This window comes from Schistocerca piceifrons, chromosome 8, assembly GCF_021461385.2.
Source record: "Schistocerca piceifrons isolate TAMUIC-IGC-003096 chromosome 8, iqSchPice1.1, whole genome shotgun sequence".
Classification (NCBI taxonomy): domain Eukaryota; kingdom Metazoa; phylum Arthropoda; class Insecta; order Orthoptera; family Acrididae; genus Schistocerca; species Schistocerca piceifrons.
Window position 1 is genome coordinate 266,268,932 of NC_060145.1, and position 72,089 is coordinate 266,341,020.

The following is a 72,089-nucleotide window of genomic DNA, read 5'->3' on the forward strand; positions in this document are numbered from 1 at the left end:
TTATATAATCTATCTGATACCTTTTAGTATCTCCAGGGTTCTTCCATGTATACAACCTTCTTTCATGATTCTTAAACCAAGTGTTAGTTATGATTATGTTGTGCTCTGTGCAAAATTCTACCAGGCGGCTTCCTCTTTCATTTCTGTTCCCCAATCCATATTCACCTACTATGTTTCCTTCTCTCCCTTTTCCTATACTCGAATTCCAGTCACCCATGACTATTAAATTTTCGTCTCCCTTCACAATCTGAATAATTTCTTTTATTTCATCATACATTTCTTCAATTTCTTCGTCATCTGCAGAGCTAGTTGGCATATAAACTTGTACTACTGTAGTAGGTGTGGGCTTCGTATCCATCTTGGCCACAATAATGCGTTCACTATGCTGTTTGTAGTAGCTTACCCGCATTCCTATTTTCCTATTCATTATTAAACCTACTCCTGCATTACCCCTATTTGATTTTGTGTTTATAACCCTGTATTCACCTGACCAGAAGTCTTGTTCCTCCTGCCACCGAACTTCACTAATTCCCACTATATCTAACTTCAACCTATCCATTTCCCTTTTTAAATTTTCTAACCTACCTGCCCGATTAAGGGATCTGACATTCCACGCTCCGATCCGTAGAACGCCAGTTTTCTTTCTCCTGATAACGACATCCTCTTGAGTAGTCCCCGCCCGGAGATCCGAATGGGGGACTATTTTACCTCCGGAATATTTTACCCAAGAGGACGCCATCATCATGTAATCATACAGTAAAGCTGCATGCCCTCGGGAAAAATTACGGCTGTAGTTTCCCCTTGCTTTCAGCCGTTTTACACTCCTCATGGACCATAAACTGCTCCTATCCTTACTGATGTCCACTGCACCCCTCCCCACCACAACGGCTTTTCAGATCCAGTGCTGGGCTCTGTTTGTTTCTCCATAATACACTTTCAACATCCAGTTTTGGTCCACAGCTCATCATGCTAATGCAGACCTTTCCAGGTAGCACAATGGTCAAGACCCAGATATTGGCTCTGACCCAGAGATCTGCTGCTAGCAGTACTCAGATGCTGAAGACACCACAGCCTGGGTCCTGTAGGATGTCACCCTCATCTGACAACACACAGCTACTAACTCGGTCCTGTGTGACATCTTGCAGTTTGTCAAACACAGTTGTACAGTGAATTATAAGACGCTGACATACACAGATCTGCAAGCCTTCTCGGCTTGATGACAGGAGCTCCTAGTGGTCAACAGGATTGTCCTCATACTGGGCGACAATAGGAGAATGCACATTGCATCCCTTGCACACACCACGATAGGCTCCTCATCCTTCTACATGAAGTAGGTAGTGCTCACCAGATGCGTCACATGTCAACATGTCTATTGGCAGAGCATGCACTATGCCATCACATCCATGGTGGCTGCCTGTTCTAAATGTCAACGCAAACAGGTCACCGTGCTCTACATTATTTTCCATGGTGCTCTAACCCGCGGCCCTGAGTTCCTCCCAAATTTGTGGATCCCTTTCTCGCTCGTTGCTGTCGAAGCACACATTTTCCTTGTGTTATCCATATCTCCTCCATATCTTCCACAGACAGCATCAAAGTGCTGACCCACATTTTTTCTATAGGAAGCATCCTGGAAATTCTGGTTACTTATAACAGTCCTCAATCCACCTCTTTCAGAATTACGCCCTTTTGCACAAACAATGGCATCACTTTAATCCACGCTGAACCTTTCCATCCAGCCTCTAATGTCATAACGGACCAATTTTTCTGCACTTTTACGATACAAATGTCCAAATTTTGTTGCAACCCCTTCTTGATGATGCCCTGAATCTTTTCCTTGCTTCGTACAGGGCCATACTGCACCACATACAGCTCAGCATTCCTCTCTTTCTTTCCTAAACCCTCAAGAACAGAGTCACCACCCCACCTGTTCAAACAGACACCACTTCTCTTCACAGAACTGAAATGTACGAATACAAAGAGTTTTGTTTTGGATATTCATGTGTTCTTGTTGGAGTGTCCTTACTGCGGGACATTTCACAACATGTGCTATAACAAAACTGACTGGGAACCAATGCCTGTTTTAAATAAGCTTCCCCAGTTAGCTCCCTAAAAATCTTTAACAAATTACCACTCTCTGCATAGTCCATGTCTTGTAAGTAATTTAAAAGAAAATGTATAGCTGATTGGCCAAAAATCCTTTTTTTTTTTTTTTTTTTTTTTTTTTTTTTTTTTTTTTTTTTTTTTTATTATAACAGAAGTTTTTGATGAGTTTGTGAACATATGTTAAAATTAAAAATGTATGGCAAAATGTCTGTACTGTTGTATGTAATTAAGTATATCGATATCACACATATGAGCCAAAGCATATTCCATTGTGTACATGGTCAGTGACAAATAAAGATGAATATATTGTAATTACAACCAATTTTTCAGTGTTATTTCCAGTAGTTAATACATATAATGAATTTATTTATGTGCATGCTGGGACAAATGGTTGTGTTTCCAATGGTTCTATACTATACTAGACAAATTTCTATAGGAAGCTGGTATCAGGAACATTGAACCTAACAACTACACCTCCGCTGTTAAACAGTGATAAAAATGTTCCATACGTGTTGGTCAGGGACAGTGCATTTGCACTAAACAGACATATCATGGAACAATTTTCCCTCAAAAATGTAATGGACAAACAAATTTTTAATTACATGTGAAGCTTTTGGCATACTCACATTGAGATGCACCAAATAACGACTGTGAATTTCATCTAAGAAAAATATCAGCCAAAGTACCAGACCCAAAGATTAATCCCTCACCTAAAATCTCATGCAAGAGTGAAATTAGTGCACAATCTGAAAACAAAAGACATAAGATGTACCAAACTTTTTACTATTGTGTGCTATCCATTATAATCAGATTGTCTTACAACGTTTCTACTGTAGGAAAGTACTTACTTACCTACCTCAGTTCTCCCACATGCCTTTCACAAGCAAAAGTGCACTGTAGCATATCTTCTAAATTAAAGAGTCGAGCAGCATACTTTACTACATCCATCCACATACTTCTAGCGAAAAGACAACAATGGGAAAATGGGAGAATTTCCTGCTTCATCAGAAGTTTCCAGACATTCTTTCCTCCCAAGTGCTATGGAGATGAATGACAACAGTAAAAAGTCATAAGTATGGTAGTACTCCATCATCGTGGTAATGCTTTGAAAGAATCTGTACATTGTTTGATTGTCATTTGTATACCATCTCATTGCTTCATTACAAATCTTGATTGTTGGAAATTTACCTATACGATCCGCTACAGACTGATACTCGCAGATAAGTAAAACCGTTACGATGTATACCCATATGGGCAACAAGAGATTGGTATAATATGCTTTTGAACACACACTAATCATTTCAAACTACCTGCTTGAAACATCAACATTTATCTGTTGCAGAACGCTGTCTACATCTACATCTATACTCTGCAAATCACCGTGAGGTGCATGACAGAGGGTACATTCCATTGTACCAGTTGTTAGGGTTTCTTTCCCTTCCATTCTCATTTGGAACATGGGAAGAATAATTGATTGAATGTCTTTGTGTGTGCTGTCATCATTCTAACCTTATCCTCACAATGCCTGTGTGACTTATATGTAGAGGGTTTTCGTGTATCCCTAGAGTAATCATTTGTAGCCGGTTCTTGAAACTTTGTTGATAGACTTTCTCAGGATAGTATACATCTGTCTTGAAGAGCCTACAATTTCAGTTTCTTCAGCGTCTCTGTGACACCCTCCTATGGATTAAACCAACCTGCGACCATATATGCAATATCCTCTGTTAATCCTGTATGGTACGGGTCCTGCACACTTAAGCAGTAATCTAGGATGGGTCGCATGAGTGATTTGTAAGCAGTCTCTTTAGTAGACTGATTGCACTTCCTCAGTATTCTACCAAAAAGCGAAGTCTACCATCTGCTTTACCCACGACTGAACTATGTCATCATTCCATTTCATATCCTTACAATTTGTTACACGCAGATATTTGTGGCATTGGCTGAGTCCACCAGTGACTTGTTGATATTATAGTCATAGGATATTACATCCTTCTTTGTGTGTGTGTGTGTGTGTGTGTGTGTGTGTGTGTGTGTGTGAAGTGCACAGTTTTACATTTCTGAACATTTAGAGCAAGTTGCCAATCTCTGTACCACATTGAAATCTTATCAAGACTTGACTGAATATTTATGCAGCTTATCTCAGATAGTACTTAACTACAGATAACTGCATCACTTGCAAAAGGCTTTATTTTACTATTAATATTTTCTGCAGTATAATTAATATACAACACAAACAGCAAGGGCCCAACACACTTCTCTGGGGCACACCCAAAGTTACTTCTACATCTGACGATGACTCTCCATGGAAGATCAAATGGTGTGTCATACCTATCAAAGAATCATCAATCAAATTATACATTTCACTTGATCATACTTTTGACAATAAGTACAGGTATGGTACTGAGTCAAAAGCTTTTTGGAATTCAATAAATAATGTATCTACCTGACTGCCTTGAGCCAAATCTCTCAGTATGTTATGTGAGAAAAATGCGAGTTGGGTTCCACATAATCAATATTTTCAAAAACCGTGCTTGTTGTCATTGAGGAGGTCATTCCTTTTGAGATGCCTCATTATGTTTGAGCACAGAATATGTTCTAAGTTTCTGTAACAAACCAATGTCAAAGATATTGGACGGCAGACTTTTGCTTCCTGGATCACTTCTGCTACCGGTATCCTTCTTGTAGATGGGTGTGACCTGTACCTTTTTCCAAAAACTGGACGCGATATTTTGTTTGAGAGATCTACGATAAATTATAGTGAGATGAGGGGCTAACTTAGCTGCAAATTCATTATAGAATCTGACAGGAATTCCATCGTAGCCTGGTGCTTTGTTCAGTTTTAACGATTTCAGCTGTGTCTCAACACAACTGACAATAATACTTATTTCATTCATATTTTCAGTGCTACGAAGATTAAATTGGGGCAGTTCTCCTGGGTTTTCCTTTGTAAAGGAACATTTTAAAACTGAGTTCGGCATTTCAGCTTTTACTTTGCTATGGGCTGGACACTGACTTTGGTGCCACTAACAGCCTTTATATACGGCCATAATTTATTTCGATCTTGTGAAATGTCATTTGACAATATTCTGCTATGGTGGTCATCACGCATAGCTCTCTTGACAGCCAAACGCGTTTCATTCAGCAACTAATTTATCTATAGCCCCACGCTGTGTTTTACACCTGTTATGGATTAATCTCTGTTTCTGTAGGAGTTTATTTAAAGTGACTGTATTCGGTGGCGGTTCCCTCTCGTTATGAACTGTTCTACTGCGTACATATCTATTACAGTATCAAGTGCGTGGTCGGCTATACTTATAAATTTGAGACAGAGTTCCTCAACATACTAGACTATACTATGAACCCAAACATAAACCAAATGTCAACACTTTCGAAAGTAACAAAACGTCGTAAATTCGACACACTGTCAATTTATTTCATAGAAGTGTCTACGACATTTTCGATGTCATGTTAGTATTTCAGCTGTACGTATTTCTGCCGTTTCATAGCATTTCTTAATTTCCGTTAATTTTCGCATCTCAAATAAAGATCGTATTCCCATTTTTGATCTAGACATTTAGCCTTCTATCTTTCTATTGTTTTGTCAACAACAGTGCAGAGTGCAGTCAGTCACGACCTCCTCGGCGGACAGCATTGTGGCAATTTGTATCGAAGTCTATAAACAGAAGTTTTCAAAGAGACCGAATCATCAGAAAATACAAAGGATCGATCACATGTGAAGGTAAAAAAAAATAACAATTTAAAATATATAATATTTTTCGTTTTTGTGTTAACTGGACAGAGTCTCTTTGGTAAACGCCAAAGGGACACGTAGTTCTTTGGCGGCGAGCTTCACTATTATAACAATAACATCTTTGTTAGTAAATAAACAAGGTGCGAACAGTAAACGTAATGGTTGCAAACTGAGCGAGCTGCGAAAGATTTAGAATGTTGTGAAGTGTTGGAAAATAAGTAGCCAACGGTGATGGCAGAGTTATGTTTATATTTTTTAAGGGCAACATCAAATTAAAGTGTGTCAAGTGCTTCCCTTTTGAATTATTATGACTGTCTCGAGCAAGGAAGGCGAAACAAGCCGCGGAGGACCCTCCCAAAACAACAAAATTAGTGACAAGAAGGACAATGACGGTAAGATATTAGCATGCAAAAACATTGTAATGCTTGATCTCCATTAAAACTAATTGCATTTTAGCACTGAAAGTGTCAATGTTTTAGCTATTTACAGGGTGTACTCGGCTTTGTCATTTTTCTTCATGTTAATTGTTGTTGGATTTCCGTTGTGGTGGAAGACAACTGAAGTACACAGAGAATCCCTACCGTACACAGAAATTTCGTCGCTTAACGATTTGAAGCTTTCGTTCCATGTTAATGCGATTGTTAGCACTCTTGATAAAAGCAGAGGAGAAGATTTCATCAGGGAGTTGAATAAACTGTTTAGAACGTCAGGTGAGTTGATAAAAGTTTACATAATATCTTAAACACGTTAGTGAGCAAATTCTTACCTGTATTTCATTTTCTAGAGATCTACAACATCAACTTTACTTGGGTGGCTGCAGATAAAGCTCTTTTGGGTAGTATGAAAAGTATCACAGATCTCGAATTGTCATCAATTAGTCGCTTACGTCCTGGGGAAATAAAGTTACTTGAGATACCTGGGCTGTCAAGATTCAGCCCAGACCAAATTTTGGTTGGTCAGAGACGGAGCATCTATTTCAGCACTGATGCAAGTAAGAACCTATTTGTTATTTTATTTTATAGACTAATAGGACAACTACTACAATAGAGAACACACTGCTCTAATTTAATAACAATACAAGAAGTGGTTGACAGGTAGGGAAGCCTAATGTTTACATCCTTAACATGTTTAAAAATGCTAAGGGGAGCCCCATGCATAATGTTTATTACATTCTTAATATTAAAATGTACTATTTTTATGCATAAAATATTACTAATAAAATATGATTACAAGAAAGAAGAGCTGTGGAACAGGAAGTTCAGAAATGATGGTTGGGTGATCAGTTACATAGTAAATGGATGAGCAACCACACTTTGTGCACACGAAATCTTAAAACCCGTGTCACATCCACCTTACCATCGCTTGAAATTGATAGCGGGTCTGCAGATAAGTTTATCTTCTAAATTTGTGCCATAATATGAAATAGGGAAAATGTCAAGAATTATAATTAGTAGGTAATCGAGGAATGTTGGATACAAGTTGTCAGCATTGACAAGTAAAATAGGAAACATGCTATACACACTGTAAACAACATGGTGACTATAATTTTATTGGTGATTTTTTCAAATGGGCTAAGCTACAGCTCTTTCTGCCATCATAACAGTTTTTTTAGTATCTCAGTCATTGGTTTCACCAACTCACAACCAAATTGTCAACTTCTAACCTAATATACTCGTCTGGCGAAGCTGCAGGTCCATGAGTAACGACTTCCAATTTTTTTTGCTTTCACATTTGTTAGCATTGCCAGCTAACAACAAAACTGTGAATATGTGCACCAAAAGGTGGCATGGCAGCAGCCATCAACATTGTCACTGACCAAAGCTGATGACTTGTATTAAACATTCCTCATCACCCTAATTACTGTGGCACAAGGATTGCAAAATGCAAAATCTTTGTCTTAAGGGGGGTAGGACGTCAAACGGGCCGACTTGGAGCAGGAGAGGCATCACAGGACATTTTAATTTCCAGTGTCTATACTTTTACAAATAAATTCATAAAACTTTGTCAGCATCACTAGGAAGGATTCAGGATTCACACGCATTGCAGTGAAAGTTCGAAAACTTAAAAAAATAATTTTTTTTTGCATTTGAAAATTCATCATTTTTTCACGTACTAATGGCTGCATTTGTTGCTATAGGTACACTTTTCTTCATAAGTTATAGAGATTATTCGATGAAATTTGCACAGCATACATACCGTACTTACAGGTGCATGAAACTCTAGAATTTATTTAATTTATGGAAAAACAAATGAGCTGTTGTAATTTAAACTTCATGTCTAGAAAAAAAACAAGTTTTGTAGTTAATTACCTCAATTTGGAAAATTCTAGAGTTTCATACACCTTTAAGTATGGTTTGTATGCTGTGCAAAATTCATCGAAGAATTTCTCTTATTTATGAAGAAAAGTGTACCTATAGCAACAAATGCTGTCATTAGTAAGTGAAAAAAAATGATGAAATTTCACAGGTAAAAAAAAATTATTTCATTATGTTTTACAACTTCCACTGCTAAGAGTGTGAATTCTGAATCCTTCCTTGTCATCCTGACAACATTTTATTAATTTATTTGTAAAAGTATAGACAGCGGAAATTGAAATGTCCTGTGGTGCCTCTCCTGCTCCAAGTCGGCCTGTTTGATGTCCTAAGTGAGGATTTAGAATCATATTTCATTAGTGGAATGATAGGTACTGCTTATAGGAAAATGTAAGAGGCCTTTGGACAGACAAGTAGTTATATGAATATGAAGAGCCCAGATGATAAACGAGTCCTAAGCAAAGAAAAAAAAAATCTGAAAGGCGGCAGGAGTATATATAGAGTCTGTACAAGGGAGATGAACTTGAAAAGAAAGAGAGGTGAACATAGCTGAAGATGAGATGGGAGATATGGTTCTGCAAGAAGAATTTAACAAGTTCTGAAAGATCTAGACAAAACTACTCCGACTGGTGTGCGAGATGTACGAGACTGGTAAAATACCATCAGACTTCAAGAAGAATGTAGTAGTTACAATTCCACAGCAATCAGTTTAACTATCAGTTTAATTGCTCATGGCTGCAAAATACTTACTCAAATTCTTTACCGAAGACTGGGAAAACTGGTAGAAGTTGACCTTGGGGAAGATGGATTTGGATTCTGGAGAAATGTAGTATCAAGCGAGGCAACACTGACCGTATGAAATCTTAAAAGACAAGTTAAGGAAAGGCAACCTTACATTTATAGCATTGTAGACTTAGAGAAAGCTTTTGACAGTGTTGACTGAATAGTCCAAATTCTGATTGTAGCAGCGGTAAAATACTGGGAGAGAGAGGCTACTTACAACTTGTATAGAAACCAGAATGCAGATATGAGTTGAGGGGCATGAAAGGGAAGCAGTGGTTGAGAAGGGAGTGGGACAGGGTTGTAGCCTATCCCTGATGTTATTCCGTCTGTATGTTGAGCAAACAGTAAAGAAAACCAAAGAGAAATTTGGAATAGGGATTAAAGTCCAGGGAGAAGAAATAAATACTGGCCGCTGTGGCCAAGCGGTTCTAGGTGCTGCGCTGCTGCTACGGTTGCAGGTTCAAATCCTGCCTCGGGCATGGATGTGTATGATGTCCTTAGGTTAAGTTAGGTTTAAGTAGTTCTAAGTCTAGGGGACTGATGACCTCAGATGTTAAGTCCCATAGTGCTTAGAAACATTTGAACCATTTCAAGGAATAAAAACCTTGAGGTTTGCAAGTGATATTGTAATTCTGTCAGAGACAGCAAAGGACTTGGAAGAGCAGTTGAATGGAATGGACAGCATCTTGGAAAGAGGATATAAGATGAACATCAACAAAAGCAAAACAATGACAATGGAACATAGTCGAATTAAATCAGGTAATGCTGAGGTAATTGATTAGAAAACGAGACACTTAAAGTAGTATATGAGTTTTGCTGCATGGGCAGCAAAATAACTAATGATGGTCGAAGAAGAGACGATATAAAATTTAGATTGGCAATGGTGAGAAAAGTGTTTCTGAAGAAAATGAATTTGTTAGTACCAAATATAGATTTAAGTGTTAGGAAGTCTTTTCTGAAGGTATTTATCTGGATTGTAGCCACGTATGGAAGTGGAACGTGGACGATAAACAGTTTAGATAAGAAGAGAATAGATGCTTTCAAAATGTGGTATTACAGAAAAACGTTGAAGAATAGGTGGATCAAGCACTTGGAGTCAAGAAATTTGTGGCACAACAAATAGGGGATCAGTTGATTGGAAACATTCTATGACATCAAGGGATCACCAATTTATTATTAGAGGGACATGTGGGGTATAAAAATCATAGAGGGAGATAAATAGATGAACACAGTAAGTAGATTCAGAAAGATGTAGGTTGCAGTATTTATTCGGAGATGAAGAGGCTTACACGGGATAGAGTAGCATGAAGAGCTGCATCAAACCAGTCTTCAGATTGAAGGTCACAACAAAAAATGGCAAGTATGAAATACAATAAATTCATGGGCAGTCAGATTCTGAGGTCACAATCTGGAAAACAATGGAACAACTAGTAGTGTCATCCTGTTTGGCTTCATCTGTATGTACTTCATTAAATCATGATAATTTGTTAAAATGTTTGTTCTCAAAAATGTAGATTTGAATGAACAGTTTGTTGTACTTGGGAAGTCTTGGGATTCATCAATATTCTGGGTGGTGCTTTACTACAAAATTGGCTCTGTATATTTGTATGAGACATACCTAGATCTGTCAAATGCTGTTTTGCTTACCGGTATTTACCTAACAATTTTGTCGCTTTTGGGAGATTTCTGTAAAGACGTTCTAAGGTTCACACATGTTAGTTAATTGGATAATTCCCAAGATCACTTGCAAGCGATGATATCGAGTGTGTGTCTGTCGTTGTGGCAGATGTTGGTTTTGTTTGAACCATTAACAACAACAATGATGACAAAAGATGACAGCAATTTCACTCACTGTACTTGTCATGCAGACAATTCCGCACGTTGTTTATGCTGCCAGGTGAAATCCTTTCTTTGCCATAGTACCTGTTAACATGGAAAGACATAAAGTTCTGTGACAGCAACTGCTTGTAATGTGATTAGGGTGCAAGGTAAGGAGTAAAGTGTGTCAGCGATGAACATTGTCCCCTTCTTAGCCCTTTTGCTACTTAGATCATTTCTGTGCAAGTGATATTCCTATAGCACAAGGATGTCAAAAACCTTATGTGTTTCTTGAAGGCATGTACACATGAGTCTAGTTCCTAATCCATGTGGTTTCTGAAGCCCCTTAAATTCTACTTTGGTATGTCCATTACCTGTTCGTGAAGTTTTCATTCCTCTCTTTCCCTTAGTATTTTGGTGGGGTGTGCAAGGCTGTTGGAAATGAGCTAGAGGGACTTGATGATGATGATGATGATGATGAAGAAGAAATCCCATACTCCTTGACAGAGCGTAGGGGACGATGCGAGAGACGCGCACCGCTGTACTAGGCAAGGTCCTAGCGTAGGTGGTTTGCCATTACCTTCCTCTGATCGTAATGGAGATGAATGATGGTGATGAAGACGACACAACAGCACCCAGTCATCTTGAGGCAGGTGAAAATCCCTCAACCTGCTGGGAATCGAACCCAGGACCCCGTGCTCGGAAAGCGAGAACACTACCGTGAGACCACAAGCTGCGGACAGAGGGACTTAGTGGGTGCTTCAATGTCACCGCTTCCATTTCCAAACCTCAGGAAAGCTACACCACAAGTTTGCTTCTTGGGTTGGGTACAAGTGATCAGTAGCCCACTTGAATCATTAGGAGAGTTTTTAAAGAATTAATGGACTTCACTGGAATCACACAAGCAGCTAGAGTAAGAGGAGTCTATCCTGGCAGAGCTCCATGTGCCAAGGTAAGCCTTGTACAGCTGAGATCTGGCAGGTTCCGCAGTTGTTGCCCACTAACAATTGTTTCATATCGTTCCTCACATCAGTGTGCAACTCACCAAGAGATTAATGGCCTTGCTTCTATACGGATTTGTACCATCCTAGTGAACAGAGTTATTAAGCCGAGATCCCCATTTCCTGTGACACACAATGTTTCATGCAGTTGTCAATAAAGCATGTCCAGAGTTCATGGTTAAAATCACTGCTCTTATCTTCATTAACTGCAGCCGAGCTACTTCACATTGCATCACATTCATTTACTTTGACACATTGTAACCAGGCCCTCACTTCCCAACCAAACACAGACCTGGGATTTCAGTACTGATCAGTCTTTCCCAGTAACACCCATCCCAAAAATAATCTTTTTGTATGACATTAGTTGACTTCAACAACTTGCACCAAACTATCTCCTCCCAACCTAACATGGATCTGAGGCTTCAGTGCAGCTCAGTATGTCACCACAACCATTGTTCTAAAAAACATAGCAAAGATAAATATTGTTGCCAGGTTGCTGTCAGTTTTAAGGCAACTTTTCATGACTCAATCCAAACATGAATATTCTAAAATAATATGAATTGATTTCAATTTTTGTGCCCAAAATACATCTCCTATTTTCTTGTCTTTCATTGATTACGTAAAATGATTCTCCCATTGGCTGCATAAAACTGACACGTTAATCTAAGTACCTTACAGGAAAAGCGACCTGTCTGGCACTGCCGTTGTTCTGGACTTTAGCCTATACTAGTCAGGACGATCAGTCTTACATCTAATTGTGAGGGGGTGAGAGAGAGAGAGAGAGAGAGAGAGAGAGAGAGAGAGAGAGAGAGAGAGAGAGAGAGAGATGGGTGGTAAGCTGTGGACATGCTTTAGTGGCAACAATTCAGTACAATTGTGGAGTATTGGATAACACACCAAACAGAAATATCTTGGCTTAACTTTCTCAACCTCAAGGATGGTAGAAACCTACATCTGAAAATAGTCTATCTAAAAGTGTGTTGCACCTTTTGGGGTAACTGCCACAAAACTACTTTTATAAGACTTGCTTAGGTATATGGGCTCTGTCTGAATTAACTTCTACTTTCCCAATTGCATCTACTAATTACCATGAAAAACACTGCCAGTAGTTTAGATTGGGCCATTGGGTGGGAGAAATACCAAACTTAACAAATTCTTGGATAGTTAGAGTGACTAGAGATAATATCTCTCTGGTAGCTGAAAATACACATAATGGAACAGTTGGTGATTTTCAGAATTTTGTTTTTTTTTTTTGTTATGGAGCTACACAGATGGTTAATCTTGGTAACTAATCAGTACAAAAAGAAATTGTATAATTATTTAGAATATTTTCAGTAAACCTACTAACCACCAACAGTACCTCAATTTTGACGGGTCTCATCCCTTTCACACCAAAAATCCCTCCCATACAGCTTGGCCACCTGGGGCTAGTGTAACTCCACTGATGAAAACTTCCATGCTCAGTATACTGAGGGTCTCACCAAGGCCTCCACAGACAGGCACCATCCCCCACACCTAGTCTGCAAACAGATCTCCCATGCCATTTCCCCTCACATCCTCCATCCTCCCACCACCCTCAAGAGCCAGCCACAAAGGAGTATCCCCTTGTCACCCAATACCACCCAGAACTGGAATGACTGAACCATGTTCTTTGTCAGGTCTTTGATTATCTATCATCATGCCCTGAAATGAGGGACATCCTACCCAAGGTACTCCCACCCTACCCAGTATGTGTGAGCCAGTTGTGTGCTGCCCTCTCATGCCCTAGTCTGTGAAATCGAGTGCTCAGCTGTCTGCTGTGTGCCACCTCTACCTGCACCCCTAGGTAGCCCATGGACGGCTCCCCTCTCCCCCACAAGCTACTAGACATTTGCCCCCAACCCACTCTCTGCCTCCCACCTCTCTCCATCCCTCACCCCCACCTCACCACAGTACACTCACTGTGGTCCAGAAAAGAGTTGGCAGTTGAATGAGCACAATGTAGGAACACGTGTGTGTGTGTGTGTGTGTGTGTGTGTGTGTTTTTTTTTTTTTTTTTTTTTTTTTTTTTCCCCCCCCTACAGCTTGAGAAAGGAATTCCATTCTCAAAGCTAGCCAAATAAAGCTCTGTACCTTTTGTGTGTGTATCTGTCAGTGACACAGTACTTCTGTCTTTAGGTGAGCTGTCTCCTTTATTCGTAAACAATTTGTTATTCTCAACCAGAAATTTCCATACATTATTATATTTACAGTATGATATTTTTGCAGGAAAATTGTACACCCAGTGTTTGAAGTGCATAATACTGGCATTAGCTTTCTAAGCTCTACACGTCACTCCTTGTGAGGAGATGCTCACTGAGTTTTTCAGACAGGGTGACATGGAGACAAAACAGAGGTGTGCCAACATGGTCCTGGGATTAAGGTCATCTGCAAAAATGTTTGGTGTGTGCAGTGATAAGTGTTGAGAGAGTAAAGCTAACTTCTTTCAAGTATGTAAATACTTAAGAGCATTGTACCTTAGGTATAACCCAGTGAGGTAGTGCGTTTGTTAAGACCCTGTCCTCAGATTTGAGAGGAGGAAGGCTTATTCTCTCTGCAGCAATCATGATTAGATTTTCTGTGGTTTTCCTAAATCACTTCAGACAAAAGATGGGTGGTTCCCTCAACAAGGCCATAACTAACAATCCGACCTCTTCCCATTAAACATGTATTCATATACCTCTGTTTATGACTTAAATTTTTTAAGCTGACAAATCCCATTTCAGAATAAATTACCATCACCATCACAAATTGATTCTTTGTTTCTGAATCAGAATGGAATGAAATGAAATGAAGTCCCATGCGTCTTTACAGAGCGTAGGGGAACGATGTGGGAGACCCGCACCGCCTTACTAGGCAAGGTCTTAATGGAGGTGGTTTGCCGTTGCCTTCCTCCGACCGTAATGGGGATGAATGATGATGATGAAGACGACACAATAACACCCAGTCATCTCGAGGCAGGAAAAATCCCTGACCCCGCTGGGAATCGAACCCGGGACCCCGTGCTCGGGAAGCGAGAACGCTACCGCGAGCCCATGAGGGGCGGACGGATCAGAATGAGTCACCACTATTTAAAGTCCTGTCACCAGATCTGAAACTAACATGTATTTTTTTGGCTACGAATACTTCAGATAGATCACAGCAGGTTTCTGCCATTTTCTCAGCTGCTGTGAAATTCACTTTAAACAAATTTTCTATGCTAAATTTTCCACCATCTTCCGTAAGATATTGTGATTACGGTTCAGTTACACAGCAAGCTCATCGACTTTGACGTGTTTTTGTGAAATAGGTGGTACATCCAATGACAGTTCATTTTGTTGGTCACAGTAGATAGTCTTTCCCTACACTGCTTGTGTTTAATATGGATTCTGGAACATATTTGTAGAGGAAAAATCATTCCAGTTATGTGTGCAGTTTGAATTATTTGGAATTCACTACAGCAGGTTTCATTTACTCTAGATAGCATATCTGTAGATATAGCTTAAATGCTGGGGAAAAAGTCTGGAGCCATAAGCCCATACCATAATGCTTCATTCTTTACATTAAATGACAACTATCTCCACACAGCCTATGAAGCTGAAATCTGTCAGGGAGAACATTCAAGTGCCCTGCCCTCCCCTGCTTGAGATACTGACTGATCACAATGGAATTGACCCTACCATGCTGTAGTGTCTTGGAAATGAATCAAAAGAAACCCACATAGAATGTTGTATTGCTAGCAGCACAAGTTACCATTTTGCTTAAGTAGGTAATTTTGGTCAACTTAAATGCAAGTGCACACACACACACACACACACACACACACGCGCGCATGCCTGCAAAGGTGCACTGCTTCCTCAAGAGATGAGTTATACTCCGTGACAGACTTTAGAAGGGGCATTGTGTCCCTGAGAGAAGTGTGTCAAGTGTAAACCTTTGGCATTGCCATCACTGTTGTATGATCTCCTCCCAATCCAGTATCACTTGCTAGAGATTTAAATTTTCTTTGGAGAATATATATGGGAGGGCCTATAATTTTATTTTAAATGTTTTAGTGACATTTTTATTTCACCTGATTTTGTTTTCCATGTGTCAGAAAATACTTCTGCTAACACAATTATATTCAAATTTCATACAGCATTGTGTACAATTCACTATTAACTCTGGGTAAAATTCCACGTACCATGTCGGCAGCTTCTCCACTGTGTGTTGCAGCTAGTAACAGTTTTCGCAGTGGAAGATGGGAATTGGACTTCAACATATTATGTTTTGGATGATTAGACAAGATGATGGAACCAATGTGATCATGAAATTATGTGGCGGTATAATGGAATATATTATCCAAAATATTGTCATATAACACGGAATGTTCTGTAAAACCAAAACTGTATTATTAGGTTCCTGCGTAACGACAACTACTGAAATTGGAACATTTCAAAAATACCTCAGTTTCTGAGTAACCAAAACCTCTGAAAATGGGATATTTCAAAAATACCTACAAAGTTTTTGAAATGGTCATTGGGGTATGCTATAGATTAGTCTGTTACCACAGCCAGTTAACCTCCAATTTACATTCATTGGCTTCGCCAACTTGCAAATGAACTATAAAACTGGAATACAAAACAGTATCCCAAGAAATCTTGTCATAGTCTGAGAAACATGCAATACAAGAAATAAATATGAAAATCAGGAACCCTTCTTATATCCCAGGTTAACCAGATCAATAATCATCTGTCTTGCACTATTTGTTTTGAGAACAAAAGTAATCAGTTCTTATCGTCTGCTGTAATGACTTATTAGATTTAACCATTTTATTGGCTACTGTATATTGTCCCCTGATTGGCTATGGCCAGCAGAAACAAACTGCCAACAGCAGTATGCAGTGGAAGAACCCCTGGATGCTGGAGTTAAAGATGGATTGCATAGGTTAGAACTGTGTGTTAACAGTGTAGTTCTTCTTGGCTAATAAATATGTTATTGAAGTCAACAAGAAACCATTAATTTTTACCAGATCCTAAAATAGATCATTTGTGGTTTCATGCCAATTAATTTGCCCAAAAATGATTTTATTGTTTACCATATTATGGACACAGGAGGATTATTGTAAAACTGATTTGGAGCAGATACTACTTGCAGCAGCCATGATTGGGGCTTGGAAAAACAGTAGCATTTCTGAAGCTCCTTGAACTTTGTTGTACCAGTAACAACCAATACTGCAGCGTGTGTGTGTGTGTGTGTGTGTGTGTGTGTGTGTGTACATCTATAATCTCTTCTCCTTCTTCTGGAGGACTTCAGCCATTATTTCACACTGTTGCGGTTGAAACTCCAAATCTTCGTATGAAATTGGTAGCTGATATTTCACTTTGATTAATTTGTCCACAGTGAGAGGTGACATTAGCAAACATGCACAAAATTTCACTTCTGTTAATGCCACAATATGGCTTTATCCTAGCAGAGGCTAATAAGTTAGCAGTTATGGAATAATGTTAACAGTTTCTGTATATTGTATGGAATGGGGTGCTTACTGGTACTGTATCTCAAACTTTTTCTGGTTACTTACAGAGGGGGCAGTGGGCAGTGAAAGAAGCAAGTTCTGTCCTTCACATCTACTGCTGCAGAGAGAGAGGAACAATGTGATGGAAACAAGCTCCACCTATCTAATTCAGTTATGGTACAACACATGCACTCTGTCTTTGGCACTAAGAATTAGTACAAAAGGAGAAGTGATCCATGAAACTAACAAATGCTTTAATATTTTGTGAAAGTGCTTTATTGATATGTTTGTTTCATTATTGGCATTCTAGTGCCCCAAACGGCATCTATAATGGCACATCAATGCCACAGATGTCATATCAGTTCACACAAGCACAGATTTTCTGAAGCTATTAATAATTTCCTCTCCGATCACTCCATAACTGTCTCCAAGTAGTCTTACAAACCTAGAATTACTTCCTCACACTTTTTGTGAGAAACATGCAAGACAGTGTAGCATAAATTTTATTATCTCCTGTAATGGCTAGTACAACACTACATACTGTGTTATTGAGAGTGACTAGATACAAAACACTTATCACTGAAGTCTTCTGACTACTGTAGTTTTTTACCTTTTCAGAACTAATGAGCCCAATAATCAGGAAGAGTTTGATAAATAGTATGTCTTCTACTGTGTAAATACTTCAGGGTAGTAAGTGCTGATTTGGAATCTGATAATACAGTGAATGTTTCCTCATTTTATTGTTAAACAAGGGATACTTCTGATTAGCTTGTTGATACGAGGTGTATCTGTAAATGTCAACAGATACTGGATGATCCTTATAAGATTTTATTCGACCATTCAGTATAAGAGGAGAGGGCTAGTATGGCAGGGCAGAGGGTGTTTGTTGCAAGATAATACTTGACCCCAAGCCACATAAAAATGCTGAGGCTTCCTAAGTTTTCATTAGAATGCTCTGAATCATCTTGCCCATAATCTCAACTATACAGAAAGTGATGTCCTTGTCTTGCATCATTTTGAAGGAGCTGTGGCCAGAAAATGTTTTTCAACTGACTAGGGAAGAAAGTTGTGTGTGAGGGGTCAAGGAAGTTGGCAGTAAACATATGCCACCGGCATACCTTAGTTGATACTCATCTCACCAAATGCATGTAATGTAATAGGAATTATGGGAAAAAGCATAGTATATCTCTGTATATGACATTTGAGTTTCATGAGTAAATATACAATTTTCTATGTGTGAAATGAGGTTTAACATTATTGTATGCAATATTTACAATAATTATTGCCTCATTGTTTAAGCTATACAGTATATTTGTGCTGTTATGGAAGGTATCAACTTTAGAAGCTAGTAAAATATGTTGGATTCCAGGTCCACTACGCATGCATGACGTTCTTCACAAGTGGCTGTTGCAGGAGGAGACACTTGTTCAAACTATGAAGTCCTTGAGTTCACAGACTGGAGAGAGAGACTATACCAGTCGTTACAGGTTGCCGCCTGCTGAGGGCTACAACCTGCTTGTCACAGCAGTTAATCCTGATCCTGAATCTTTAAATACCAGCCATTGGGATTTACCTCAGGCAGTAAGTGGTAAGTTGACAGTAATTGCAGGTTCTGCAGTTCATAAATGGCAACAGTGTTCTGTTGTTGATACTTTAAACAACTGGATGTATTTCTCTGCCTGCCAATGATTTGTCGAACTGTATGTCTGAAGTTCCAAATTTATATGCATTTCAGGGTTTTCTATAACTTATTCTCCAATACTGAATGACAGGTACAGTAACAATTTTTTAATGTTGCCTTTTTGGTGATTTTCAGGTAAAGTAAAAGCGTTAGAGCTGAGAGGAAGCCAATCATTATAAGCTACGAGCTTTTTGCCCGCAAATTGTCCATCACACACACGCACACACACACACACACACACACACACACACACACACACACACACGAGAGAGAGAGAGAAGCATATTTCACGCATATCTGTATTCATATTTCGTTTGTGTCCGTAGCGAATTTTACTCTGCAGTTTCATCTGGGTACTGAAGAAACTGTTTGATTCTTCACTGTGTTGTGCAGAACATGTTTTGTTAGTGAACATACCGTTTCTAATTACAGCAGACCTCCACAACACTGAATTATTATAAGGATGTTGTTGCCTGTGGAGATATAGCACGTATGAAAATTTCAGAAACTGCGAAAAGAGAATGGTTTGTGAGGTGAAAATCGTAATGAGAACAATAAAGGACAGAATAGAAAATACTGCTACCTTTATCCTGAGAACTAATACCTTTATTGTATGATTGCATTGTCCACTATTACTCGAATACATTAAGTCAGGTTTTCTATACCTCAAGGTATGATTATACACTCCAAATCCAGTGAAAAGTTACAAGCACTGCAAGATTCATCCACGTCTACACATGTACTTCATACCAGTATTAACAATTTAGTCCTAGTCCATCTATGTATAAAGCGAGTGGCATGATTCAGTGCAGGCCATAATTCTTGCTGTCTCCTTCTCATGATCACTACTTGAGATCTCCGAAGGGCACAATTGTTGCACAGTTATCCTCAGATACCAGTCCTCTAAATACATCCAACAGAGTTTCACACCTTTTGTCCATAGATTTTCATTGTACTTCCCTTGGCATATCTTTTTACACTCGTGGTTGGCCAATATTGACCTGTAAGCAGTGCATCTCTGAACTCATTCATTGTCCAATGTCACACCTACTTGATAAAGATTCCAAATGCTGTAGCGGTAATCCAGAATTAGTTGCATTGCTGCCTCATATACAGTTTCCTTTACAGATCACTACACTTTCCTAGAATGCACACAATAAAATGAAATCATTTGTTCATCTTTTACACTAATGATTTCATGTGTTCATCCCATTTCATATTGCTTTGCAGTATTACTCATACTCCATACGTAGAGCCAAAATTCGTATGTAATTACATTTTTATTTATTTATTTTTTTATTCCACATACTTAAAAAGTGTAAATGTTTACGGGATTATGTTGCCACTCTTGGTATATTTCATTTTATTATAACATATCTGTGTAATTATATGTTTTTGCGGGCTACTTTCTGGACAATATCTTTATTAGGCCTGAAGACAAGAAGTAAATTATTTTTTAAAATCTGGTTATATTGCAATAAAAAATAGTTAATTTCACTCGAGTTGGATTATGGAAGAACGTTATTATGCTTAATTTTCTAACAAGGACCCCTGGAGTGCGAGGTTGCAAAAGGCCAATGATGTTTGTGGCATTTAATGACCCACTTATTGTCTACAATGCAGCCACAATATTGTTTGCCAATGGCAACAGGGGGCGGGACTGGAGGTATGCAGTGGTGAGCACAGCATGAAGATACAAAGTGTAGTTGAACTGCTTAGTCAGTAACTCAGAACAGTGATACAGTGCTAGTGGTGTTGATAAAAAACAGAACAACGGCAATGATAGACAAAGCAAACATTGTGTTATATCTACAACAGATGCCGAACTTGACATTTCACCAGAAAGGGACCCAAGGAATTCTGCAGAGTGAGAAAGAAGTGGCAGATGAAATATTAGTGTTTTTGCAAGGTGAGTCACTAAAGTGTGTGGCGTCGTATACGCTTGACTGTGCAGACAGTGTACCGAAGAGTACAGTGATGACGATACATGCTTAACAAGTGAAAGTGATACAGCAACAGGTGGCTCCCACCCTCAATGGGGCTGGCACTTCTTTGGCGGGTTTGTGCTTGGCTACTATGGGGTTTCAGCCTTTGCAGCATGTTTTCTCTTCCATGGTGCGTGTCTGTCCTCCTGCTATTCTTTTGCTCCTCCCTTGGGGAATATGTCTGGGATGTTTTTGGAAATGTGTTCTGCATTTTCAGTAGCTGATATCACATCAGTCTCTCAACTGCTTTTTTCCTGTGTGCTCCTGAAGGCCGGGCCAAGCATCTGTCGTGTGACAGGTGACCTGCTAAAGCATAATTCACAGCCCCGTTTCGACAGGTAGGGTTTGCATATACCCCCGGTACAGGTCAGGCCCAGGGAGGAGTGATTGACTGAGCTGCTACCTTCCAAAATTGCCGATTGGTCCCTCTGTCAAGTGTTCTGGAGGTGTGACCTGAGGTGTGAACAATCACCTAAGGTGGGTGCAGCCCCTCTGAGGGCCCCTCCCCCCAGTTGGAAGGATGCTGGCAACCATGGGGGATTTTCTCACAATGAGCCAATCGTCATCATCACGGTCAATGTCTATTAAATGTAAACGGAATGAGGCTAACGATTCAGAGAGCCTCCCAGCTGCACCACGGTTCCTTGTGGTTTCGTGTATTGAAGACGGTCAGTCCTTTGTTACGGTAAATCCGTTTAGTATTCAGAAAGGTGTTGATGCAATTGCTGACCCTGTAAATCGTGCTCTTGTTTACGCAGTGGCATGTTGCTTTTGGAGACTACTTCTGATTCTCAAGCATAACAACTGCTTGCAGCTTTGCTCCTCCATGGCTGTCCTGTCCATGTTGAGGCCAATCAAATTCTTCCCATGGTATTATTTACACTAGGCTGCTCAATGGTCTGACCGAGGCAGAAATCCAAACATACCTCTCTGAGGAAGGCATCATTGCAGTCCATCTGGTGGTGAAAACGATAGATGCATCCTTAGTACCGAGCGAGGTGGCGCAGTGGTTAGCACACTGGACTCGCATTCGGGAGGACGACGGTTCAATCCCGTCTCCGGCCATCCTGATTTAGATTTTCTGTGATTTCCCTAAATCGTTTCAGGCAAATGCCGGGATGGTTCCTTTGAAGGGGCACGGCCGATTGCCTACTCAATCCTTCCCTAACCAGAGCTTGCACTCCGTCTCTAATGACCTCGTTGTCAACGGGACGTTAAACACTAACCACCACCACCGCATCCTTAGTGTCCACACACACACACACACACACACACACACACACACACACACACACTCGTTTGATAGAGTTGTGCGTGGATCAAAGCAGGCTATGAAGTTATCACAGTCCTACCGTACATTTCGACCCTGATGCACTACTACTAGTGTCGTCGTTACGACCACAGTCAAATGTCCTGTCGACACACAGCCAAATATGTAACCTGGGGTAGGGATGCTCACAAGGGCAACTGTCCACCTGCTTCTGTCCAATGTATCAATTGCAATGGTAACCATACCACCAGCTCCCGAGATTTTCCCGTGCATCTCAATGAGCGGGCTATCCAGATCTGGGTGAAGGAAAAAGTGCCTTATCGAGTAGGTCACAAGTTGTTGGCTAGTTGCAAACCTTGCGTTCTACCATCCAGCACTTACAGCACAGTTCTTGCTGAATCTCACTCCGTGAAAGATGCGCCCACACAGACTGTGCGACCTCAAATTCAGCACCATAGCTGTAAAATTGCCCAGTGTTATGGTAGCATCCCTGTCTCCTCCTTCAGCTGTGCAACAAGCCACCAAACTTTTGCCTTATGTGGCAAAGTTACCTGCAACACAACCGGCAGGCCGGAAAGGGCAGAAGTAGGACTCCAGTGAAGACTTTCTGTGTCCCTCCAACCAAAAAACATCTGAGTCTTGCTCTGCCAACTGTAAAGGCTCCAAGAAATCAAACAAAGGCAAACGGTCTTCTCCTTTGCCAATTCGGAGATCCTCTTAGATGGTGTTGCCACATGATACCCTCACCCAGCCAGTCTCATTGTCCGCTAACTGTTTTTCTGCCGTGAACTCCACAGACCAACAGAAGGAGCATGCCAATGCTTCTGTAGATCTCATGGAGCAGGATCCTCTGTGCCCTGTAGCAGTGAGTCTTTGAAGGCAGGCACTCGGCAGCCACTGAGGTGACACCCCTCCCCTTTCCACATCGTGACTCTCCTCCAATGGAAAGTTCGTTCGTGGTCTTCGATCCAACAAAGAGAACTTACGGCTGCTCATGGAATTGCAGCATCTGCTTGTTCTCTGCCTCCAGGAAACAAAATTGCGTCCTCACGACCATTTTGAGCTCTCGCATTTCTTCCCAGTCCACTTTGACCTTACCTCAGAGGACGGCACTCCATCTCATGGGGAAATCATGCTGCTCATCCAGGATGATGTTCGTAGGCAACCTATCTCTCTGACTGCTTGGCTTCAAGCTGTTGCAGTCCTCATTTTCCTTCCTCACTTTTTCCCTTTGTACAGTTTACATCCCTCTGTCATCTTACGTTCCATCACCTTGCAAACACAGCCGGTGAAAGAAATTGGCCAATAACTAGAAGAAAGGGCAGAATTCCTCCAGCTTATTGGGCAACTCTGTCGCCCCTTTCTGCTGCTCAGTGACTTTGATGCCCATCATCACCTTTGGGGTTCTTCCCAGAACATGTCCAAGAGGTGGCCTCGTGGCTGCCACTCAATCAACTTAACCTCATCTGCCTTAACATGGGAGCACCCACGTTCCTTTCAGGCTCCATGTACAATTATTCCCATTTGGACCTCTCAGTCTGCACTGCCAAGTTTGCCAGTCGGCTCAAGTGGTCCGTTCTCTCTGACACATACTGGAATAATCATTTCCTGTGTTCTGTCTGTCTGCTGACTCCTACCCCACCTATGTGCACACCCAAATAGCAGCTTTCTAAGGCTGACTGGAGGCTTTACTCCTCCCTGGCAACCTTCTACAAACAACATTTCTCCAGTTGTGGTGACCAAGTAGAATATCTTACAAGCATTATCCTTACTGCTGCAGAATGTTCCATTCCTTGCAGTTCCTCTTTACCACGCTGTTTCTCGGTCCCTTGGTGGACAAAGGTGTGCCGCAACACAATTTGCGCACGGGGACATGCTCTCCACGTTCTTAACTCTCCTCCTACGATGGCAAACTGCATTCATTATAAACAGTTGCATGCATAGTGTTGTCGCATTTTTTGGCATAGCGAGAAAGCTAGCTGGATTTCCTTTACTAGTTCTTTTAAAAGTTCCACTCCCTCTTCCATCATGTGGCCCGACCTCCAACGGCTCTGTGACACCAAGGTCTGTTCCCCAATATCCGACCTGACAGTAGCAGATGATGTCATAGTAGATCCTATTGTTATCTCCAACACTTTGGGCTGCTATTTTGTGGAGATTTCAAATTCCACCCACTGTCACCCTCCCTTCCTCCATTGGAAACGAGTGGAGGAGGCTTGGGCAGTACCCCTCTCTTCCCAAAATCATGAGTGCTACAAATGCACCTTTTATATGAGGGAGCTAGATCATGCTCTCACTTCGTCCTGATCCTCCACCCAAGGGCCGGACAATGTTCAAATTCAGATGTTGCAGAACGTTTCTCTTGTGGACAAGTACTTTTTCCTCTATATGTACAATCACATCTGGGCAGAGAGCACATTTCCAGATGTTGGCATGAAGCCAACTGTCATCCCCAGTCCCAAGCCTGGTAAGGACAAATACCTTCCTTCTGGATATCACCCCATTTCTCTCACCAGCTGTATTTGCAAGGTGATGGAATGTATGATTCATGGCTGGGTGGTATGGTGGCTTGAGTCTCACAATTTACTAACCACTGCACAGTGTGAATTCTGAAGTGTGCCGTTCTGCTGTTGACCATCTTGTCGCTTTGTCATGAGTGGTTTTCTGCGGAAATACCAGACTGTTGCCGTGTTTTTTGATTTGGAGAAAGCCTATGGCACCTGCTGGAGGACCAGTATCCATCGTACTCTCTATATGTGGGGCTTTCATAGCCGCATGCCCCGTTTCCTTCAGGAATTTTTCAAAGACCGAGTTTTCAAGATACGTGTGGGTTCTGTCTTGTCGGACACCTTCATCCAGGAAAACAGTGTGCTTCAGGGCTCTGTGCTGAGCATAATCCTCTTTGCTATTGCCATCAACCCTATAATGATCTGTCTCATGCCCGGCATCTCCTCCCCCTTTTCACAGACGATTTTGCAATCTATTGCAGTTCTCCACTGACTTGTCTCCTTGAGTGGCGTCTTCAGTGATGAGTCTTTACTCATGGAGCATCAACAATGGCTTTCACTTTTCCACAGCCAAAACCGTTTGTCTGAATTTCTGATGGGGCAATTGGTTTCTTCCACCATCTTTCCATGTTGGGCCTGTTGCTCTTCTGTTTGTTCAAACTACGAAATTCCTGGGACTCATGCTCAATAGGAAGCTTGCTTGGTCCCCCCACGTGTCTTACCTGGGGAGCAGATCGTTCCATCCTCCACCATATGTACTGGTCCCGTGTCCATTTAAAACTAGACTATGGGTGTTTTGTTTATGTATCTGCATGTCCATCCCTCTTACACCGTCTCAATACTATCCACCATCATTGCATCTGTTTGGCCACTGGCACCTTTTACACTAGCCCAGTTAGAGTCTGTATGCAGAAGCTGCCTAACTACCGCTGTCATACCACTGTGACTTTCTCCTCAGCCTTTTGTCTGCCATGTCTGGCCACCCATCCTATGCCTCCTTCAGTGACTCCTTTGATTACCAGTATGGGGCATGTCATGTTTCTCTTTTACCTCCTGGAGTTCGCTTTCGGCTCTAGCTCCGACAGCTTAACTTCACGCTACCTGCCACTTTCCTGATTGGTGTGAACTCTTCACCATCTTGGCTTCCTGTGGCAGCTCGTGTTCACCTTGGCCTTCATTCGCTTCCTAAGAACACTACTCTGGCCTTGTTTTATCGCCGTAAGTTTCATGACTTTTGTACGGAACTTTGCAATAGTACCTTTCTGTACATTGATGGCTCTCAGACTGACCGTGGTGTCAGGTGTGCCTTTGTTATTGACACCGACGTTTTTCGGTATCGGCTTCCAGAACAGTGCTCAGTATTTACGGGAGAGCTCTTCACCCTGTATCAGGTCATGCAGTACATCCAGCAACACACGTGGACTCTCGACTGTGTTTTACTTTTTACTGTTGTAGCAATATGGCAAAGGACATTTAATCTTTAGTTCAGGTCATCCATTTCTCTATGGCATATTCTATGGAACCTTCTCCAAGTCCCTGTTTTTGACTGCTTTTCTTTCCATCGATTGGGCTTAATGTGTAGTCGTTTTTAACTCCTTTTTTGTCTTCATGTTGTATAGTTCAGACGTGGGTGCATATGACCCAGGTTGTTTAAGCACCCTAAAACAAAAACAGACAAACAATATCCCATCTCCAGTGAAACATAGTAAAACACAATTGTTGTCCAAGGAGCTGACACTAAACATAATTACGTACATGGAAGATCATCCACAGCATAGTAAGAAAATAATTATGAACAGATTTTGAATAACTCTGCAGCAGTATGATCGTGTAGCACATATGAAAAACTACAGATGTTTAAGGGAGGACAAAGCACACTTGTTACAAATACTGGTGTTAGTGCATTTCGAGGTCGCTCAAAACAATTCATAGGATGTGAATGATAGTGACTTACGACATTATGCACGTCATATTGCGCGTGACATAGATTACAGTGATTTCAAAGGAATCGGTGGATGGTCACGTAACTTCAAACATAGCTACAGAATTGGAAGACTACAAAATTTCAAACAAACATGATGTGACACATCAATCTGCAGAATAAGTCCGAAAATTTGTAGATGAAATAAACAAACTTGTTCCATAGTTCACTAAGGAATTTGTTTTCAACTACGACCTATTGGGATTTTAAGAGGAAGTGTATACAAAAGGTACCTTCGAGATTAGAGGTATGAAGAGAGTTGTTTCGAGAGCAACTAACTTCAGTGCCTTAATGCACTCGTATACAATTATGCCGATCGTTAATCTGGATGATAAATTGGCTGGAAAGTTATTTACTCTTCTGTGAGAATTGAAGGTGTTTTACCCCCTACAATTCTTTCTCGTGTGCGTGAACTTGCAAGGGCAGTAGGGAATATTTACGTCGCAGTAAATAAGAGTGGCAAAATGGATGTAAGAGAACTGCAGCTATGGTATGAGCACTGCTTTTGGCCGGTAGCTGATCAAAATAACTTGATTTTGCTTGATTCCAGGTCTGCATATAAAAATCATACCCCTTTAGAGTAAAATATCCCTTCTGAAAAATATGTGACATTGCTGTTCATACCACATGGAACCACTAACAAATTCTGCCTCTGGATTTGTTTTTTTCTTTTTTCACGTCTATAACATACACTGGAGAGCCAAAGAAACTGGCACATCTGCCTAATATTGTGTACGGCCCCCGTGAGCACGCAAAAGTGCTGCAACACGATGTGGCATGGACTCAACTAATGTCTGAAGTAGTGGTGGAGGGAATTAACACCATGAATCCTGCAGGACTGTCCATAAATCCGTATGAGTAAGAGGGCTTGGAAATCTCTTCTGAACAGCACATTTCACGGCATCTCTCAATAACGTTAATGTCTGGGGAGTTCGGTGGCCATCAGAAGTGTTTAAACTCAGAAGTGTTCCAGGAATTGCCCAAGTCTGTTGGAATGCACAATGGATGTGAATGGATGCAGGTGGTCAGACAGGATGCTTACGTATGCGTCACCTGTCAGTCTTATCTAGACATATCAGGGGTCCCCATCACTCCAACTGCGCATGCTCCACACCATCACAAGTCTTCACCAGCTTGAACAGCTCCTCCTGACTTGCAGGGTCTAGGGATTGATGAGGTTGTCTTCATGCCTGTACACGTCCATCCACTCGGTATAATTTGAAATGCGACTTGCCAGACCGTGCAACATGTTTCCAGACATCGACAGTCCAATGTTGGTGCTGACGGACCCAGGTGAGGCATAAACTTTCCATTGTGCAGTTATCAAGGGTACACGAGTGAGCCTTTTACTCCAAAAGCCCTTATCGATGATGTTTCGTCGAATGGTTCACACGCTGACACTTGTTGATGGCCTAGCATTGATATCTGCAGCAGTTTGCGGAAGGTTGCGCTTTTGTCGTGTTGAACGATTCTCTTCAGTTGTCGTTAATCCTGTTCTTGCAGGATCTTTTTCTGGCTGCAGCAATGTTGGAGATTTTATGTTTTACCGGATTCCTGATATTCACGGTACACTCATGAAATGGTCATACAAGAAAATCCCCACCTCATTACTACCTTGTAGATGCTGTGTCCTATTGCCTGTGCACCAACTATAACACCACGTTCAAACCCACTTAAATCTTGATAACCTGCCATTGCCGCTGTAACCAATATAACAACTGCACCAGACACTTGTTGTCTTATGTAGGTGTTGTCGACCACAGCACCGTATTCTGCCTATTTACATATTGTCACATATTGTTATACAGGGTGATTCAAAAAGAATACCACAACTTTAGGAATTTAAAACTCTGCAACGACAAAAGGCAGAGCTAAGCACTATCTGTCGGCGAATTAAGGGAGCTATAAAGTTTCATTTAGTTGTACATTTGTTCGCTTGAGGCACTGTTGACTAGACTTCAGTGTCAGTTGATGCTAAGATGGCAACCGCTCAACAGAAAGCTTTTTGTGTTATTGAGTACGACAGAAGTGAATCGACGACAGTTGTTCAGCGTGCATTTCGAACGAAGTATGGTGTTAAACCTCCTGATAGGTGGTGTATTAAACGTTGGTATAAACAGTTTACAGAGAATGGGTGTTTGTGCAAAGGGAAAAGTTCTGGACGGCCAAGAACGAGTGTTGAAAATGTAGCACGCATCCAGCAAGCATTTGTTCGCAGCCCAGGAAAATCGACTCACAGAGCTAGCAGAGAGCTGCAAATTCCACAATCAACTGTATGGAGAGTCCTAGGAAAAAGGTTAGTTATGAAACCTTATCGTCTGAAATTGGTTCAAGCACTGTCTGCAGCTGATAAGATTAAAAGAATTGATTTCTGTGATTTTATCCTTGCTCAAATGGAAACAGATGAATCTTTCGTTTCAAAGATTGTGTTTAGTGATGAAGCAACTTTCCACACTAACGGGAAAGTCAACCGTCACAATGTCTGTATATGGGGCACTGAGAATCCGCGGGAAACAACTCAGTATGAACGCGACTCGCCTAAGGTGAACGTGCCATTTCAGCCAATAAAGTTTTTGGTCCCTTTTTCTTTGAAGGTGCTACTGTAACTGGACTACAGTATCTGGAGATGTTAGAGAATTGGCTGTTCCCTCAGCTCGAACAAGAAGCACAACAATTCATATTTCAGCAGGATGGAGCGCCACCACATTGGCACTTATCTGTCCGCAACTACCTGAACGTCAACTACCCGAGGCGATGGATAGGCCGCCAGGCAGCCCGTGACAGAGCACTTCATCACTGGCCTCCAAGAAGCCCTGATCTTACCCCCTGCGATTTTTTCTTATGGGGGTATGTTAAGGATATGGTGTTTCAGCCACCTCTCCCAGCCACCATTGATGATTTGAAACGAGAAATAACAGCAGCTACCCAAACTGTTACGCCTGATATGCTACGGAGAGTGTCGAACGAGTTGGAGTATCGGGTTGATATTGCTCGAGTGTCTGGAGGGGGCCATATTGAACATCTCTGAACTTGTTTTTGAGTGAAAAAAACCTTTTTAAATACTCTTTGTAATGATGTATAACAGAAGGTTATATTATGTTTCTTTCATTAAATACACATTTTTAAAGTTGTGGTATTCTTTTTGAATCACCCTGTATTTGGCTGTATGCTGATATACCTTGAGCCACTTGTTTGGATCTTGGCCATTATCACCAGAGAACCTGGAAGGATGTCTCATGTGGTGGCACATAGTTGCTGTCATCGTAACATCATCTTATTCTTCTGTATCCGGTAGATTGCGATCTGTTGAATATGGCTTGAACTCGGGTTTCTCGCCACATAAATGCCAGCTCCATTGTGGCCTGATGGGAGCCACTGTGTCATCGATAATGTACGGCATCACAAGTTCCAATACCACACGAATAATGTCACGTAGAAGAAGGGATGAATGATGAACACTAACTTCACTTAACGAAGGTTTATTCAGCACTTGCACATACAAGAGCGGGGATCGAACTGCCTCCGGCCGGAATACATATGGTATACGTACAGCTACAAACATTCCAGTACAATGATTCTTGCCATTTGTGGATACTTCTAGAATGTACTTGAACCGAATATAGAAATTAAAATTTTACAGTTCAGGTGAGTTTTTAACTCATCACCTTCCATGCAACAGTCTAGTATCATAGCCACTACACTATAGCGACTGTGCTACTCAGCTTCTTCTGTGACATTGGTCCCTCCTTAAGAGAACAGCGCCTTGGTGTTATGTCCTCCTAGTCCGGAAACAAGTCATCGGTCCTGCATACTCCGACTCCCAATGACTGATGTTCGCCCTGGCGGTGATCTTCTTAGAACTTCCCTTGCCACTACGTTCTTCGTCATCTTTCTGCTTGTTGCATGTTGCTGGAGCTTCAAATTTATCCTGGGTTGCATTCGATGGACATGGACCATATCTCTGATCTTTCATCGTCTTGTGATGGAGTCAAAATCTTCAACTTCATAAGTAATATCAGACAACTGTCTTACAACCAAATAAGGTCCAAAGTAGCGCCTGAGGAGCTTCTCAGAGAGACCGATCTTCTGAACAGGAGTGAAGATCCAGACAAGGTCACCAGGCTGGTAAACAACAGGGTGGTGGCTCACTTCATACCTTTGGCTATTGTTTTCTTGAGCCTGCAGTGTGCTGATTTGAGCTAACTGCCGAGCTTCCTCAGCTCTGGTTAACACCTGGCCAATGTAGTTGTCGTCCACATCATTGGCATGTAACGGAAACACAGTGTCCATCATCGCTGTCGCCTCATGACCATGCACCAGGAAAAATGGTGTAAATCTTGTGGTGTCTCGTTTGGCGGTGTTGTAGGCAAACATAATGAAATGTAGCACCTCATCCCAGTTGCTCTGCTCAACATTGACGAACACTGATAGCATGTCGGCCAACGTCTTATAAGGCGTTCAGTAAGCCTGTTAGTTTGCAGATGGTAAACAGTCGTCATGTGATGAGTAATATTGCTCTGACGGTTTATCTCTGTCACAAGATTCGATTGAAAAACTTTCCCTTGATCTGTAATTAATGACCTTGAGGCACCGTGTTTTAATACAATGTGTTTTACAATGGATTTGGCTACCTTGATTGCTTCAGCTGTTTTCACAGCTTTTGTAATGGCATAGTGTGTCGTATAATCAGTGCAAACAATAATCCATCTGTTGCCACTAGCAGACGTTGGAAATTGTCCGAGGAGGTCAATCCCAACACGCTGGAAAGGCATTTTGGCTGGTGGAATTGGTAGGAGTCAGCCAGATGGTTTCTGAGGAAATGCCTTTCTCCTCTGGCACTCTCAATAGTGCGACACATAGTGACAGACACAACTAAATAAACCTGTATAGAAAAATCTCTTGCAGATCCTATCGTATGTCTTAATAAATCCTAAATGTCCGGCCTCAGGCGTGTCATGGAATTTCTGTAGAACATCGAAGCGCATGTGTTTAGGAATCACTGGTAGCCACCTCTTTCCAAACGCATCAAAGTTTTTCTTGCAAAGCAATCCATTAACTACCTTAAATAGTCCTTTCACGTCCTCTGACCAGTTTAAGGCAAGCATAATTTGAGATATCTTGGTGGCCTCCTCCTGCTCAGGAGAGAGATCCTGTAGTGTAGCGAGACAGTCACTATCTTCATCAAAGTCCTAATGGTCTTGCACAGGGTTTTTTGAGGGACAGTTGGTCTCTTGGTGTTCCTCTTCCCCTTCTGTACACAGTGGTAATGTCATACTCTTGAAGACATAGTGCCCACCTGGCGAGTCGTCCTGTTGGATCCTTAAGACCTGCCAACCAACAAAGTGAATGATGGTCTGTAACAACTGTGAGTGGCCTTCCATAGAGATATTGTCGAAATATGGACATGGCCCAGATCACAGCAAGTCATTTTCTGTCTGCAGTTGAGTAGTTTCCCTTAGCTTTTGTAAGTGTCCTAGAAGCGTAGCCTATAACCTTGTCTTTTCCATCTGAAATTTGCATCAAAATAGCACCGATCCCATACCCATTGGCATCTGTGTGTAGTTCTGTAGGTGCTCTCTCATCAGACAGACCAAGTACAGGGTCAGTCGTCAGAGCCTTTCGCAGCACATTGAAAGAATCTTGTTGAGCACCACCTCAGATAAATGTAGCATTGGCTTTTAACAACTCTTCGAGTGGCCTGGCTTTGATACAAAAGTCTTTGATAAAACAACGGTAATAAGAACATAATCCGAGGAAGCTTCTCACATCTCTAATACTTTTAGGAATAGGAAATTCCGTTATAGATCTCACCTTTTCTGGGTCTGGTGCACACTTTCATTTGACACAAGGTGTCCAAGTATTTTGATTTCTTTTGATCCAAAGAGACATTTTCTTGGATTAAGTTTCAGTCCAGCTTGATGAAGACACTTAAGAGAATGGCCCTCAGTCTTTTTATGTGTTCATCAGATGTCTCTGAGAACACTATAATGTCATCTAAATAACAAAGACACATCGTCCACTTCAGGTGACTTAGAAGATTATCCATCATCCATTCAAAAGTTGCTGGTGCGTTACACAAACCAAACGGCATTACCTTAAACTCATACAGGCCCTCAGGGGTGATGAATGCAGTTTTCTCATGATCAACCTCATCTACTTTGATTTGCCAGTATCCAAAGTACATGTCCATGGTTGAGAAAAACGTAGGCCCCTTCAGACAATCTAGTGTATCGTCAATTCGTAGAAGAGGGTAAATGTCCTTTTTAGTTATCTTATTAAGCTTCCTGTAATCAACACAAAAGCACCATCTGCCATCCTTCTTCCTGATGAGGACCACTGATTATGACCTTGGGCTCTTTGAAGGCTGAATGATGTCATTCTTCTTCATTTTCTGTACCTTGTCGTGAATTATTCGACGTTGCTGGCACATGGTATGGTCTATGGCTTATTGATTGATTGTCTCCAGTGTCAATCCAGTGCTTCACCATCAATGTGTCTAATTTGCTCTTCACTTGTGGATTGAAGCATTCAGAGAACTCTTGAAGAATGGCAAGTAGCTTATTCTGTTGTTCCTTCGTGAGGTCTGGTGATAGTCGAGCTAGAAGATCATGTCTCGTAGTGGTAGCACTAATTTCGCCCACAGACTCGGCGTGCGAAGTTTCTATGACACTCAGCTGTTCTGCAATTAACAGCTCAGCATTTGCTACGCACTTGCCTCTTGGAAAGATCTGCGGTTCTCAGCGACAGTTAACTATCCACAATTCACCGAATCCGTTCTTAAAACGAGACGACAGAGGCTTAGATGACCAAGTTATTCTTCAGTGGTATGCTTCTCTTACATTCCACTACAAGATCCATGGGTTGATGCAAGGCATAACACATGACAGTTACCTTTCTAGTGCTGACTGCAGGAATGATCACTTCATCCAACACACACAGTCTCCACACACTCAGGTGCGCATCTTCCTCTCCACAGTATGCCATCTCGCCTAGCATAATCTTCGAGCGACCACAATCTATAATTGCCTGAGAAGCTTTCAAAAGTCCCATCTGAGAATGACGTCATGACTACACTCTTGTAAGATGACAGATTCTAAGGGCTGTATATGGCCACTTATACCCACATGACTGACACATCTTCTTGTAGGTTGTACATATTTCCGATTAGCCACCTTCAGCAGAGATGTTCTGTTGCCGACGAATACGGTTTTCTGCAACTGGCAACGGTACTTCTCCGAAATGACTGCATATGATGCTCCAGAGTACACAAGAGCTTGAGCTGGTCAGCCATCCATGAGGATATCGACGTAGTTTCCTATCATTTTTGTAGTGATCAACGACGGAGGGTTTTTCTCTTCAGCGGCCTCACCTCCTAGGAAGGTCGCCCTCTTTAGTTTTCCGGGTTGTGGCGGCTAGGTGATCGGCTGGAGCTTCTAAACAGCGATGGAGACCTTGATTGGCGTGTTGGGGAGCGTACTCTTCAGCAGCTACCTAGTGGCGATGGTGACCTACATCGTCCTGCACCCACATCTTCTTGTTCATCTTCTCCGTCCTGGAGTTGGTGTCGGCTAAGATCAGTCTGCTGTCTCTTGGTGCGGGCATCATCAAATATCAGCTGCCTTTTGCAACAATAGCACACCACATGTCCCAGTCGTCCGCAGTGGAAGCATACTGATTGGCTATCCTGGGTCATCAAGGCGTCAATCTTTCTTGGTGCTCAAACAGGTTCCTCATGCGGCATCGTAGGAATGTAACTTTGCCTGGGTCTCGACTTTGTTACCGTTTTAAAGGGAAATGAAGGACGAGAGATTGGGTTCAAAGTTGGTTCCACTTCCTCCCTTATGACCTCTTGAAGCATCTCGGTTTTTTGCTCGCCGTACAATCCAAGTGCCTCCTGAACTTCATCTCTCACTATCTGACAAGGAAATCAGTTCCTTCCCCCATCACAGACATTGATACAACGTTTGGAAGCTGTTAAAAAACTTCTTGCATGTAATTCTTTTTTGATGCATTGTCTCGATATAGTGGCACCATTTTATGAAGTTATCTGCTGTCGAAACATCCTTCAGGAGCAGGGCTTGATCATGTCCTCAGCAACACCCTTCATAAGATGTGCAACCTTATCTTCCTCCTTCATGCGAGGGTGCACTATTTTACACAGCTTCAAGACGTTGTGAATGTAGGATGCTGTCGTTTTTCCTGGTTGCTGTGCCCTGCACTTTAATTTATCTTCAGCCTTGCACTTCAATCGTCGTGTGTCGCCGAAATACTTGCGTATTTCCACCTGGAATACTTCCCAGCTAGTGAACTTCTCCTTGTTGTTCTCATACCATTGCTTGGCAGTGCCCTCCAAGTAGAAAAATACGTTAGCCAAACACACAGCGTCATCCCATTTGTTAAATTTGGCTATATGCTCATATACCTTCAGCCACTTGTTTGGATCTTGTCCATCATCACCAGAGAACCCGGAAGGATGTCTCATGTGGTGGCACACACTGGCTGTCTCCGGTAGATTGCGATCTGTTGAATATGGCTCAAATTTGGGTTTCTTGCCACGTAAACGGCGGCTCCGTCGTAGCCTGATGGGAGCCACTGTGTCGTCGATAGTGTGCGGTATCACAAGTTCCAATACCCGGCGCCTCCACCAAATAATGTCATGTAGAAGAAGATGTAATTAGATGAATGACGAACACTAACTTCACTTAATGAAGGTTTTTTCAGTACTTGCACATACAAGAGCGTGGAGCGAACTGCCTCCGACGAGACACATACAGTATGTATACAGATACAGAACATTCCAGTACAATGATTCTTACCATTTGTGGATACTTCTAGAATGTACTCAAACTGAATAAAGAAATTATAATTATACAGTTCAGGTAAGTTTTGAACTCACGACCCTCCATGCAACAGTCTAGTATCGTAACCACTACACTACAGCAACTGCGCTACTCAGCTTCTTCTGCAACAGTACATCTATATTTGAATACACGTGCCTATACCAGTTTCTTTGGCGCTCCAATGTATTATCTCACTATCTGTAGCTACGACTTAAAGGATAGACAGTTTTACAATAAGCTTCACAACAGAATTATTTAGCATTTTGTTGCAGGGCAGCACATTTCATCAGTTCCCATCACCCCATTATGCCGATATGATTCTAGATGCATTCTTTAAGAGTTGATACTTAGTTGAACGTCCTGTTCAGTTTGTAACTCCCAAGGAGTTTGCCTCCAATCTTGATGGTGCGAACTTTTATGATCACTGTGATGCCCCATTTTTTACTCGGTTTTCATGGTGTCAATTAATGTTTGTTTTGAACATTTTTGAATGTTGATAATGTCCATTTCTTGAAATGTAACAGATACATCCCATAGAAGGTTGGTCGCTGCATCTCCCAGACAGTCATTTTCTGTCACTGTCCTGATGCACATTGTGAGTCATTAGCAGCTAATATTTTTCCTATCATAATTGTTAACACAAAATGTTCAAATGAGTCTTACTGAAGAATGAATTTGTGACCTCCCACTCGAGGGGTGCCTTGTAAGATTTGATATTTCAGTTCTCAAAAGCAAAGCAGATATGATAACAGTACTTTGCTTAACATTGTTGTAGCCATTATTGTGTAGTAAAGTGCTTCATGTGCTGTCAAGATGGGCAGTGGGGCAAACAAAAGTCTAGCAGCCTGAAGTTTTCCCGAATGCTAGCAACTTCTACCAATTCAGAGCGAGGGAGTGCGTTTGGCAAGAAAAGTTTGTCAGATAGTACTCCTTAAGAGCTCACCACTGTTTGTGTTCGATATGCCTCCAGTTACACCAAACTTAATTTAAATTAAGATTTTTGATTACAATGAACAACACTGTCACTGCCAATGGAGAGCTTATTCTGTGTTAAGCGTGCGTTAAGAAGATCAGATGCTCTGTGAAGTCCCAACTTCAGCAACATATACATAGTGATAAGCATACAAAGTAGTGCAATCGTCTAAGAAGCAAATGTTATTGATGCAAATGCAAAAGACTCCAAACCTCAAAAACAAACTTTTCAGTGATATGTGCTCCGCTATGGTTGCTGCAAAAATTCTGTGTTTCAGACTTCAAGTAATGGCCGCTATCGACAGGGGATCTCAGGTTGATTCCGTATTTCTGGATTTCCAGAAAGCTTTTTACACTGTTCCTCACAAGAGACTTCTAATCAAGCTGCGGGCTTATGGGGTATCATCTCATTTGTGCGACTGGATTCGTGATTTCCTGTCAGGAAGGTCGCAGTTCATAATAATAGACGGCAAATCATCAAGTAAAACTGAAGTGATATCAGGTGTTCCCCAGGGAAACGTCCTGGGACCTCTGCTGTCCCCGATCTATATAAATGACCTGGGTGACAATCTGAGCAGTTCTCTCAGGTTGTTCGCAGATGATGCTGTAATTTACCGTCTAGTAAGGTCATCCGAAGACCAGTATCAGTTGCAAAGCGATTTAGAAAAGATTGCTGTATGGTGTGGCAGGTGGCAGTTGACGCTAAATAATGAAAAGTGTGAGGTGATCCACATGAGTTCCAAAAGAAATCCGTTGGAATTCGATTACTCGATAAATAGTACAATTCTCAATGCTGTCAATTCAACTAAGTACCTGGGTGTTAAAATTACGAACAACTTCAGTTGGAAAGACCACATAGATATATTGTGGGGAAGGCAAGCCAAAGGTTGCGTTTCATTGGCAGGACCTTAGAAGATGCAACAAGTCCACTAAAGAGACAGCTTACACTACACTCGTTCATCCTCTGTTAGAATATTGCTGCGTGGTGTGGGATCCTTACCAGGTGCGATTGACGGAGGAAATCGAAAGGGTGCAAAGAAGGGCAGCTCGTTTTGTATTACCACGTAATAGGGGAGAGAGTGTGGCAGATATGATACGCGAGTTGGGATGGAAGTCATTAAAGCAAAGACGTTTTTCGTTGCGGCGAGATCTATTTACGAAATTTCAGTCACTAACTTTCTCTTCCGGATGCGAAAATATTTTGTTGAGCCCAACCTACATAGGTAGGAATGATCGTCAAAATAAAATAAGAGAAATCAGAGCTCGAACAGAAAAGTTTAGGTGTTCGTTTTTCCCGCGCGCTGTTAGGGAGTGGAATGGTAGAGAGATAGTATGATTGTGGTTCGATAAACCCTCTGCCAAGCACTTAAATGTGAATTGTATAATAGTCATGTAGATGTAGATGTAGATGAAGTGCCAGAATATCACATGTTTCTACAAAAGTACCGTGGGCAACAGATTCCTGGTGAATCAACATTACGGAAAACGATTTTGGTTTTTGTTACCTGGAGGCCCTCAAAACTTTGTGATAAGTAATTGCCACATATGAAGTAGTGGGAACTGCAGGCTGGAATATCAACAGTAATGAAAAAGATTGATTGATACTGTAAAGATTGCATTTTAAGTTGCAGACTGGCACAACGTTGCAAAAGAAAGGAGAAATACACACACACACACACACACACACACACACACACACACACTGAAAATAATTTCCTATACCGAGCACCAAGTGTTTTGCAAAGCCCCACATTGTATGCCACTCTGTAGAGAACTCCCGCTGAACCTAGCATTGCCACCTGAGCCCGACTGCCATTAGAGGTGATACTGCATAGTGGGTAGTTAATAAGGTTGATGACACAATTTTGGCAAAAATCTGTGCTACTTGACTTTTGCTACTATCTTCAGTATCTTTAGTGGGCAAGGAGATGTTGCTCCAACTGACATCTCCAGTAATATTTCATGTCCTAAATTTTTGCACTATGAATGTTTTGTGATGTGGAGACATCATTTACCTCCTGCAAAAATGTTCTTTCTGGTTACTGACATTCTGTGTCTGCAGAAAATTTTGATAAATACCTGACTATTCGTTGTGTATCAAAATGAATGGAAAGTTTTGAGACCGTAGCGATTTAAGTGAAGACGTACATTTTGGTTAGCTGATGTGACTGAAAACAGTTTTCTTGTAGTAGTGCTGTATAGACTTTCAAAATAAAAGAAATAAGTTTATACACACTAAGATGGTATCCGTTCTTTCGGACGTGTCCGAAAGAACAGATACCATCGGTGACCATGCAGCTCGTTAGAATGAAATTACAATGAAACGAACACCCTTAGCTGCTTACAGCCGTTGACATACGTCAGCGGGGACAGATGAAAATGTGTGCGTCAACCGGGACTCGAACCCGGGATCTTCTGCTTACATGGCAGATGCTCTAGTCATCTGAGCCACCGAGGACACAGAGGATAGTGCGACTGCAGGGATTTATCTCTGGCACGCCTCCCACGAAACCCACATTCTGAACATGCTGTCCCGCACTACATTCGTAGTGCCCCCACCCATTATACTCATTACTCGCGGCGCGTTGCCGATTCCCATAAAGAGTTCGAGCATTGTCTGTGCATTTGCACAGAAGAAGAAGAAGGTGGTCAAGTGGCTGGTGAGCCTTTTACTATATATAAGGACATGTCCGAAAGAACAGATGCCATCTTAGTATATATATAGTTAAGGCTCACCGGCCACTTGACCATCTTCTTCTTCTGTGCGAATGCACAAACAATCCCAAAACTGTTTATGGGAATCGGCAACGCGCCGCGAGTAATGAGTATAACGGGCGGGGGCACTACGAATGTAGTGCAGGACAATACGTTGAGAATGTGGGTTTCGTGGGAGGCGTGCCAGAGATAAATCCGTGCAGTCGCGCTATCCTCTGTGCCCTCGGTGGCTCAGATGGATAGAGCGTCAGCCATGTAAGCAGGAGATCCCGGGTTCGAGTCCCGGTCGGGGCACACATTTTCATCTGTCCCCGTTGACGTATGTCAATGCCTGTAAGCAGCTAAGGGTGTTCGTTTCATTGTAATTTCATTCTAACAAGCTGCATAGTCACCGATGGTATCTGTTCTTTTGGACATGTCCGAAAGAACAGATACCACCTTAGTATATATATTGTTAAGGCTCACAGGCCACTTGACCATCTTATTCTTCTGTGCGATTGCACAAACAATGCCCGAACTCTTTACGCGAATTGCCAACGTGCTGCGAGTAATGAGTATAATGGATGGGGGCACTACCAATGTAGTGCGGGACAATACATTGAGAATGTGGGTGTCGCAGGAGGCGTGCCAGAGATAAATCTGTGCAGTTGCACTATCCTCTTTGTCCTCGGTGACTCAGATGGATAGAGCGTCTGCCATGTAAGCAGAAGATCCCGGGTTCAAGTCCTGGTCGGTGCACACATTTTCAGCTGTCTCCGTTGATGTATGTCAACGCCTGTAAGCGGCTAAGGGTGTTCATTTGAATGTAAAAAAAAAGTAATGTAAAGCATACCTCATTTTTATACTTTTCGAGTTTCTTTTACATTTAAGTGCATGTTAAGATAACACGAGGCTTGTCTTAAAAGTATCCAACCTTTGGCCAGAAAAAAATATTTCGAATACCTGATGGGGTTGGGACCCTAATCCCCTTCAAAGTAGTCCCCTTGTGCTTGCACACACTTAGCCCATTGATCCTTCAACTGCCGGAAACACTTCTGGAAGTATTCTTTTGGAATGGTGTTCAGCTCTGTCGTTGTGTTCCACATTATCTCTTCCTCTTTTCTACTCTCAAAACGGGATCCTTTCGGTGGCGTCTTCAAGTTTGGAAACAATCAGAAGTTGCAAGGAGCCATGTCTGGAGAATAGGGAGGTTGGCGAATGGCTGTAATTCCATGTTTGGCCAAGAAATTTTGGATCAAGTGGCTTGAAAGTACAGGGGTGTTGTCATGATACAGTTGCCAGTTTTTCGCCATCCACGTATCTGGTCTTTTGCACCGAACTGCGTCACAGAGTTGCCGGAGAACATCTTGATAGTACACCTTTGCCACTGTTTGTGCTTCTGGTGCATATTCATGATGCACAATTCCACGGACATCAAAGAAGACGGTCAGCATCACCTTGATTTTTCTTTGCACATGCCGCACTTTCTTCGGCCTTGGAGACTCGGTATGCTTCCATTGTGACTACTGTCTTTTTGTTTCTGGTTCATACCCATTCACCTATGACACATCTCCATTTATCAGAGTGTTCAGAAACCCAGGGTCAACGTTGGTGGTGTGCAGAAGGTCCTGTGCAACGTCAAAATGGTCATTTTGTTCCGGCGACAACAACCTGGGCACAAATTTCGCAGCCACTTGGTGCATGTTCAAATCATCACACAAATTTGCATGTGCAGAATCTTACTCATTCCAACCTCGTTGGCAATCTCCTGCACGGTCAAGCAACAATCTGCCATCACCAAATTTTGCATCCTCTCAACAACAGCTGCACTCCGAGTAGTTTGGGGCCTGTCAGAACGCTGGCCACTCTCCACTGATGTGCAGCCATTTTTGAATCAGTTGAACCACTCCTTAATTTGTGTTACTGTTATATCCTAGCCAGTAATGCCACCCGAGCCCGCTGCCAAAAGGTTGGCAGCATCAAAGTCCGGACGCCGTCCGCATAAGCAGCGCCAACGATACAGGAAATCGCCGCAAGTCTGCGCGCGCCACCGCTGGCTTCTGGCTTCTTAAGCGCTGGAGTCGCGAGTGCTAGGACAGTTCTGTATTCGCCGCTCAGTTGTATACTCGCCACCGAATTGTGTACTTGCTAGTCAGTTGTGTGTTCATCGCAGCAGAGTTGTTGTTTGTCGTCAGCCGACGCTGACCTAGCCGCTCCAACTCGAACTAGACAGATCTCTGTAGACACGGAGATCACTACTGTGTTTCTGTATCTTCGTTAATAAAGATAAGTACCGGCTTTATTTTAATCAGAGTGTTTGGGTTTTCATCTTTCTGTTCACTGTTCCAGCGGACCGGTCGGCCCGCTATTAAAAGTGTGGCGGTGACTTCGTAGGCCGTTTCTACAGCGAATTGTTTGTCCCTACGAACGCCGCCACAAAAGTTACACCCATTGCATCTTCTCAAACAACTGCTGAATGTTACGAATTGTTTAGCTTTGAGAATCACGAAGCTTTTGACAAAATTTGATGCAGTATCTTTGCTCAACACGTTCAGCCATCTTGAGAGAATCGGTAATCCAACAAACACGTTGTGTAGCATCTCAAGCAGCGACCGACAGGCTGCAAATAACATGCTTTAAGGTGGAGTCAGAAATCACGCATGCACATAAAGGTCTCTTCCTTTACTGTGTACAGTGTCACCGAGCTGTCGTCTCGGGAAAATCAAAGGTCAGATACTTTTTAGACAGACCTCGTATAGTAGGTGATGGTGTGATTCAGATGTTGTTTTATGTTAAATAAAGTATTTTGTAAAGTTTCAAAGTATTTTGTGTTTTACACATTTTAATTACTACAAATTGTGTGTGTTGGTATTACATAAAAATCCATAATCTGTAAATAAGTTTTCCACCAATCTCGAATGATGTGCTGTTGGGTTGTTTCTGTTTTTATTGACATCATTTAGTATTTATGCGTATTTAGAGAGAACTGCCATTCTGTACAGCGAGTGGAAATGTGGCCTTAAGTTATTTTGCATTTCCTTATGATCATCCAGTGGCAGTAGTTTGTGTACACAACAACATTCACAGGCATCCCTATGTGCTTGATTGATTATGTAACTGACAACATTAGTGGTTGTACGACACTTCCTTGAGGCGCACATGATGTCACTTTGTTTCTGTCCGACTTAACATCCTGGCTTTTATTATTCAAAAATTCTTCAGGGCAGTCACATATTTGTGAAAATACTCCATGTGATCATATCTTGGTTGCCGGTCAGCAACAGGTCACATTGTTGAACAACGTTCAGAAATGTTAGGTGATGACTCAGCTTTGTCTACCATTTGCAAAGTATCATCTGTGAAAAAAGCAAACTGTGTTTCACATAAATAATGTATTTCTGAACTTCTGATCCTTTGAGAGAAGCTGTAGCGTATAATGTAGAATGCTGTAACAGATGCTCGCTAGGGATTTTGGTCTATAATTCTGTCCACGAATTCTTATATCTGTTTTATACCCAGGTCTGACCTGCACTAATTTCCATTTAGACTGTGCTACAAACAAAGTGATATATTGATAGATCAGATCTTAGGAAGTAGCTTGTTCCATTATTTGTTTTTATGTGTATCAGCTTTGCTGTAATATCTCCTCTTTTAACAAATGTTTATGTAAGCACTCCCCTTTTGTACCAAGTATCATATTAGAATTGAAATTGTTGATAAAATGGTATATAAGTGCTTACCAAGCTTTGAATTATATTTGTAGGATGATGATTTAACTGTTTTTATTAATTTCAAAATTTTGTGTGTTTTGAAATACTGCATCATCCTAGCTCTATGTTTAAGTGGTGGCGTTTATTTCAGATCTTAACTGATGTGCAGTTTCTGTGATTAATATTAATCAGACTGTGGATCACATTAGTTAAAAATGCCGTCCTTGTACAATCTGTATTTTCTCATATAAATATTGTATCTTTTCTGTTGTCATACTTTAGTGTATCACTATTATTCGTGTTTTGTAGATTACATTACACCCTTTCTGGACAAGCTTTCGACAGTTGCTAACTTTTCTCTGCGGTCGCAGTGGATTTACTTAACTCCTCTGGAGATAAGACCACGCCGTGCTCCTGAAGGTGGATTTGTGTTGGACGCAGAGTCCTTACCTCAGCTCATCACACCACTGGAAAAGAAATTAGGTATTTATTGCTTCGTGAAGGATTAGTCGCACATTCCTAATGTTTTCTAGCTGCAGTCACAGTAGAGCTTAAATTGCTGAAACTGCTCTGAGGCAGCAGGAGGGGTAAGTACACAATCACTAGATATGTTCCAGTTTTGTGGTAGTCTTGTATACATTCACATTGACCAACTGTGTAATTCACATATTGCAACTTCCCAGAGCTCTGCCAGTTGGTATGATCAGTTGTGTCTTTTAGTATTTTCTTGGAAAACAAGAACCAACTTTGAGGTATGATGATTGTGTATGAGAAACAGCAGATGCACAGTTGTATCTTTTCTGTTGTCGTACTTTAGTGTATCACTATTATTTGTGTTTTGTAGATTACATTACACCCTTTCTGGACAAGCTTTCGACAGTAAATTTAAGGTACAATCCCTCCAGTTCTTTTCATTGACTAGTAACAGATAACATTAGTTTTGAGCCAGAGTAACCAAAGTTAAGGTGAGCATCTGCATATAAGAATACCTCTGAACCTACAATATATGCAACACAATTAATGAAGCCAAATGGCTTTGAAAGCATGGCTCAGTTGTATGTTACAGGTCACATTATGAAGGTGTTATTAATCATATGAGTAAATTATTAAAAATAGATGGTGTTTTGTAAATTGCCTACCCTCTTTCCTATAATTTCTGTCAGTATTTTAAGATTGCTAATGCAGAGAAAGATGAAGAAAGAACATTCTAGCAGGTCACATGGATTTTAATGCATCTTATATTGTGCTGGCCTTCGGTTCATTGTAATGAAGCTTTGGGTAACTTAATGGAGAGGCATAGTAATATCACAACAGCCTCTGTTCATTTGCAAAACATTTTAGCACAGTCCATCCATCACATCTCAGATGTTAATGTTATTGAATAGGCGTACTTTACCTTCTTGTTCCAACTCCAAGTGTAATTATGCCATGCTGACAGATAATTATCCTCCCAACCTTGTACAAAAACAAATTCTCATTATCTTTCCAGTCTCCCATCACCTCCCAAAGTCCCACCGTCCAGCCACAGAGGAGCATTCCCCTCGTAACTCAGTACCATCTAGGACTGGAGCAACTGAATTACATTCTCCGCCAGGGTTTTGATTACCTCTTGTCATGCCCTGAAATGAAAAATGTCCTGCCCACTATTCTTCCCACTCCTATCACAGTGGTATCAGTGGTACTCCACTGCCCACCGCATCTACACAATATACGCGCTCATCCTTACACAACCCCTGCTCCCAATCCCTTACCTCATGACTCATACCCCTGTAATAGACCTGGAGGCAAGACCTGTGCCATATATCCTCCCATCACCACCTACTCGAGTCCGGTCACTAACATCACCTATCCCATCAAAGGCAGGGCTACCTGTGAAACTAGCCATGTGATCTACAAGCTAAGCAGCAACCACTGTGCTGCATTCTATGTAGGCATGACAACCAATAAGCTGTGTCCGCATGAATGGCCACCGACAAATTGTGGCCAAGAAACAAGTGGACCACTCTGTTGCTGAGTATGCTGCCAAACATGATATCCTTCTATAATTGCGTAGGCTTCCGCGGCCAAAGTCAGTCGACATAAAAATTTTCTGAGTTTGATACTGCCTCAGACCCAGAAGAAGGCCGCTGCAATCGTGGCCGAAACATTGGCTTTTCTATAGCAGCAGTAGTTTTTACATTATGAAGCGGTTCCAAGCCCAGAGAACTTTTATGTAGATGATATCCTTCATTTCAATGACTGCTTCACAGCCTGTGGCATGTGGATCCTTCCCACCAACACCAGCTTTTCTGAATTGCGCAAGTGGGAACTTTCCCTGCAATACATCCTATGTTCTGTAACCCTCCAGGCCTCAACCTTCATTAGTCACTGTTCCTCACCCATCCAACCCCTTCCCTGTTCCAATTCCAGCACTACACAGCCGTCATTCCACCATCACACGCTGTATTTTTATTTCTCTCCTTTTCCATTACTCCCCCTCCCCACATCTCCCCTGCCCTCTGTCTAACCTGCAGCACTTCACTGTCCGCTACCCCCCCCCCCCCCCCAATACTATCCCACCCCTTCCTTGCCCCCACCCTCCTCCTTACCCCCACCCAGTCGCCACTCCCATCATGCACACTAGTGCTGCTGCTCGCAGTGTGGTTTCAGTTGCCTGCCTGAGACTACAGTTGTGTGTGTGTGTGTGTGTGTGTGTGTGTGTGTTTGTGTGTGTGTGTGTGTGTATTGTTGATGAAAGCCTTAATGGCGAAAAGCTCCAAAAGCTTTAATTGTGAGAGTCTTTTTGTTGTGCCTATCAGCAACTCCGCATCTCCACCATATGGTGAGTAGCAAGTTTCCTTTTCATAATATTGAAGCTAACAGATACGATAGGTGCATGCCAATTGTAGGATGCTGTATGCCAAAGTAGGAACTGCCAAGAGATTCTGTGCCTCACCCTGCAGCAGAAAAAAATGTTGTGATGATTAATCCATCTTGTTTATTATTTTCGTGGTAACGATTGTGTGAACGCCGAATGTTATTTTGGGCTCTAGGCACTTATGTTATTCATGGTGTCTTGCTACAAATTTTCTTGACTACCTTAAATGGCTAGTTTCACAGGTAGCCCTGCCTTTGAGGGGGTAGGTGATGTTAGTGACCAGACTCAAGTAGGTGGTGATGGGAGGATATATGGCACAGATCTTGCATCCATGTAAGTAAATGTAGGACATGTTCTGAGGCATCAAGGGATCACCAATTTAGTATTGGAGGGCAGCGTGGAGGGTAAAAATCGTAGAGGGAGACCGAGAGATGAATACACTAAACAGATTCAGAAGGATGTGGGTTGCAGTAGGTACTGGGAGCAAGGGATCACCAATTTAGTATTGGAGGGCAGCGTGGAGGGTAAAAATCGTAGAGGGAGACCGAGAGATGAATACACTAAACAGATTCAGAAGGATGTGGGTTGCAGTAGGTACTGGGAGATGAAGAAGCTTGCACAGGATAGAGTAGCATGGAGAGCTGCATCAAACCAGTCTCAGGACTGAAGACCACAACAACAACAACCTTAAATATAGATTTTGTGGACATAATGTGACATGCACTTTCTGTACTCTTGTCTCTGTGTTTTCAGGATGTACCAAAAAGTGGTTTGAGACCGTGCCCAAATGCAAACCACCACAAAAGTAAGACAAAAGAATGAATAGCTTAAAAAGAGTTAAAAGTTAGTAATAGTGTGAGGTTATAAGCATTTGTTTTAATCAGTGTTATAGATATGAGTGGTGTCTGTTCTGTCAGAGATGTCTGACAGAAGACGCGAATCATATGGGCACAACATCTTTCTGATGATAAAAAGTTTCAGTGTGGATGCACAACTAACATTTGAACTTTTACGGGAATCAGAAATCTGTGAATAGGGGGTTAATGGGTAGGGGTTGTTGCAGTGCAACTAGTGGGAAGTTGGGAATTTGGGTCTGACGGAAAGTTTGTCCAGAGGGCTGTGGCTGTTAAGGCAACCATTCTAGAGAACCAGAGAATCTGGGTTCAAGTCCTAGTCTGGCAAGCAGTTTCAACTCTCACAATTGCATTGCCCAGTGCTCTGTGTGGCTATGAGTCATTGTTTCCTTCCTACCTCTTTCACATCCTGTTTCCTTTCCTTTCACTCAAATTATTCATATTAATCAGTATTGTCCAGCAGCTGGTATGATAATTTCAATGACATCTTTGTTTGAAGCAATGCTGAATATTTGTTTTTTAGCCATTTCTGTTTTGAGATGGGGGCATTTAGTATTACTTGTTTGGAAGTTGATTTTAATCATGCATAATGGTTTTTATCAGCAGTGTTTTGGAAATGATATTGATTTGGAATTTATGTTGCAGCATCTCATGTATCAAATAATCCGTGCATACAACTACTTGTATACGTACCACTGTGCAGCGAGTCCCCCCTTCGCTTGCTGGCAAGTGATCAGTCAGTTTCCAAATACTCTGGCTTGCCTGGATACACAATGGGATTCCATTCACCTCGCTGGGGTGGTCTTGTTCTACAGAATCCTACTGCAGATGCATGTACGGGCCCACAACCAGTACTTGTAAATCCTGATTGGCCTAGTCTGGCTGCGATTTGGTTGCAGCAATTGCGAAGTCTTATTGGCATTCCTGAACACGTAAGTACTGTAATTTTAGGCAGAGTTAAGATGGCCGCATGATTTTCTCTCTCTCTCCCTCCCCCCCTCTATCCCCCCCCCTCTCCCCGCCTCTCCCTCCCCCCTTTCCTCCCCCACATCTCATGGTCATGCTACTGTAGTAAAAATCTATAACTGTCACTTCTTAACATAATGCTTATTGTATTTGCCTTATACCACGCACAATGAACACTGTAGTAGCTAAGTACCTTCACCATACTCAAACTAACGTGAAATGTTTTATGTGCACCCCAAAGTGTGTGTTACAGGCAGCTGTGGTGGAATGATGCAATTGGTTGGAATATCACGTGGTACACAGCTCATCCCCCACCACATCCCTTTTTACGTGTGCACTATTATAGCAACTGACAGTGGTAGTGTCCCCCTGAAAGTATTAATATATCACTATTGTACCATGCTAGTACTACTTTGGGATACTGTTATAGTAGAAACATAATTGCTTGAATATATTCATTTATTAATTTTCAAGCTGTGGTATTTATATATCATTTGCTGAAAAATATTTGGCAAAATATGAGGGCCAAGCAAAGGAAAACTGAACTGCAGAACAGTGGGACCATGGAATGGTTCCATTAAAAAATAATTACCACACTTGTTAAAGCATTTATCCCACTGGGAGATGAGATGAACAGTTCCTGTTTCGTAGAATATGATTGCCTGCTGACAGATCCACAACTGCACCCACTCTTGCACTTCTTCATCCAGCTAAAACTGACTTCCACGCGTGTTTTTATTCAGGTTACCAAAGATCTGAAAAATCAAACTGTGAAAGATCTGGACTGTATGGAGGATGTTGCAGTTTTCCAACCAAATTACTGGAACATAGCATTTGTCCTATTGGCAGGTGGGGCGGGTGTTATCGTGCAACAGAATGATTTTGGCAGACAGCATTGTGACAGCCCAATGGCAAACAACAGAGCCAACAGCGGAGGAAATGTCCCACATTTCCCCCTCCAGAGAAATCCAAAACTGTCCACACAAGTTCTGTTAAGATCATGACAACCTTCTTCTTCAACTGCAGGGCCCCTCTGCTCGTAGAGTTTCTTGAATGTGGAAACACAATCAATGCACAGCACCTTGAAGACACTTTGCAGAAACTGGGAGTGCACCATAAAGTCAAAACACCCCAGAATTCTGTCAGTTGGATTCATCCTGTTGGATGATAATGGCCGTCCCCTCACTGCCAATTGGACAAAGACTACACTTCAGTGATTTGGTTGGGAAAGACTGGAGCATCCTCCATACAGCCCGGATCTTTTACCATGTGATTTTTCACATATCTGGTGATCTGAAGAAAGACCATGTGGACAGCAGTTTCAGTTGGATGAGTATGTGCAAGAGTGGGTGCAGTTGTGGATCCGTCAGTGGCCAACCACATTCTACAAAACAGCAGTTGTTTTGTCTCCCAGTGGGATAAATTCCTTAATGCGTGTGGTGATAACTTTTCAGTGGAGCCATTGCATGGTCCCATTGTGGCAGGTACTCGGTTTTCATTTGGCTGCCTGTTATGCTTAGGAAATTAAATGCCAATACAGTCCTATGCTGTCTTATTTAGCAACAAATCTTTCAATGTGCAAAGAATATTCATAACAGTGGAAAGGCTAATCAAAATTAACTATGATGAACAGGATGGAGATTGTTCAGTTCTAACTTTGCCATTCCTGCGTGTATATGTAGATATTCTGTTTTTATCCCCCATATAAGAGGTGCCCTCCTCCTCCTCCTCCTCCTCCTCCCCCTCCTTCTTAATTCTCCTTCCGCCTGCACCCCCTTTTTTTTATAAAAGAAAAGATGGGCACTCCTTGAGAAAATTTTATTTTGAACATACTCTGACTAATCAAAATTTCAAACAGTTCTATTGATAGGAAGTTAACATTAAACTTATTCTAAACTTGTACCATTGATTGTCTGTGTTTCAGTAATGCAAGGAGAAATAAAATAAACAAAAAGAAATTGTTTAGGTAAATTTTTATCTTCACTTCATTTTTTGCTTTATATTTAAGTCAATCTTCTGTGATATCACCATTTTTATTTTTCATCATCAGTGATATCATTATCTTCATTTGTAAGCCTACTGGCATTTCTTCCTTCTTAACATACTCCCAATGGTTTTTCTAAATGTATTGCTAGTTCTGCAATGGCGAAAGAGTGGTAATTACTAGCATAGTGAATGAAATGAGTAGCAATGAAATGTGCAATCTATACTGTCACAAATATGTGACTGTTTCTTCCAAATATGGTCAGTTTCCAAGGTTGTGGTTACTGTGGGACCTGAGAAAAAAACTGTTTTCAAATACATAGCGGTTTCTACATCTATACTGATGTGAGAATGTGACAATATTCCTTCATCTCTTGTTTCCAAATGTGTCATCTGCCTGATCTCTCTTAATCGTTAGTGTAGAACCAGCAGCTGACGCACTCTTCATTTCCATTATGCTACACTTAACACACAAATATGCCGCTGGGTCCTCTCTAGACTTTTACATTTTCCTGCAGAAATGTATACTGTTGTTGAGTATTCGTCCAATTTTAAAATTGACTCAATCTTGACAACAAATGGAGTCAGGAAAACTGCAGCTTAAACGTGGTAGATGTTCATAAAAAGCCAAGGTATATGGTGTACAGCCCCGTTAAAAAATCAGTTCAATCTCGACCACAAATAGGTTCAGGAAAACTGCAACTTAAATGTGGTAGATGTTCATAAAAAGCCAAGTTATCTCTCCCTCTCCAAAATAAATCTGCACAACATTAATTGCCAAAGCTTCATATGTACATGTAAGAACCTCTACACAACACAAAAAATTGACTTCAGAGCAATAGTTTAGTCTGGGAATGTAAGGTGCCCCTGTATTTTTCAAATGACAAATTTGGGGGAAAAAACACATCTTATAATGCTGTAAATATAGTGTTTTGGTTAATAATGTGAATACATTAAAATGGAACTGAGGCTTTCGGTTGGTGTACACTAGACAAAAACCATTGTATGGGTAAGGTGCAACATTCTGTAGATTCTATTTTCAGTATGTTTCCTGCAAAACAAAAAACAGAAAAAAAATGAAATAGTTCCATTATTGCTCTTAAAACCTTTCTCATGTGGCACAACTACTGCTTTCAGTCTGCTTTCCATTCCAGACATTAAATGGGTGATAATAGTGGTGCTAACTGACTAAGATGAGCCACATATTAGCTTAAATTTATGTTATTATTTTAGCCTTGTATGAGCTTTGTTGCACAACATCACATTATGTGCTTATTCTCATTCCAGTATACATGTCATATTGCTGTAACTTGGGAATAACTAACAAATTACTGTTACCTCTTTTCTGACCTTCAGATACAGTAATTATAAACTTAAGACTATTGTCCAGATTTATTTATTCAGTGCATTAAAGATTTTGTGAATAGATTTGTTAAAGCTTATAGTGCTTTGCACTATGACTATAAACATCCCCACACTTTTCTCACTTTTAAGTTGAAGTAAAATCCTACAGGAATTTTGTACCAGAAGTCTGCAATGAAGGCTTTAAGAATAGATTGATTAGAAGAGAAATTCAACATATGTTGTTTTCCCAGTTCCCTAAACCCTTTCTTTCAATTCTCAGTTTCCACGTAAGGGATCCTGACCTGGAAACATTTTCCACATTGCTTTCAGATTAGCAATGAAATAATCGTGTGGCAGTTTTGGCCAGGAGGTCTGGGGTTGTTTGTTCACTTAGTACAAGTATTTCTATTTGGCACCACTTCGGTGACTTGTGCTTTACTGATTAGATGTAATGGTTAGAAAAACGGAGACCTAGGTTGCAGCCACATTCATAATAAATAAAAATCTGCAAGTACTGTTTTTCAAAACAGAAGTTTATTCATATGGTGAAAGAGAGGGAAGGATTCAAGGGAAAGAAGACCAAGACTGATCAAGGGTGAAGAACCATTGGTTAAGAAAAACGTGACAAGACAAGAAGGAATATTGTAATAAATGTAAGGACAGAGAATATTTGAAAATGGGAATATCATGCTGATAGCAGATATTTATTGAGTCTTGTGTGATGTGAAATATGTCTGAGAAAATAAATCATTAATGGAGCTTGAGTAAGGCATATGGGACAAGTTGTTAGTGGTGGCTATGAAGAGGGTATTAACCAATAAACTTATGGCCATGAATTTGAGGAGAGACATGTGGTCTGACTGCAATGTTGCAGAGGTTAGAAGGACAGTGGGAAAGATTCTGTGTGTAGTGTGATGAGAAGGTGAATAAAGTGTGCCTTATTTCAAGGCACAATTTGAAAGGTACGCTACTAGTTTCCGTGAATCTCATTATTGTTACAGTGTTATCTTATCATTCTCCTACTTTCTCATTTACATGAAAACTGTAATAGTAAATGCTGAATGCATGTATTATAACAGTGGAATGTTACTACAGAGCATAATATTTGTGTAATCTTTTGCAGGCTCCTATTGCACGTGCATCTATAATGCCGGAGCCACAATCAGCAGTTCGATTATGGGAGGTTGATGCTTTGATGAGGATCCGTGCTCTTGAACAACTGCTGTCTGCTCGCCTTACGCTACAGTCGTTGTCAGCACTCTTGGAAGAAATCAGCAACATAGTGATTGGGAAGGATGTGGCTGAGGCTGTTGAAGCAGCTGTAGAGGGACTGCATACTAGTGTAGAACATCTTGCAAGAGGAAATCTTGCTCGTGGACTGTCTAGTGCAAGAAATGCCTTCCTCCAAGCAGAGGCTGCATTCACTGATCCTTCTCTGCTTTCTCTTCTGTATTTTCCTGATGATCAAAAGTGAGTAACATGGCCTTCGGCAGCTTCTTTAACAAGTGGAAACATAATGTGCCTCAATCAAAGAAATAATATATATTGTTCCACACTAAATATACAATTATGGATCAGTACTCTTCTTGACAGTAGTGAAATATGGTGACTAGATTAAGTTCAACTACCATAATGTATTTATACATAATATTTTGAGGGGGATATACTAAGTCCAGTGCTGTGAACTTCTAGCCAAGAGGAGCAGGACGTAGCTTCATTTCTGGCCTTATTTATTTTTTCCATTGATTTCGTAGATCACTTCAAGCAATTCTAGGATGGTTCTTCAGACTGCAGCAGTTTCTTCTCCCCTTCATCTTACACATGAGCTAATGATTTCTGCATTTTAAGCAAGGGACGTTAATTCTGGCTGTAGGCAGGTGGAGTTGTGCACAGCACACAGTGACATGAAGGAGTGGATTGGGAGGCAAGATAGAACAGGAGACAGTCAGGAGAAGAGGGTGTGATTCCAAGATGAGTGAAATTTGGGTTGTGTGGGCAGAGTGGGCCCAAAGAGATTACAGGATAAAAAAATCCAGTATCTGTTCTTTTTAACTATCTTTTCAGTGGTTTCCTACCTTTCTTGCTACATAGGAATTTATACAAATTCCAAAAGTTTGTGACCCAGCCTCCACAGAGTTTATAATTTATGTACTATTGCCCTGGTCTCTACTTGTTATGCATCATCTGTTATTTGTTGCATTTCATTCTGTCTTTATGCTAACAGTAGCTAACATCAAGTTCTGAAATTTTAAAAATGCGCTATTGATTATTTTGCAGGTATGCTGTGTACATTCCACTTTTCTTACCTGTGATGATTCCAGTTGTTATGTCACTGAGAAAGATGAAGACTTGGATTTCAGTCTTGCGGACCGAGAAACTGAAAGTGGAATGAAGACACTTTCAAACTTGTGGATGAACAAATAGGAAAAAATAATTTGAGAGCTAATGTGACATTAGCTCAACTTTTAATGCCAAAGAATCACAAGGGCAATTCTAATAAATGTTAATGCTTATATCTTATCATTCCAAGAATTGTGCTTTGAGATGTAATTCAAAAGTTGTTTGAAAAGAAAATTGTGAACAAAGTGAACAACAATACAAAGCTTAGTATGTAAACACAATGTGCATTTCTTCCCATGTTTTGTCTTTGACATCACAGTTTGTGAATTTATTGAAAAGTCTTGGATTTAATACTTGAAATGGATTATGGTTCTACTGTACTGTACACTCAAACTTCCGCAGATAACATGAACATTGTGTATCATATGAAGCAGCCCGATTTCTGTTGCGCATCTCAGTAATTGTCACGAATGAAAAGATGTGACAGCTATTCTGTTGATAAAATATTCTATCCTTAATAGTGTACTACAACACAGTCAAAATACGTTCAAGAAATGGTGTCAAAGCTTCATTTGTCTGCTGGGGGATCCAAATGTGACCAGGATATGGATCCCCCTGCAGGTTCGGGGGTTAGAATAGGCCCGCGGTATTCCTGCCTGTCGTAAGAGGCGACTAAAAGGAGTCTCACATGTTTCGGCCTTATGTGATGGTCCCCTCTCGGGTTTGACTTCCATCTTTCTAAATTTATCCGAAGAGCGAGCCATTTGGGGAAGGGCGCCTTACATGGTGCACTGTATCCGTCGTGCAATTAGACCTTTAGCCGGATTTCTCGTCGTTGCAATGGTGTTCCACTCGTTTTCGATCTCTTGGGCGAGGATACGTCCCTGGGTGCGATTACCACGCTGCCCTCTGCAGTGTTTCTTTTCACTGCGACGACGACCTTGGACATTTTTGCACCTAAGATCCAGCACGGTAGCCAGCCCGTTGTGGTGGGGCCGCCATGTACCCTCTTGGTTGTAGCCCCCTGACAACACAGGGATCGCTCTACTGATGCCTGCGCCGTTAACTCCCCACGTATGCCAAGGAGTAGATGCCTATCCTCCTGGGGTATCAGGACTCCCGGCAACGGCCATCCTGCCAGGTGGCCTTTGCTGTGGCTGGGTGGCGCCCGTGGGGAGGGCCCTTGGTCGGAGTAGGTGGCATCAGGGCGGATGACCCGCAATGAAGCGTGGTACATCATCTCTCGCTGGCGGCCAGCCGCGAGCAGTCTCTAAGCATTCTCGGGCTCAATTTAATGCTCAGAAGTACGATCCGAAAACGTTCCCCTCCCTGGCCACGCCGTGGGAAGAGCGTAAGTCTCAGGATGGAGGTAACAGTTATTCGCCCCGATTCTTAGTTTGTACGAGAGCTGATGGGGAGTCTTTTCTCTCCACAAAGCCTCAGTTCTTCGTCGAGCATTTAGAGGACAAGTTTGGGGAGGTGGAGGGCTTGTCTAAAATGCGCTCTGGGTCAGTACTGATACAAACGGCATCCTCCGCCCAGTCACGCAGGTTGCTTGCTTGTGATAAGTTGGGGGATGTTAACGTTACTATTACACCACATAAGAGTTTAAATATGGTCCAGGGTGTTATTTTCCATAGGGACCTCCTTTTGCAGTCTGATGACGAGCTGCGCGCCAACTTAGAACGTAGAGGTGTTCATTTCGTCCGGCGCGTTCATCGGGGTCCGAGGGACAATCAGGTTGCTACCGGTGCCTTCATCTTGGCCTTTGAGGGTGATACGTTACCGGAAAAGGTCAAGGTGATGGTCTACCGATGTGACGTCAAACCCTATATCCCTCCCCCGATGCGGTGCTTCAAGTGCTGGAAGTTCGGCCATATGTCTTCCTGCTGCACTTCCAGCCTCACATGTCGAGATTGCGGACGCCCATCTCATCCCGATACTCCATGTGCCCCGCCTCCCATCTGCGTCAACTGCGGGGAGCACCATTCACCTTGCTCGCCAGACTGCAAAGTCTTTCAGAAAGAGCGCAAAATCATGGAATATAAGACCCTGGACCGGCTGACCTATACTGAGGCCAAGAGGAAATATGACAGACTCCATCCTGTGAGAATGACATCTTCTTATGCAGCTGCTACAACACCTGTGCTAGCCCCATCAGTTTCGAGACTTCCAGCCAGCTCGATAAGCAGTAAGACTCCTCCTGCCCCCTTGCCAGTGGGGGGCTCTACCCACCGGGTTGCTCCTGCGCCACCTACCTCAGGGGCAACACCATTCCCCCCATCAGGGACGTCCGTCCCTGCTTCTAAGCCGGAGAAGTGTCCAACTTCTTCGGCTTCTCACGCTCGCAAGGCGTCCCTCGGGTCCCTCCCTTCCCAGGTTTCCACCAGTGGGAAGGCTGACGACCGACAGTGGCGTAAGTGCCCGCAATCAGCTGGTCGACGGGCTTCACGATCCTCCTCAGTCCCGGAGACTGAATTGGTGAAGCCTTCCCAGCCAGTTAAACCCAAGGAGCAGAAGAGAAATCAAAGAAGAAGAGCTCTAAGCCCAAGGAACTCGCGGTGGCAGCCACCCCACCACCACCTTCCAGATCTGCGTCTGAGGGCGAGGTGGAGATCCTGGCGTCCGCTGAGGACCTCGATCTCGCCGGTCCCTCAGACGCCATGGATAGCGCTAGCACGGGTGCTCAATCGGAGGCAGCAGGTGACCCAGCGGCGTAATCTGCCTTCCCAGTCCCGTCACGCCTTTGTCCACCATGGACACTACCATCCTCCAGTGGAACTGCAGCGGTTTCTTCCACCATTTAGCTGAGCTCCGCCTACTTCTCAGCCTTCGCCCTTTCTTCTGCATTGCTCTCCAGGAAACTTGGTTTCCAGCGATGCGAACCCCCGCCCTCCGTGGCTATCGGGGTTATTATAAGAACCGAGCAGCTTATGAAAGGGTGTCTGGTGGCGTCTGCATATATGTCCTTCACACTCTGCACAGCGAGTCTGTCCCTCTCCAGACGCCTTTAGAGGCTGTCGCTGTATGCGTGTGGACGCCACAGGCTGTTACCGTCTGCAGTCTTTACATTCCACCGGATGGTGATGTCTCGCAGCCTGTCCTGGCTGCACTGGTCGCCCAATTGCCGCCACCTTTCTTGCTATTGGGCGACTTCAACGCCCATAACCCTCTGTGGGGTGGGTCAGTGGCCACGGGTCGGGGCGCCATCGTTGAGCATTTATTGTCGCAGCTCGATCTCTTGCTGTTAAATGATGGTGCCTTCACACACTTCAGTGTGGCGCATGGCACCTACTCCGCCATTGACCTTTCCATCTGTAGCCATAGCCTCTTACCATCTGTCCAATGGAGTGTGCATGACGACCTGTGTGGTAGTGACCACTTTCCGCTCTTTTTGTCACTACCACAGCGTCACTCTTCTGGGCGCCCTAGCAGATGGGCTATGAATAAGGCTGACTGGGATTTGTTCTCCTCCACTGCTGCTTTTGAGCCTCTCTCTACTGATGACATTGATGCGGTGGTTCAATCGGTCACCACCGGCATCGTTACTGCCGCCGAATCTGCCATTTCCCGTTCTTCTGGGTCTCCTCGGCGGAAGGCTGTGCCTTGGTGGTCGCCTGAGATCGCTGAAGCGATTAAAGATCGCCGGCGGGCGCTCCAGCGTCACAAGCGACATCCCTCCTTAGCGCACCTTATCGCCTTCAAACGGCTGCGTGCGCGGGCCCGCCTCCTTATCCGCCAAGGCAAGAAGGAGTGCTGGGAGCGGTATGTGTCCACCATTGGCCTCCATGTCACTCCCTCGCAGGTCTGGGCCAAGATTCGACGCATCTACGGCTATCGGACCCCTGCCAGTGTCCCTGCGCTCTCACTGAATGGAGCCGTGTGTACTGACTCCGACGTCATTGCAAATCGCTTAGCAGAGCATTTTGCTATGAGTTCCACTTCTGCGAATTACCCCCAGGCCTTCTGCTCCATTAAAGAGCGGCTGGAACGTCGGAGCCTTTCGTTTCGCACCAACCACCCGGAATCTTACAATGCTCCATTCAGTGAGTGGGAATTTCGCAGTGCCCTAGCTGCTTGCCCTGATACCGCTCCTGGGCCAGATGGCATCCACTGTCAGATGCTGAAACACCTTTCAGTGGACTGCCAGCGGCGCCTTCTCGATCTTTACAACCGTCTTTGGGTCGAGGGGGAGTTTCCGTCGCAATGGCGGGAAGGCATTGTCATCCCCGTTTTGAAACCTGGAAAGACCCCTCTGGAGGTGGACAGCTACCGTCCCATTAGCCTCACCAATGTTCTTTGCAAGTTGCTTGAACGGATGGTGAGCCGGCGCTTGCATTGGGTACTGGAGTCTCGGGGCCTTCTGGCTCCGTCTCAGGGTGGGTTCCGTAGAGGCCGCTCCGCCACCGACAATCTGGTGAGCCTGGAGTCGGCCATCCGTACTGCTTTTGCCTGCCGTCAGCACCTGGTCGCTGTCTTTTTCGACATGCGGAAGGCGTACGATACGACATGGCGTCATCACATTCTTTCTACGCTTCATGGATGGGGTTTTCGGGGTCCTCTGCCGATTTTTATCCGCAATTTTCTGTCGTGTCGTACCTTCCGCATGCAAGTCGCGGCCTCGTATAGTTCCTCCCACGTCCAGGAGAACGGTGTGCCACAGGGCTCTGTTTTAAGTGTCTGTCTGTTTTTAATAGCCATTAACGGGCTTGCTGCGGCCGTGGGAAATTCTGTCTCCGCTTCCCTGTATGCTGACGACTTCTGCCTTTACTACAGCTCTACTGGCATTGCAGCTGTTGAACGTCAGCTACAGGGCGCTATCCGTAAGGCGCAGTCGTCGGCTGTAGCGCATGCGTTTCAGTTTTCGGCAGCCAAGACCCGCATTATGCATTTCTGCCGGCGCCGAACAGTCCATCCTGAGCCGCGGCTTTATCTTGCCGACGAACTCCTTGCTGCGGTGGAGACCCACAGGTTTTTGGGGGTGGTTTTCGATGCCCGGTTGACTTGGCTGCCTCATATCCAGCAGCTTAAACAGACGTGTTGGCGGCATCTAAACGCTCTGAGATGCTTGAGCCACACCCGCTGGGGCGCCGACCGCTCTACCCTGTTGCGGCTCTACCAGGCGTTAATCCAGTCCCGTCTGGATTATGGGAGCCTGGCTTATGGCTCAGCATCCCCATCTGCGTTACGGGTGCTGGACCCAATTCTCCACAGCGGGATACGCCTTGCCACTGGTGCTTTCTGCACCAGCCCTGTGGACAGCGTACTAGTGGAGGCAGGTGTACCTCCACTGCGGGTACGACGCCAACAATTACTGGCTGCTTATGCTGCCCATGTTTTTAGTTTGCCCGGGCATCCAAATTACCGTGTCCTGTTCACGCAGTCGGTCGTCCATCTGCCGGACTGTCGGCCCCGGTCGGGTTGTCCGATCGCCGTACGCGTCAAGGAGCTTCTCTGCCAGCTTGGGTTTTTCCCTTTTCCGCCTCCTTTCCAGGCGCCTCTGCGTACACCCCCGTGGTGTGTTCCTCGCCCTTGCCTTCGGCTCGACTTGGCACAGGGCTCGAAGGACTCGGTCCCTCCAGAGGCCTTCCGCCGCCGCTTTTATTCCATCCTTGCCACGTATCAGGGCTCTGGAATTGTTTACACCGACGGTTCGATGGTTGCTGGTCGTGTCGGGTATGCGCTAACTCTAGGGGACCATTCCGAACAACGGTCCTTGACGGCTGGCTGCAGCGTTTACACTGCTGAGCTAGTCGCCATCTTTCGAGCCCTAGAGTATATCCGCTCCTGCTCAGGTGAGTCCTTCGTGATCTGTAGCGATTCCCTGAGCGGTTTACGAGCTCTCGACCAGTGTTTTCCTCGTTCTCGTCTGGTGATGGCTATCCATGAGTCCCTGCATACTCTTGCGCATTGCGGCCACTCTGTGGTCTTTGTGTGGACCCCCGGTCATGTCGGAATCCCGGGCAATGAACATGTTGACCGCCTGGCGAAAGAGGCCACGTGTAAACCATCTCTGGATGTTGGCCTCCCAGAGACTGATTTGCGGGCAGTCCTCCGCCGAAAAGTTTTTGCGCTTTGGGACGCTGAATGGCGCGATCGGATCACACCCAATAAACTCCGTGCCATTAAGGAGACGACGACTGTGTGGCGGTCATCCATGCGAGCCAACCGCAGGGACTCAGTCGTCCTTTGTCGGCTCCGCATTGGCCACTCCCGGCTAACACACAGTTATTTACTGTGCCGGGAGGACCCTCCTGTATGTCGCTGCGGGGCGGCTTTGACAGTGGCCCACATTCTGTTGGCCTGCCCCCTTTTAGCTGTGGTCAGGCAGACATTTGCGCTGCCTGATACGCTCCCTGCCGTTTTATCTGATGACCCTGTTATGGCTGCCTTAGTTTTATGTTTTATTAGGGCAGGGAGTTTTTATTCTTTAATCTGAGTGTTTCTGTTTTATTTTATTGTTTTGTGTTGATTCTGGCCTTTGGCCTACGGTTTTAAACTAAGTTTTTAATGTGTTTTCGGTGGTTAGCTTTTCCATTTTTTTTTGTTCCTATGGTCGACCAAGCACCGTCACACTCTGTGTGATTTTATTTCGTTTTGTCTGGTCCTTGTCTATGTTTCTTTTGTTCTGTGTCGTCTGTCTCCTATTCCGTTGAACATTTTTTATTCTCTGTGGGTATTTTTAGTATTTTGGAAAAAGGGACCGATGACCTCTGCAGTTTGTTCCCTTTGATCCTTAAACCAACCAACCAACCAACCAGGATATGGACTGATATAATCATTTAATTCAGATGGCAGCTTTGTATTAACTCTTTACCGGTAACACCTTTGTTGGTGGAACTGCCATTGTGGATGACACCCTGGTGGGACTTGGGCTGCAAATAAAAATTCTGGCAGATGACCGTACGCCAGTCGGGCACAACTGCTATTAGCATTGAGTCAATCGTCCCTAGACGCACCAGGCTGAAGGTACCAGTTTGGCAAAACACTTTGTCCCACTGTGTGAATAATTTCGTAACTAGCTGCTACGTGTCCTCATCTAACTGGAATCGCTGACCCTTGAAACCTTTTTTTAAGGGACTCTAGGCATGATAATTGCTTGGGTAGAAATCTGGACTATAGGGTGGATGCTTGAATGTATCCCACTTGAGTCAGAGTAACTTGATGAGGCTGGCCTCCCTGATCGGTTGGCATTGTCGAATTGCAACTGGCTTGGAACTTGGTGCACCATTCCACAACAGTGGTTTTTGACAGATGTGCTGCCCCATACACATGCTTCTTTCTCCAGTGGATGTCTGCTGGTGTTTGTCCTTGGCCACTCAAGAAAAGATTAACAGCATATTGATCTAGTTTCGTAGCATTCGGTAATAACGTAATAATAGTGCACATTTCCACATTCACCACATGCATGTCAGAAAGACATGAATGCCACATTATACCCACAACTTTGCACTTGATGAATGAGTTTCAAGTTGACGGTGTAACAGGTTAACAAGTGAAGAATGAGAAGCACAAGGCACTAGGTGTTTTCAGCGACCCCTGGAAAGAAGAAAAGGCAGCCTCAGCCTGGCATCAACTTAGATTCTTTCAAGCTCAGGCACATTTATGCTTACTACAGGAGGAAAGATTATCTCAAGGCAGCAAAGTTACTACTGTCACTAAGAGAAAGTGAACTTTTCAGGGGTGGGAAAAGTCACTAAAAACTTTGCTGAAAAGTACGGATTTCCGTTACAAAGTGCTAGACGAATGCAAAATCCTGTTAGAAAAGGCTCACATAGTTATGGCTCAAAGCATAACTTGCACAAAATTGTGGACAAAGACATTCTTTCGATTTGTGTTTGTGATGATGACCGTGAAGCCTGTATTCAGACTACAGTGTTGATGGGGAGATGCGTGGAATTGTGCCATTGCCACCATAAAATGGTGAATGAAAAGCTATGAATATTGGTTATTTATTGCATCATTGTCAGTATAAAAGGTAGAGTGAGAAGTTACACCTCGGTTATTATTTACATTTTAAACTATGTATTGTACTGTTTTCAAGATATCAGTCATCATCAAATGCTTATTTTCTGTATTTCTTTGCTCTGTTATTGAAAGCATGTGCTTTGTTTAATTTTATCTACATTATTATGCAGTTGTTTATTTGCTGTTATTGTGGTAGCAAGTCAAAAATGAATTCTTATACATACTCTGTTATTACTCGATAGCTTATATTTATGAGATGGAATGGAAAACAATATCATCTGCTGTGTGTATAGAGGCTGTTGTTGCAACATCGCTATTGCAATATAGCCAGCCTAACTTGATGTAATACGAACTGTCAAGTGCAATGTTTCGGCGTCACAGATATAGTCACTTGTCTACATATCGGTGCTTACATACCCACATAGGAGTCATGCTACATTGCATATACCCCGCAGCAATGTCCTCAAACAGGCCTTATCCTGGGTGCCTGCAGAAATTTTTCCCAGATTAAAAAATAGCATACATACATTCTTTTTATATCATCAGTATAAATATACATGCTATGTTAACAATTTAACAATATGAAATTACATCCCCCATATGATTAAATCCAGTGCATGCAGCGAGATAGAAAGTAAAGCTAGAAATATTCAGAAAATATATTTTTGTCCATATACCAGCAATGTTTGACACTGAAAGTTAAAAATCTGAAGTAAGAAATGAGTCTGAAAACTTGAATATCCTGTTGGTTATTAACAAAGTCAACCAGCTGAAATGTCAGCGTCGCGGTGTAATGGCTAGTGTTGCTGCCTTCAGATAGTGGGGTGTTGATTTCAATTACTGGCTGGCTCAGAGATCTATTTCGCAGAAATGTCAGTGATTTAGTACTCTTCAAAGTGGAAAAACAGGTTATAAACTATGAAAATGCTTACATATCTTTGATGCCATCTGTAACACTTTGTTTTAATACTGAACATCTTATTAAATTATGTTCATTTCGAAGCTGGTAATAGGCACTAGAATCCATGTACTGGCATGGTCCCTTTCTGCAGCTTCATAAGAAAGCAGAAATGGTAGATATTATACTGGGCACTCTGCAGTTATAAATAAATTAGACTTTGGCTGGAAGGATAGTTTTTAATTTCTTAATGTGCCACTATGCTAGAAAGCTGAAGATGTCCTGGGGACTACTGTGGCAACATTCTGTAAATTTTCACATTTGCCATGACTGCAGGACTGCACAGAAAGCAACACTACCCAGAGGAAAAGGCATAATTCCCTTTGGCGTGAATAACTAATCAACCCAAGTTACATAGTCATTGCTAAAGCCACAAATTTTCCCATCATACTTGGCAATGCTTGATCTACATTCCAGTACAGTCACAGACACTCATATCTAGAAATAATTTAGTACAAAGCTGAGATGGTACACTAACAAGTGTTTTTAAACCATTTTCTTTTTTCACAAGGAATGTAAAAGCTCAGGAAAACAATAATTCCATAAATGGATGGGGTGTAGTCTTAAGTACGTTCATGCTGAGGCACTGGAAGTTAAGCAAGTGGCTCAGAATGTGCAGCTCTGATCATACGGCACAGATCGTGCAGCTGTAGTTGTCTAAGCTGCATCAGCAGGAATACACTTCAAGCTTGTCAGAAATCTGTTCCTAATTTTAAATAGAGCCAGAGCTATGCTTTTTCTTGAAATTGGGAAGATTTTCGCTGATGGAAATATTTTCTGCTTACCGCTTAATATCTTGAAAACTGTTAAAACAATAAAATACCATCACGAAGTCCGACACAAAATTAAATATATTTAAAATGCATTCCAGCTAAGGAAGTGATGTCAGCTGACATCAACTGTGTTCTTAGTCTCTCAGTGGGAAAGAGAATTTGATAAACATGGGACACAATGGAGTTAAGAAAATTTGATAAACATGGGATATAATGGAATTAAGAGGTTCAGTGAAGTAGATCATACACTGGTGTGACTGCTATGTTGCTCAGGGACACCGGCCACAACATACATGATGGCTGTAATGCACAAATTACGGAAAGCAATGCTCACACGATCCATATCAGTCACCTGGGATTTTCGGATATACTGCAAGGAGGCGCACCGAGAGCTAAGGGCCACCAGGTACCTCGCCATGCAACCCGAGAGGTCACTGTCTACATCACAAGACCATGCCTACATTCAGCCATGAAGTAGTAGGGGGTAGCATGTCTCTTTGTGGAGAACCAGCTATTTAAGAAAACCCAGAGATCATTGCAGACAGTTCCTGTCAACGAGAGCTGGTCGATTCATGCGTCAATGACTTGCAGTCTCTGAATTAAGCTGCCATCGATGATGACAGCGTAATGCTGAGAAGTATGATTCTCCATTGGAAAATAGCTCTCTTCGAGTGCTGGTCATTTCAGTGATTAGTTCCGGCTACAGGGAGTTAAGAGTGTAACATTTCTGGCTTTGCAGCCATCATATTCAGGTACAAGAAGTTCTTCTTGGAGCAGTTGAGAAGGCAGCAGTGGCAAGATGATGTAATGTGGTGTGTGGTACTGATGACAGATGGTTTGTTTGGTATGGGTACAGTGAGAAAGACTGCTGAAATCGTGGTCCTTCTCCACAATTGGCTGCTGCGTTTGGAAGTTGCCCACCAAAATAATAATTTTCTGTTATTAATATTAGACTAACTAAACAGCACACTTACTTGCATTTCAATCTAAAGCATCTCTCAATAGCGTGCTATTCCATTATTTCACAAATATTAATTTATTTCACAAATATTAATAAATAACACAATGATAAACAACTGCTAAACAAAAAGGCAGATGAAGCACTTCAGAGATCTTCAGATCACACCTAACTTAGATGGTGGGCGATGTGGTTTGGCTGGCTGTAAGATCAGAGCTGGTTCGGCAGCATCAGAGCACAGACATGTTGTCTGCCATGGCATCAGTTAAGACTTAATTTGCAATGTCTAGTTTGTAAATGTGAGAGGCAGTTGGACAGCTATGTTGTGTGTCACAGTCAGTGTCAAGACTTTATTAGCAATATATGGTTATTAGGACAAGTAGTTGAGAACAGTGTGATAGTAATTACGAAAATACGCAGTTCATTATTTTGTTGAAGAATGGAAATTATTTGTGACTCTAAAGAGGAATGTAATTGTGCAGTTTCTTGTATTCTGCTAATAAAAAACGAGTGGCGACCCATATAAACAAAATAATTGAAAATTTAATTATTCACATGATATCAGTTCCTCGCTAAGACTTTCTTACAGCCTCAAGATTACGGTTTCACGACCTACACGCTGTCTTCTGTGCAGGGGACAACTACTACAGAAGACTACAGATTGGTGAACATTTATTAGAACTTATGCATGCACTCAGGGCGGGGGAAGCAAATAGGCACCTCACGTGTACTGCAATCTTAGTACAAATGAGATCTGTGACACGTCATCTGTGGCAACACAGAAGAGGTATGAAGCAGAGAAGTTATTGAGGTAAGGGGTTTATCACATGCTCGTGTATATAATCACCCTCTCTCTCCTACCCTCTCTTTTTTTGACGTGCCGTAGGTGAAGCCAAATTCACAGAATTGTATTTTGTTTGGAACTGTAGAAGAGGTGGAGTTAATTTTTAATTATAAATTGTGATGAACAGATTTTTTGGTTTTCGGAAGGATAATAAAGAAGATTGTACTCCTACAGGACCTCTCTTTCAAGTTAGGAAAAATAGACAAAATTTTGCAATCACAATGGGAAAACACCACGTAGTTCAGAGTCAGAGCAATGAAACTATCAGTCTCACTGTTCACAGTTACAGACACAATCAAAATTTCAACACACTGCTGTAATGCACCTTCATTACTCCATGCTTCCTATATCATTTGTGTCACAACATTATGTCAGTCTTAGGATGTGAGTTTTTCAGTTACCTTCTTTGAATGGTGTTCTTCAATCTGACACTGAAGTTGATGAACACACTGATTTCTTTAACACAGTTACAGTAAAAAACGTGAAATAGTTCATAACTTGTCCATGCCAAGTCAAAGTCCACTAGAGTTGACAATAGAACAGGATAGTTTAATCAAGTATCCAAGCCAAGTTACTGTAAATGGTAGCAAATCATCCATCTTAGTAATATGGTACATATCCAAATTTGCAAAAAAAAATGCAGGTTTTTACTCAATTGGTTTATGTAATGATTTGAAACGGTGTTGCATGGTTGATGCAGTTCCCATATACTGGCTGCATATTGTAGTTGATTGCACTATTTTGACATGTTGCTTCTAGCCCAGGCTGCAGAGAAGATTGGCAGTTGTATTGTGTAGATGTCAATGTCAGACCTGGAGCCTGGTTTGCCTTTTGCCCAGTGTACAAGATTCCTCCTTGGACGAAAATGTTTATCTGGGGGTGTGATGTACCAAGAGTGATGACGTGGTGACAGGTAGCCCAGCCAAAGGCTCCAACTACAGGGCTAGATCCATCTCAATATCTGTCACACTGGTGTCCTTATTGTCCATCAGGTCCTGTATGCATGCTGTGGGGGTGGCCAGCTGAAGGTGTATTAAGGTATAGCAGCAGCAGTGGTATAGGTTCCACTTCCACTGCTTCCCAAATGTCTGCTAAAAAAGAATGGGAGTGAGTGAGGTATTTGTGAATTAAGATGCCCCAGAGTAAGGTCTAAAGTTATACTGCATAGGTGGAGGGGGAGGCTGGTTCCAATCTGGAGGACAAGGTGTATTATCAGAATGAAGTTCTTTGGCATGGTGTTGGAGATTCGTCCTGTTAGTGTCTACCTCGAAAAGCATCTTACTATAGGTAACGACAACTGTCCCTGGGGTCCCGTCTGGCCATAAAATGTGGTCCCACACTCATGACTGGGACGATGGAATGCATTGTGAGATGCAAGATATCTAACAAGGTGCAATGGTGGTGGCCATGTAGCATCTCAGGTAAATTAAAAAGTGTCTGTACAAAGAGAGCAATCATGCCATGGCATCTTCATTTGTGTGGTTTGTACATATTTCTTTATTAAGTTATTGTTTGAAGCTAAGCCTATGTATGAAGCATTCTGATTTGCCATTTGAGGTCAAGTGGAACGGAGTTGCGACTATGTCACCAATGCAAGTAAAATGACAAAAAGAATAGAATTTGGCCAAGTAAATTGTAGCCTATTGTATGATAACAAGCGTCTGAGGGCCCCCTGCAATCAGAAAATAACCTTGAGGGTTGAGATGATGGTGCAAGGAGTGACTGAGTGAATACATGCTACGTATGGGAACATGGAGAGAATGAATGATCACCCGCCAGATGTCACCAAGGAAGTTCTGGTCCCAGAGAGCTTGTGGTATGGACCAGGCTGTTTACAACTGCGGCAGAGTGTCCGCATGATTGATACAGGGCTCTTAGATGGCGGGTATATACATAATGTGTCTGTTGATACCTGGCCAGTAGACGTGATGGTGTGACATGCCTCCATATGAGTGATGTCCCAATGATTGGTGTGGAACATCTACAGGACACAGAGGCAGTGTAATCAACACAAGACTTCCTTGCAGTCTTTATTTTCCAAGAGGCGGACAACAATCCCATTGCTGATCTGTAACTGATGCTGGAGAGTGAGGTGTCTATACTTCTAGAGATGGTTTGGGAGGTAGATGTTTGGGCCAGCTGTTTTTATAAAGTATCATCTTGGTGGTGGGGTTCATTGCCAAGGCAATGACCTCTGTGTTGACTGCAAAATTCTAAGTAGTTTCTCTGAGGGTGTTGATCAGGTAGCACATGTGCTCGAGAATCAAATGGTAATCAGAGCCCATGGGGATGTGGGAGTCTGTGTCTGTATTTGCATGTTGTGATATGTTGGATGGTAATAAATGAGATAGTGGTACCTGCTTAAAATGTTGTTCCATTGTTGAAGCTATTGAGCTGTTTTATAATGCAGCTTGGATTTAGATCTGAAGAGAACAAGGAGTGTTTTATGGTTATTGATTAAGTCAGTGTGTGGAAATTGTTGAACCCCGAAAATAATAGTCAACTTTTTCCTCAATTTGGCTTTGGTTAATCTGAGGTGGGATCAGAGTTTTATAGGCATAAACAATAAATAAATTAATACTTGTATTTAAAAATTACATAAAAACAAACTGTCTAAAAAAATTAAATTTAGAGCAATGTGTAGTTCGGAGGCCTCAGGATTACAAGACTGGACCACTCCAGTGCTATTTTGTGAGGCCTTGGGTGCCAAGATGAAATTTGGTGGGATCAAAAGGAGCTAGGCATGAAACCTTTTTAAGGGTTGTTTTTGAGGTAGTAAATGCTGCCTGACAGGTATCAGTCCAACAAATGTTGACTTTCATATGCCAATTGTTAAAAGATTTAACAATCCAAGATGCCTGAGGTATGAAGTTAGAGCAATTTATTTTTCCTAAGAAAACTTTTACTTCCTTTTGGTGAGTAAAGGCTTTCAGTTTTGTGTTTATTCTAATCCTCTGCCACTAAGGATGTGGTTTAGATATTCTGCTTGAAGTTGGGAGAATTTCACAAGAGCAGAGCTGCACGAGACCATTATGCTGGAGTTTCGAAAGAGTAGGTACAGATTCCGAAAGTGTTCAGCTGTCATATGGCCCAAGGCAGTTATAGCATTCAAGTAACTGCCACAACTGGGGATGTCGCAGATAAGTTGCTTGACATAGTGCTGGAAAATTACCAGGTGCTAGCAATGTTGAAAGGCAAGTGATGGTAGTGATACAAACCAAGTGGTATGCAAACAGCCATGCACAAGCAGGATTGTTTGTTAAGTGAAAACTGGAGATATGCATCAGACAGATTGGTTTTGGAGAAGAAGCAGCCACTTTTTAATTTGCCAGAAGGTCTTCTGAACAAGAAATTGTGTAATACACCACAAATTGAACATTGATAGTGGATTTGAACTTCCCACTGAGGCAAAGTTTGCCATTAGATTTCTTTAAAATGATGAAAAGTATAGCCCTTTGACTGCATGAGACCAGCATCACAATTTATTACCACTCAAGATGATGATCTGTTTTGAGAGGATCATGGAGAGCAATAGGAATAGGGGGAGCATGGTAGAACTTGGACGTTGCTGTGGTAGCATGATCGTGCAGTATGCTTTGTCATCACTCTGAAAACCAAAGGCATCTAAGCCAGAAAAGTTCTGCACTCAGGCAGAAGCAACAACTTAGGAAGAGAGACGGCGTGGGACGTTTTTGAAATAATGTCTAGTTTGCAAACTCTGGAGCAGAATATTTTGTTTACCATAACAACAGAATCTCATCTAATAATGGCACTGTAGTGCCCGTATTGTGATGAATCTGAATAGAAGTTGTATTTGTGGTAAACTGGATGAGTATCTACTTAGGTCTTTCCATGAATAGGTCCAGCTGCATTAACAACTTATTTATATTTTTACACTCAGTGTTCAGAGTTGTTCTTGTTGAATGTGAGCTGGCCTTGACAATGGCAACCAGGACTGTACCACCTGCCAAGGCATGCTACACGGAATATGAACTGTGTGTCCCATTTTGCCACAGTGATCACTTTCCTTATCCTGGAAAGTATACTGGGCATGAGAGTGCTTAATGAAACAACAATGGAAAGCTGGAAAAACTTGCAGGATGTGAATCGCATGACAAGCTAGTTTCTATTAACAGGATGCTGTACTGCATCAGTATCTGCTGAAAGCCTCTCTGATCATAGAGTTCAACACTTGAAGGCATTGAGTCTGTTACCAATTCAGACGCTCCTCTCCTCCTCATCAGCACAGCATAAATATTTCTGTAGTATACCTGTTGAACAAACAACACCATTCCCACCAGGACACACTGTTCCATCCTTCATAAATTAATCCCAACAGTAGTCTGCACTTTGTTGCCCACAAATACGACCTGTGGTGACTTCCTGAGACTACATTCATTTTTACATTGCAGAACTATCGTTCTTAAATCTGATGAACATAGTTATATTATATTGTAGGTCTGTCGTCACATTGCTTACAATTTTTTTTCACCAATTAGTAGCAATTTATGAGACATCAATCTACTTTCTAAAAGAACAGAAACACCATGGTGACATAGTTGCATGTGATTGATACATGTGTGAATTGATCATGAGATTACATTTTCTAGGATGTTTCAGTATGGCAGGAGAGTGGTAGGACTGAATTGATTACATATACTATGTTTCCCAATATTTATTAAGGCCACTGAACTGAATAAAATCAACCTTGCAGTCGCTTAACTCCAAAGACAATAAACAGAAAAGTCTTATCACAGAGAAAGCTCTTGAGTAATACAGTAAGTTTAGAACATAAAACATATAACATTTGTCTATATGGATAATAAGAATGGTATTAATATATGAGATTCAAGGGGAACTCCATTCTTAAAGAGATGATTTCTCATCAAATAAACATTATCTTCCCAGTATTAACAATTGACCTTGTAACACGGTTCAAACTTCAAAGAAATAATGTATCACTTAGCAACTGATATAAACATTTATTGGTAGGAGTTACACTATGATAGGTGACTAATGTCCAGTACAGGATATTCATGACAATAATGGTGGACATTCTCTGACACCTGCAACTTGATTGTCTGCCAGGTAATATTGGTGCCTCCACGCCCAACTTCAGTCACGGGTGCACTGACCTGATGGTTGTTGTGCGTACTCTCAAGACACCTTGATGGCATGTCTTTCTGCCTCAGTTTGTGCTGGAACAACTCCACTCTCTGTGGGATGTGATAAAAAAGTAATGTGAATTATTTCTTAAAGAATCTCTCTTTATCCATCAAGATTAACTTTGTCCACTTCACAGTAATCCCCCTCAGATATAATACACTTATGTGATACTTCAATCTTGGAAGCAATTGTGGACTCACTTTTGATTACAGTGTTCAGCTCTTTCAGTGAATCTGTTTTTGTGTCTCATCAATGGTGGCAAAATAATGTCCTCTCATGGTTCTCTTCAGCTGCGGGAATAGAAGGAATTCAGCAAATACAGTGACTGAGGCAACATAAGTTTTCTTTTTGGCAAAAAAAAAAAACGATGAACTAGCATTGAAGTGTGAGTGGGAGCATTATCATGATGCAATTTCCATCAGCAGTTTTGCCACAGTTCTGGCCATTTTCTTTGGATTGCTTCTCACAAAGTGCGCATAATTTCCAGATATGATTTGCTATTGACCTTATGACCGTAAGGCTGCAACTCATAATGCACTATCCCATTGTAATCCAAGAAATCAGTGAGAAGAACCTTTACATTTGGTCAAACTTGTTGAATTTTGTTCAGTCTTGACCCTTCAGGCAGTTCCATTGGGACAATTGGGCTTTGGCTTTGACGTAATACCCATACACCCATGCTGTAACCCTCTTTGGAAGTTCCAGATCATAGTCGAGTTCATTCATCAATTCCTGAGCGATGTCTACATGTCGTCATTTTTGGTCAAAATTCAACAATTTCAGAACAAGTTTTGCTGGTGCACATTTTATGTCAAAAACACCCTCAAAAAATTGCTTGGCATGAGACAAAAGATATGCTAACATCATCAGTGATTCGGCAATTTTCCAGAACCATTTTATTTGCTTCCTCCACAGTGTTGTCAGTAATTGATGTGCTAGGGCATCCTGTGCGATCGACTTCTATGTCCCCTTGATCCCATTTGAAATTTTTGTTCCACTCGTAATCTCTTTTCTTACTCATATTAGATTCACCAAAAGCCACTGTCAACATTTCAAGTTTGGTGCTGCACTTAATTCCATTTTTCAAACAAAGTTTAATGCAAATTCTTTGCTCCACCTTTTTCGAAAGTAAAAATTTGCCGAGCACTCATAAACACATATAACCATTAAGACTGTCAAAATAAACTAAATATTTGAATCAGATTGAAATGCAAACATACATCAGGAACATGTGTACAGTACCAACAAGATAAAAAAAAGTTTTGAAAATCATGTATAAATCCTGCGAAATTAAAAAATTCAATTACTTTTTGATTGCACCTCGTTTATAGCCAAGTGCTGCCGCCCAGCAGTGTCCCCGGGAAATTCAAATCAATGCCAGCACCACTGGAATAGTGCTGTGCCCAACACAGTAGAGATATGCAGATAAGGGATGCTAATGCTAACCAAGCCTAATGTTTTATTTGCCAAGCGAAGTTGTGAAGCGTGTCTTTCTTGCAAACATCTGTTAAAACAAAGACAGGGCATACTCTTTGCATCAGAGCCCCGTAATCATAATAAAAAAAAGTGGAAAGGAATATTTTAGTAGATGTTTCACTCCCATATAAAGGAAAACTTAGAATGCCTGATAAAATATCTCTGGGATCTAGAGTTGTTTTGTAACTGAACTCTTCCCTAGTAAGGCAAATATCCTAATGAGAAGCAAATGTTTCTGAGCATGTTCAATTGCAGTATGCTGCACCATGCCATTATCAACAATAAGGGCCTTGCGGCTTGCAGAGTCAAATTTATGAGACATTACTGCAGCAGAATTATAGAAAGAATCAAGGTGTGTGTAATTTACAAAACATAAAGAAGAGTCAGTGGTCAGTTATTAAAAGCTGTTGTTTATGACATTGATGTTTAACACAACTATTCTCCTTAAATCTATTAGCACTGGGTTCATCTTGCTTAAAGAGTGGGCACAAATTCTGAAATTAATAAGATACTTTGAGTATGAGATATAGACACTAGTTCTCCTGATGTTCCATTGCTGCAGATTTCATACAGTATTAACCACATTTTATATTTGTGTGGTATCCTGCCCACTCGTCTAATATAGGGTTCCTAGGAAGCTGTTTTCTCAGATCGCTAGACAACAATTTAAGCAAATCGTATTAATGGAGTTTATTACAGTAAG

The 72,089-nt window shown here is 42.1% G+C and overlaps 1 protein-coding gene and 1 non-coding gene across 2 annotated transcripts; both read left to right on the forward strand.

The window, feature by feature from the left end:
- Positions 1-5,970: 5,970 nt before the first annotated feature.
- On the forward strand, positions 5,971-53,524 carry LOC124711361 (GPI transamidase component PIG-S). The gene is made up of 8 exons (XM_047241399.1): positions 5,971-6,246; positions 6,334-6,564; positions 6,639-6,845; positions 18,629-18,847; positions 43,209-43,382; positions 47,256-47,542; positions 52,027-52,373; positions 53,181-53,524. Exons 1-8 carry the CDS (start codon positions 6,162-6,164, stop codon positions 53,293-53,295), a joined length of 1,665 nt encoding a protein of 554 aa, XP_047097355.1. The 5' UTR covers positions 5,971-6,161; the 3' UTR covers positions 53,296-53,524.
- On the forward strand, positions 39,430-39,504 carry Trnat-ugu. Its single transcript has one exon. It is a non-coding gene; the product is annotated as a tRNA-Thr (tRNA).
- Positions 53,525-72,089: the final 18,565 nt, after the last annotated feature.

Bases quoted from the DNA above. Each gene is read 5' to 3' on its own strand.
- LOC124711361 (XM_047241399.1), top strand. From the start codon at position 6,162: ATGACTGTCTCGAGCAAGGAAGGCGAAACAAGCCGCGGAGGACCCTCC. The intron at 6,846-18,628 runs GTAAGAACCTAT...GTTGGATTCCAG, and splicing joins CTATTTCAGCACTGATGCAA to GTCCACTACGCATGCATGAC. The intron at 47,543-52,026 runs GTAAGTACTGTA...AATCTTTTGCAG, and splicing joins TTATTGGCATTCCTGAACAC to GCTCCTATTGCACGTGCATC.